General features: G+C 39.5%; 1 protein-coding gene across 2 annotated transcripts; it reads left to right on the forward strand.

Moving 5' to 3' along the window:
* The first annotated feature begins 29,124 nt into the window (after positions 1 to 29,124).
* LOC134852917 (uncharacterized) lies at positions 29,125 to 49,845 on the forward strand. Of its 2 annotated transcripts, XM_063868782.1 has the most exons (4): positions 29,125 to 29,520; positions 30,178 to 30,452; positions 30,674 to 30,823; positions 47,924 to 49,845. In XM_063868782.1, the coding sequence occupies exons 2-4, from the start codon at positions 30,290 to 30,292 to the stop codon at positions 49,672 to 49,674; spliced, it is 2,064 nt and encodes a 687-aa protein (XP_063724852.1). In that variant the 5' UTR covers positions 29,125 to 29,520; positions 30,178 to 30,289; the 3' UTR covers positions 49,675 to 49,845. The 2 variants fall into 2 exon arrangements, with proteins under 2 accessions (XP_063724852.1, XP_063724853.1); XM_063868783.1 differs by lacking the exon at positions 30,674 to 30,823.
* The last annotated feature ends 22,244 nt before the right edge of the window (positions 49,846 to 72,089 follow it).

Genomic DNA, 72,089 nt, shown 5'->3' on the forward strand with positions numbered 1-72,089 from the left:
GATAAACTTTTTGCTCTAATTTTTTGCTCTAAGTCTTTGTGCTAATTCTTCAGTAAGAGGTCTGTTACAAATTATCACTTTTTGAATTCGGTAGTTTTTTTTCGAAAGATACCAAACAGTGACAGTAAGACGTAAAACCAGCTGGTAAGATGTAAGGAATGCAAGCAAACTAAGAGGAGAGACAGTAACAATAACATTACAAGGCGCTTGATATGATACAAGACGGCGCTTGAGATTATAAGAATGCTAAAGAAGGCGCAAGAATGGCGCTTGATATGTTACAAGAGGAATATGTTACGAGTTGGAGACGGCGCGACTTTCGTGATCAGAGTGGACACGGCGCGACTTTCCAGACCAAGGCGGAGACCGCGCGACGTTAAAGAGCAAAGCCAAGATGGCGCGACTATTCAGACCAAGGCGGAGACGGCGCGACCAAGAACAAATTCTTCGCGACCGTGTTGGAAATGGCGCGGCTGTCGCGTTCAGAGCGGAGACGGCGCGACCTTCCAGACAATGCGGAGACTGCGCGACTTTCCAGACCGAGGCGGAGACGGCCCGAGTAAGAAACAATTTTTCGTGACCATTGTGGAAGCGGTGCGAATTTGGCGATCAGAGTGGAGACTTTCCAGACCAAGGCTGAAACGGCGCGACTTTCCGGACCAAAGCGCAGATGGTGCGACTATTCAGACCAAGGCGCAAACGGCGCGACTTTTGCACCAAAGCAGAGATGGCCCGACTATTCAGACTACGGCGGAGATGGCGCGATCAAGAACCAATTTATCGCGACCGTGGTGGAAGCGGTGATACTTTGGCGATCAGAGTGGAGACGGCGCGACTTTCCAGACCAAGGCGGAAACTGCGCGACTTTCCGGAACAAAGCAGAGGTGGCGCGACTATTCAGACCAAGGCGGAGACGGCGCGACCAAGGAACCAATTTTTCGCAACCGTTTTGGAAGCGGTGCGACTTTGACGATCAGTTTTGAGACTTTCCAGACCAAAGCAGAGATGGAGCGACTATTAGGACCAAGGCCGAGACGGCCCGACCAAGAACGAATTCTTCGCGCCCGCGATGGAAGCTGTATGACTTCTGCGCTCAAAGTGGAGACGGCCAGAATTTCTAAACCAAAGCGGGGACGGCGCGACTTTTTAGACCGATGCGGAGACGGCGTGACCAAGAAACGATTTTCGTGACAACGGTGGGAGCGGCGCAACTTTGGCGATCCGAGAGGAGACGGCGCGTCTTCCAGGCCAAGGCGGAGGCGGTGCAATTTTCTAGACCAAAGCGGAGCCGGCGCGACTTTTCAGAACTATGCGGAGACGGCGTGACCAAGAAACAATTTTTCGTGACCGTGGTGGAAGCGGTGCAACTTTGGCGATCAGAGTGGAGACGGCGTGACTAAGAAACAATTCTTTGGTGACCGTGGTGGAAGCGGTGCGTTTTTGGCGATCAGATTTGAGACTTTTCAGACCAAGGCGGAAACGGCGCGACTTTCCGGACTAAAGCGGAGATGGCGCGACTGTTCAGACCAAGGCGGAGAGGGTGCGAACAAGAACCAGTTCTTTGCGACCGTGGTGGAAGCAGTGCGACTTTGGCGATCAGACTGGATACAGCGAGAATTTACAGACCAAGGCGGAAACGGCGCAACTTTCCGGACCAAAGCAGAGATGGCGCGACTATTCAGACAATGGCGGATACGACGCGACCAAGAACCAATTCTTCGCGACCGTGGTGGAAGCAGCGTGACTTCTGCGTTCAGAGTGGAGACAGCGCAACTTTCAACATCAAAGTGGGGACGGCGAGACTTTTTAGACCGATGCGGAGACGGCGTGACCAAGAAACGATTTTCGTGACCACGGTGCGAGCAGCGCAACTTTGGCGATCAGAGTGGAGACGGCGCGACTTCCAGACCAATGCGGAGACACGCCCGACTTTCCAGGCCAAAGCGGAGATAGCGCGACTTTTCAGACCAAGGCGGTCAAGATCTTGCAAAATTTTTAAAGAGTTTTCTTTTAGATTTTTAAAAGACTATTCCAAAATTGACAAAATTGCAAGGATTTTTGAGTTTGGGTATCATAAGGGTTGGATTACTAATTAAAGAGATTTTGTTGTTCAATATCATGTTTTATGGTTTTATTCTGGCACAAAGTCTGATGTATTTTGCTCAATTTAATTTCAAATTTTTCAATCCCGCCTCGAATAATTTTTCGACCACGCCGCGACTAAGTTTTCGAACGCCGCGGCTATTTATTCGACCGCCGCGACTAATTATTCAACCGCCGCGACTTCATTGTCGACTGCCGCGACTAATGTTTCTAGCTTGAAGCGACTAATTTCCGAACGCCGCGACGAGTTTGTCGACCGCCGCGACTACTTTTTTGACCGTGGCGACTAATTTTTTTGACCAAAGCGACTAAATTCTTAATTTTTTGACCAAAGGTCCCGGCTGGATGTGGCGCGACTTAAGCGATCTGAGTGGAGACGGCCCTGACTAAAGAGGATACTCCGAGAATTTCCAGACAAAGGCACAGACGGCGGGACTTTCGAGACCAAGACGGAGACGGCGCGACCAAAAATCAATTCATCGCGATCGAGTTGGAGACGGCGAGACTTTCCAGACCAAGGCGGACACAAAATCGTGCCGTCTCCGCATTGGTAGCAAAAGTCGATCTGTCTTGGTCTGGAAAGTCGCGCCGTCTTCGCCTTGGTCTGGAGAGTTGCACTGTATCGGCTTTGGTCGCAAAAGTCAAGCCGTGTCTGCAATGGTCGAGCCGCAGCCGAATCCAGACCCAAATTGCGTAGTCGCGTCGAAAATTTGAGCATGGAAAGTCTGGGCATAAAGTCTGGATTTGAATCTCGCCAAGGGTCTTGCCGCATCAGATTCAGACCCAAATTGCATAGTCGCGCCTAGAGTTTGAGTCTGGAAAGTCTGGACATGAGGTCTAGAAAATCTGGACATGAGTCCGCGCTAATGTTTGCGTCGCATCCGGATTCAGACCCAAATTGCTTAGTCGCTCCGAGAGTTGCTTAGACCCAAATTGCTTAGTCGCTCCGAATTTGGTCGCGAAAGTCTGGACATGGGTCGCAAAAGTCTGTGTCCAGACATTCACGACCCATGTCCAGTTTTTCGCGACCAATTCTTGGTATGTGCAGACTTTCGCGACCAATGTTCAGACTTTCACGACCAAATTTTGGTATGTCCAGACTTATGCGGCCCACGGCGCGACTCTTGTCCAGACTTTTCAGACTCAATTTCTCGGCGCGACTATGCAATTTGGGTCTAACTTCGGATGCGGCGCGACCCTCAAAATCTGGACATAAGTCTGCGACCTCGATCCGGGTGATAAGGCTACGTTCAATTTGATTGACACATTGGGCAGCTGTCGAGCATGTATGGGGACACATAAATACACGAGTGCTGATTTAATCCTAATCGTATTTTTCAATAAGAAGTCAAAACTATTGCTGAATAAATTCACACAAATCAGGATGTTAAATATATGTTTTTCATTTAAAGGTCAAAACGATTGCTGAATAATTTCACCCAACTCAGGATGTTATATAAGGATTTTTTGTGATATTTCATATGAAAGTCAATTCACATAATGAAAATGCTCGAGGGGAAGGGGTCTTAGTTTGAAACCAAAGAATGAAAGGGTTCAGCCAGGTCTCTGTAGTTATCCAATTAAGTAAGTAGATCAAAAGCTTTTTTTTAGAGTTACAAAGTCAAGTTTCACCGCTGCTCCTAGCTACCCAGTTGTGTTTTGAGCTTAACGATCCCATCCCAACCAATAAAACTTTCTTGCATAAAACCTAATGTCCAGATGTCTTGTGGTATAAAATCCTCAATTACTATCACATGAGATATCCTCAATTAAAATCCTCAATTATGATCATTATTTTTTTTTGAAAGGTTCCTCCTGTTCGTCCATTACGTCCTCTTGATGAGAACTTAGGCGCACTCTTTAAATAGACGCCTCCAGAAGCAGTCAAGTCTAACTTTTGGTCGCTTCCAGGACTAGTTGATCAGTTTACTAGCAGATGCTTTGTAAAAGGTTGCTAGTGGAGCGCAAATGAAAATTGAATTATTCGTAGTAGGACACTGAATTTGTTAAAGTTGCTGTAGGTGGGATAAAAGGATTCTCGCGGGGATTGTTGATAAATGAGAAGCTTAGCTTTTTTCCGGTCTCTTAAATTAGCTGACATTTTTCTGTTCCTTTTTGGCGCATTGAACAAGTTATAATGCGGGTGGTGACCCAAACTAATCGAGACCATTTTTGAAACCGCAAGGATTTGGTATTTTGGGTAGTAGAAGGGCCAATTGTTTTAGCGTTACTGTTTTAGGGTGATTAACTGTCACAGCGTTACACCAGAGCTTCGTACCGTCATTGAGTTTGATTACCAGTGTCTGCTGGCTTGCATTAACCAGGGATGTAGTTCTATTAATCAGCTTTGCATAAATACGATTTTCACCGACGCTGTTTGCGCAGTAAAATCTGACATTACTGGGGCTCGCAATTCATGACAAAACTGTGGTAGACGTAGTATTAACTATTTTTCTTATCGATTGCACTAACATTGATTCGTCAATTGAGCCCATTTATTGCCTTCCAAACAATTCACTGTAGTAGATTTTTCATCTCAATCAATGGAGTAGATGACATCATGGTTGAAGATACAAACTTGGTCTTGGTTGAAAATACAAGCTTGGTTAGACATGAGCGCATTTTGTAGGCGATAATGCATTTTGATCCTTCTCCAAAAAATTCATTTGCATAGACATACCTTTGGAATCGTCTGATATGGCGACTGCTTTCAAAAAAACTTAGTAGAAGTCCAAACATGTTGTTTAGTATGTTTGGTCCAATTTCAAAGCAACAATTCAGCAAGCAGCTTATGCTGGCCACTGTGCTTGCCTTACAGGAATTGTTTGGATTAGTCATCTCGTGGTGTGAGAGTTATCAAAGTGGTTGCGCGTGTGGGCATTGAATAGTAACAGACTTGACAAAGATATTTTCCAGTTTGGTAATGAGCAATTTCTCGGAAAAGTACTGGTTTCAGAACTTTCTTAGCCGCCTTTGCAGTAATTGCAGTTGGGTTGTTGCTACGGGATAGTCGTTTGCAAAAGTAGATTTAGTTTGTAGCTGCATTCGTGGAGCTCAAGGTTTTGTTCTATAAAGTTTAATGTGTTTTTTTTCTCAAATTTACACCGTGTTGCCGCCTATATCAGTAAAATTGTCATGTTGAAGGTGATTGAAGAGTGAGCACGTTCTAATAAGTTTGTATTCTTTGATGGTCTCAAAACTCAGAGAACCAACTGAGCAGAGTAACTGTAGAGAAAATGTATGCTTAAGAGTGTTTTGTAGTCCGATAACTAGCTGGACCAGAGAGGAAGAATTGGTGTTTTTATTGAAAGCACCTTGAATTGTTCCCATCTGCTGACACAAGCGATTCGTGCTTTGATTTGTAATTCCAAGTGGGAAGTACATAAAAATCATTTGGAGGCGAGAAAATATTTCGTAGAAGAGCGCGTTAATTGATGAAATTTTGGTTTTCATCAGGCGAGGTTGATTTTAAATCAGTTTTAATGAGACAGCTACCCGGGTTGACCACCATAGAAAAAATGCTTATTATACAAGTCCATACAAAAAATACTTATCATACAATTCCAACCATGGGTTCTATGGAGAAAATGTTTACCATAGGATTTCCATTTATGAAAGGTGTATAATAGCATTTTTTTCATTGAAGTTTTTTTCAGGAAAATCTTTACAAAGATTTTGTTTAGTAAGTTTAAATGAGATTGATTTGTTTTCTGATTAAGTTAGAACAAATTGGCCCATTTTTTTTATTTTGTTGATTAAAAATGTTTGCCATACGATTTTCATTCTAAGAAAATGGTATGATAATCATTTTTTTGATAAGCAAACTTTTAGCCGCGACACAAAAAGTTGTTTATCGAAGAAAATTTGCTCCAAAAAGTTAACTTTTGTTTTTTTTTCTCAGCCGCAAATCGAGTTTCAACGCAAACAAATATTATCCGGAAAATTTTTTTTTTGCATGCAAACTTTTTTTTGTGTGCATAACGTAGTCCTGAGTACGATAATAATGGCTTTTTTTCTTTTCACTTCAAAGGTTTTTTTCAAAAACGCTGAAAATTCCTATTTTTTTGGTATGGCGAGTTTATGTATGCCCTGATCATGTCTGATAATTTTAAATTTCAAAAAATTAAAATAATCATCATTAAAAAAGTTTGCCAAAAATTATAAGTTTGTTACTTTTGTTATATCATTTGTGAAAAATAGCTCAAATACAATTCAGGTCGTTTTCTATGCATTGTAAAAACAATTCTATTCGCCTTTTTAAATACATTTCTATGCGTCATTTTCTATCCAACCTTTGGTGCTTTGAGTAACCAAGGTCTTTTTCACTTGGGTTCGGTTGCAAACTGAACTCAAATTGTTTTAGAAATTAAAATGAGAAACAAAAAACAACTTTCTGATTTAAGGCAAAAACACTTATCATACAATTCCATTCAACGGAAAAAATGGCTATCATACAATTCCATTGTATGGAAAAATTGATTATCATGTGATTTTCATACGATTATTTTTTCTATGGAATTCCTTGGAATCGTATGATAAACATTTTTTCTCAACCCTGGTAACTACCTGGTCTTTCGCTCTGCCTATTCTTAGCGGAGCTTTTTGACCTTCTAGTAGAAATGAAATTTTTGTTAGTTATGACCTTTTCGTAATTTTGTAGTTTGGTGAATAGGTCACAAAACTTGCTTGAAATTGAGCGATAGCGACTATGAGATAAAGCTTACAACTCAAAACCAGGGAGCAGTGGAGTCTTATCAAAGTATACGACGTGTTAACGAGAAGTAACTAGTAGGACTACAATCAGACGCCATCGAAAGAAATTTACGAACAAATTTTTCTAAGCTTGGCCAAACGAGTTGGACTGAAAACAAAAGATAAGAATTTTACTTTATAGGAAACGAAAACAGTAAGAAGCACAAAAGATGTTAAATTGTTAAATTGACGACTCCAATTAAAAGTGCAATAATCCTTTAAAAAAAATTTTTTTAATATCAAGAATAACAGTAAAACTGTATCATCGTCTTTCAATCATATCAGATCGTTTTTTCATGCAGTTTGTACCCAGAGTCTAATAACTAAAAAAATTGCGAAGGTTTTTTGTTAACGAGCAAATGAACGAAGTTTTTCTTTGCTTTCTCCACATCTATGTAGATAAAGATTTTTTTAAATTTGATAGTTAGAAGATGCTAGACAACTTAATTTTTTTTAAAAATATACATTTGAAGGAGTTGAAAAACCTGTACAACATTGCCAGTTTCAGAGCATAACTAATTTCAGATATCGCTGTACTCTTCGACCCGCGGAAAAATGACAGACAAAGATAATATAAGAGTTAGTTGGTCCCGCTTTAAACGGCTAGAAGTCGCGCAAAAACTTGCCCTGATTAAAAAACAAAGCTAACAAACTTACTGATTCAACCCAACCACTCAATGGATGCTCAAAGTCATTTTTGTTTTCTCATACTTCAGTCTAATTTTCTAGTAAAAACACCCAGGAGCTTTGATTGTATGTTTTTACAAAGGGGGAACAACCGTCTTTTAACGCTGGACCAAGTATCTCAGTTTCCCAAAAAAGAGTCTTAGAGTTTCCCAAAAAGAGTTTTTCAGTTTCCCAAAAAAGAGTCTTAGAGAATATGTTCAAATTCCTTGTAATGTATACAACGAGATCAAATTTGAAACCAGTTAAGATATACTGGCTTTTTAGCTACTTCGATTTTAAAAAGATCGATTGTCAATCCGGCTAGCACCTTCGAAGTTTTCATTTTTCAAATCAACAAATAAAGTCGACATGTGTAATAGTTGTGGAGAAAAAGAAGAAAACAAGAGAACAAACTTCGTTCAATCACTCGTTAAAACCAAAAGCAGGGTCATAGTTATGGAGAAAACGAGGAAAACCAGAAGCAACTCTTTTGTTTTCACTTACTCGTTAAATAAAAATAATTGCAACTTCTCTGTCATTAGACTATGTGTCAGAAAAGCGCAAAAAACACCTGTTATAACTCAACACCAAAAAGTATTATGTTTTTTTCATTGGGTTGTTTGCGAGGATATTTGTTGCAGCAATTTCGTTGAAAACAATGATTGTAGGAAACAATGAAATTTTTAATCTCCAACAATTGATAATGCATTTTTTACAAACCAACTTTCTCTTAAGTTTTCATTGTTTTTGCAATAGGCTTTATCTAGCTGGTGCAGAAAGTTCAAGCATGTTCTTTAAAAACGTCAAAAGTTAGAAAAAAAACACCTCATCGTATTGGTGCTATCAGCCGGCTGTTTTGCTTATTATACGTATTCTTTGACTTGCAGACATTACGTAGCTGTTCAAAGCTGCATGCATAAGGAAACTAGGGCTCCCAGGAAACTGCATTGAGAAGTTTTTAAGCGATTGGTGTTGAAAGAAGATAATCAAGAGTTGGTTCAAATTTATCTGTATGAAAACAACGTGATATAAGAAAAAGGGAGATTTTCGGAACGCACATCTCGCCAAACCATTACCTAACATCTCTTTCAATTATTTTTTTTCTCTGTATTTCAGAGCGATCATCGACTGCCTCGACAATTCAACCAAGTTTGCCTGGAGGTGACACGATTTCCTTGTCCAGATCGCAAACTATGTTTACAGAAGTCAGTTACCCATTTCGTGATGCAGAAAACTCTTCGAGCGGGGCTGTCAGAGCCGTTCTGAGCGCAGAAAGCTCAAATCAGGAAAGAGCTTCTGGTAGTTTTGGTAACTCACTGGAAAAAACAGCTAATGAATGTCAGAAAGATAGCAAACCTCGATACCAAGCAGGGAAGAGAATGTTATTTTGGGTAAATAAACTTGGAGGGTCAAGCAGAAAAAAGTATATCGTAAGAAAAGCTGTTTATAACACAGATACAAAGGAGATAATTACAGTAACTGGATCTTCATTCTCAGTGTTTCATCAAAACGTGAGCAATATTGAGATAGAAATGACAAGAAAGATGGAGTGGAATGAACTGCGAGACAGTAAGACTGATGTGCTTGATATTGCATCAGACATCAATAACAATCTTTTCGTGTCAATATATCGAAGAAGCGATGGAAACAACAGTGTTGAGATAGTGAATCAGAATAATCTAAAGATGATAAAAGAACTAGACACAGCCCAATTTCTCAATGGAGATTCTTCAGTGGATTGGTTCTTGTGTGCAAATGAAAAGACTGTAATAGTGGCAGTTTTAGATAGGAGAAATGAGAAGCAGGAGAAATGGTGCAGTGTGACAGTCTATTTTGATCAAGTGAGACAGTACACGGTACCACTCGATGTAGAGACTGACGGACTTGCTCGGAGAAATTGCAACCTTCTGGTGAATGAGACCACGTTGATACTTACCTGTGGCGCATCTTCAAACAAGGTGGCAGTGATATCTCTTCCATCATACCACACATATCACAAGGATGTTATAAAAACAAAAGCATCGTCAAAACTAACAACACGAGAAATGCAATCAAAGTCTATTAAATATTTGAGGTTCTGTGGTTTGAGAGGTATTTTTTCTTTGGTTTGGATACCCTCGTCAGTGTCTAGCTGCTCAAATTCTAGCTGCTCAGTGTCTAGCTGCTCAAATTCTAGCTGCTCAGTGTCTAGTTGCTCAAATTCTTCAGATGGGCACCTGTTCGCGTCTGATGATGATGATTTATCATCTACCGTCTTCAACATTCAATTTGAGATAGAGATGGACAACCTGAAAAATGGAGAAGAGACTGAATTGAAGAAAATGATGGAAATCGAAACTTTTGAAAAAACTTCAGTTTTGTGCAATATAGATAACTCGTATGTGTTTGCGCTCTCTGATACTACTGATTTCTATGAGGGTTCCCAAATTTTCCTAAAACTTGGTTATAATCCATAGTGAAGATTCAATATGCCATAAGCTCCTCAGTTTAGGACAAAGATTTCATGAATATTTTCAAAGTTCCCTTTGCAACTTACGGCTTGCGTTATAAAAAAGTATTTTTTTTATTTCTCATCACTAAACAGTTTCAATCATACATAATTCACCAAAAATATTGCACCATAATTGTATTTGTTTTCGACTCCATTAGCCATCATCGGTAAGTAACTGTGAATAATTGACTGTTTGACCTTTTGCTTTTTCTATCGAGGTGTCAAAAAACGGAAGTAACAGGAAAAACTTGATCAAACAATTCTGCGAGTTTATTGTTACAAAACAAGAATGAGCAATATTATAATGGCTTAAAGACTTGAAGCAAACTTAAGATATAAGTAGCTTCAAAAGAACTATCAACTGCTTGTTTTGCGTGTTCTCAACATCGCCGAAGTGCAATCCTTAGACATGTGCACATCAGGAGGTTCGACCGTTTTTAACAATTTGCAATTGTTTTTTTAGACTTATTCAACCTGCTTTGTTTCGCTGAAAAAAACTCTAGAGGGAACCGACTCTGCAACCACTAAATTGTGTTTATGACCGACAACACATTTCTTATAGTAAAGAAAATGCAGATTAAAACTAAAAGGTTGTGTTTACACGGTTTTTGACTAATAAGGCGACTGCATATTCTCCAGAATATCTATCAGGGGATAGCATTTTACGGGACTGCACGCACCGAAGTTCATCCGTTTATAATCGATTAATGGCCATATGATGATCATATCACACATATCACAAGGAGGTTAAAAAAAAGCATCGTAAAAACTAAAAACACGAGAAATGCAGTCAAAGTCTATTCAAAATTTGAGGTTCTGTGGTTTCAGAGGTGTTTTTTCTTTGGTTTGGATACCCTCGTCAGTGTCTAGCTGCTCAAATTCTAGCTGCTCAAATTCTTCAGATGGGCACCTGTTCGCGTCTGATGATGATGATTTATCATCTACCGTCTTCAACATTCACTTTGAGATAGAGATGGACAAGTTGAAAAATGGGGAAGAAACTGAATTGAAGAAAATGGTGGAAATCGAAACTTTTGAAAAAACTTCAGATTTGTGCAATATAGATAACTCGTATGTGTTTGCGCTCTCTGATACTACTGATTTCCACGAGGGTTCCCCAAGTTTCTTAAAACTTGTTTTTAATCCATAGTCAAGATTCATTATGCCATGAGTTCCTCAGTTTAGGACCATAATTTCATGAATATTTTCAAAGTTCCAATTGCATCTTACGGCTTGCGTTACATAAAGTATTTTTTTTTATTTTCTTATCACTAAACAGTTCCAATAATTTTTAATCCACCAAAATTATAGCACCATAATTGTATTTTTTTTCGACTCCATTAACCATCAAACGTTAGTAACTGTGAATAATTGACTGTTTGACGTTTTGCTCTTTCTATTGAGGTGTCAAAAAACGGAAGCAACAGGAAAAACCTCATCAAATACTTCTGCGAGTTCATTGTTACAAAACCAGAATGAGCAAGAGTATAACGGCTTGAAGACTTGAAACAAACTTGAGATATGAGTAGCTTCAAAAGAACTATAAACTGCTTGTTTTGCGTGTTCTCAACATTGCCGAATTGCAATCCTTAAACATGTACACATCAGGAGGTTTGACCGTTCTTAACAATTTGCATTTTTTTCTTACACTAATTCAACCTGCTTTCTTTGCTGAAAAGAACTCTAAAGGGAACCATCTCTGCAACCACTAAATAACTTTGTTTTAAAGGCAAAAAAATCTGAGTTTTTGCACTAAATTGTGTTTATGACCGACAACACATTTCTTATAGTAAAGAAAATGCAGATTAAAACGAAAAGGTTGTTTTTACATGATTTTTGACTTATGAAGGGATTTCATATTCTCCAGAATACGTAACGCGGGATTGCATTTTACGGGACTGCACGTACCGAAGTTCAACCGTTAAGAATCGATTCCTGGACATTTTTGGTAAAATATTTTATAATAAGCGAATTGATTATGGTGAAAAAATCCATTAATACGCTCTTTTATGGGGAACAATTTTGGATTATGAAAGATTATAATTCCATTATAATGGATATGAAAAACCGATCAACTGCACAAAAAAGGCGACGTCAACTATTTCAAGGTTTTTTATATATACGTGTATTAGCATATAAAAATGAAGACACGATGCGAATAATCACATAAGAGTTGCTCCCAGTAGTTCCTCACTTGGGTATCACAAGTTGAGGAATCCTGTCCTAGCAGATCTCGAATTGAAAATTTATTCTGAAAATGCAGGATGTGCAGTAGTTAAAAAAAATTACTCAACCCAACAATTATCTCCTGAAACATTTGTTTATTTTGAGTTGTTTTTTTTATGGGGGAAGCGAGTTTTGTATGTAGGATAAGTTTGAAAAATCTATTTTGATGAAAGGCCTTGCGAATCCAAACTGTGCACTGTATAGGCCCACAGTTTTGTGTCTGTATTTTCCTGGATACCAGAGACAAGTCTTTAATTCTGTTCCAAAGGTAACTGGATCCCAATAACAGAATTTCAATGGATTCCGCGTACAAAAACTTATAACGTAAATTGTGTCGGCACATTTTTTTGCCGAGGATTCCACAACAAGCAAATATAGCCTGTTTTTCTGGATTCCGCAAATATAGGTTTATTCCGCAAAATGTAACTGGAAACCACAAATGTAAGTGAAACCCGCAAAATTTGTGAGCGGAAACGGCAAAGTAGTTGATCCCGCAAAATGTAAGTAGATTCCACAAATGTAAGTGGAAAACGCAAAACTTGTAAGCGGAATCCGCAAATGTAACTCGACTTGCATATGGACAATTAAAGCTAGAGGTGGAATTATTATCTATAGCAACGCGCAGTTTGAAAGCAAGTGTTTATCCATTGTCAAAAGAATCCACAAAAAGATCTTAAAATATCGTTTGACTAAATAAGTGCAGGTGTCAAATTTTAATCGATCACCCAATGATTAGATAACTTTTTGGGATAGGAAAATCCAATCATCGAGTGGCATTTTTTTATGGTTCAGGGTTTGAATTGGTTCACCAATCAACATCACTCATCAGTATTTGAGATGAGATTGTTCAGTTGATTCAGAATACATCATCACTAATAAGTTTTTGAGATAAGATGTTTTCAATCTCATCTCAAATTATAATCAGAAAAATAAGTATCACTTTGTTTGAAAAATTTTAGGCAATTTGATCAATTTTTTTATTCTATTTTATTCTGTGCCCTAGGCCGATTCGTTTTCTTTAGTTACTGAATCCCTGCCTGAACAAACAAAGTGTGTAGTACTTTCGAACTGCATAATCAAATTATTTAGTCAGTTGAATAGTGCGAAGAATAACACCACCAAATGTTCCTCTCAGACGCTGCGTTAACCAATCTTCATGGCATTATTTCTTTTTCTGTGAAGAACAAGGTTGAAATGATCTTAAGCAATTCTGGATTTAGGATGCCCAGCTTGCAAGGCAGTTGTAAGTTCGCAGACGCAGACGATGTCTTGCAGAAAAAAATCTCGGAGTCTTAGGTGAGCCAATTTTGAATTGACGAAACAAATTGGACACGGCTATGGGTCTTGTCCCCTTCCGATGAAATATTCAACGTTATCTCATTATCTGAATCCAGTGGCTTTATATAAATGAAAATTAATTGAAATTAGAGTGGCAAGGCAGGGGAAAAAGCCGAATTTTGTGACAATAAAAACTAAAATTATGGTAATTTAACTTTCGAAGAGCTGAGGCTCATTAAAGCCCACCATGTGATCTGTATGACACTCTAAAAGAAATTAAACTATAGATTTGAGGTTTTGAACCTTGATGCGATCAATTGAATCCTCAGGAAAATCTGAAATTTGACCGGCAAACTCTGACATAACTATAGACAGGAAAAGGAGGTGAACAGTATGTTAATAAAATGATAATTGGAGATACATTTCTATAGTTTTTAGGAACGGAATAGACCACCACCTTTTGATGAAACCCACAAAATTTGTAAGCGGAAACGCAAATGTAATTGATCCCGCAATATGTAAGTAGATTCCACAAATGTAAGTGAAAACGCAAAACTTGTAAGCGGAATCCGCAAATCTAACTCGACTTGCATATGGACAATTAAAGCTAGAGGTGGAATTATTATCTATAGCAACGCGCAGTTTGAAAGCAAGTGTTTATCCATTGTCAACAGAATCCCCAAAAAGATCTTAAAATATCGTTTGACTAAATAGGTGCAGACGTCTATTTTTAATCGATCACCCGATGATTGGATAACTTTTTGGGATAGGAAAATCCAATCATCGAGTGGCATTTTTTTATGGTTCAGGGTTTGAATTGGTTCACGAATCAACATCACTCATCAGTATTTGAGATGAGATTGTTCAGTTGATTCAGAATACATCATCACTAATAAGTTTTTGAGATAAGATGTTTTCAATCTCATCTCAAATTATAATCAGAAAATTAAGTATCACTTTGTTTGAAAAATTTTAAGCAATTCGATCAATTTTTTTATTCTATTTTATTCTGTGTCCTAGGCTGATTCGTTTTCTTTAGTTACTGAATCCCTGCCTGAACAAACAAAGAGTGTAGTACTTTCGAACTGCATAATCAAATTATTTAGTCAGTTCAATAGTGCGAAGAATAACACCACCAAATGTTCCTCTCAGACGCTGCGTTAACCAATCTTCATGGCATTATTTCTTTTTCTGTGAAGAACAAGGTTGAAATGATCTTAAGCAATTCTGGATTTAGGATGCCCAGCTTGCAAGGCAGTTGTAAGTTCGCAGACGCAGACGATGTCTTGCAGAAAAAAATCTCGGAGTCTTAGGTGAGCCAATTTTGAATTGACGAAACAAATTGGACACGGCTATGGGTCTTGTCCCCTTCCGATGGAATATTCAACGTTATCTCATTATCTGAATCCAGTGGCTTTATATAAATGAAAACTAATTGAAATTAGAGTGGCAAGGCAGGGAAAAAAGCCGAATTTTGTGACAATAAAAACTAAAATTATGGTAATTTAACTTTCGAAGAGCTGAGGCTCATTAAAGCCCACCATGTGATCTGTATGACACTCTAAAAGAAATTAAACTATAGATTTGAGGTTTTGAACCTTGATGCGATCAATTGAATCCTCAGGAAAATCTGAAATTTGACCGGCAAACTCTGACATAACTATAGACAGGAAAAGGAGGTGAACAGTATGTTAATAAAATGATAATTGGAGATACATTTCTATTGTTTTTAGGAACGGAATAGACCACCACCTTTTGATCCCTATGACCTCGTTTTGAGTGTAAACAGTCATTCCAGATCATCAAAAACCTAAACAATTGGCACAGAATTAAGCAATTTAATTGATATGGTAATGTCACAGCAGGAAAAATTGACTAGAGCACTGATAAAGGTTTGGCTTAAGAAATTTCAAAGCGGGAACACTTATAATTAGGGCACTTTGGTAAGATGTAATATCTTCCGACGACTTTACTGATATAGATGAGTGATTGACAATTGCAATAAAGCAGATTTCTTAAAAAATAGTTCAAAACTAATTTAGTATTATTAAAGTGAGATTCTCAGATTTTGAACCATAATTGACTGATGACTGAACTTATTGATTCCTTCTGATAAAAAAATTTTAAAGTAAAAATGAAAATCACAACAATTTTCACCACAAACAACAGAGAATTTGTTACAAGAAAAATTTCAATCGCATATAAATTTGCGTTGTACCACAGCCTCAGATTTAAAAATCGGCACATTTGTGCTAAAACTAGATTTGTCCATACATAGAAAAAGAGCTTAGAAAAACAACCACTATCAAAATGGCCGTACCAGGCTATCAAAAAAAGCAACTGACGTCATATAGAAATTTTGATGAAAAAGAAGTAATGAAACAACATAGAACTAATCTTTTGCCAAATCACCTTATAGAATATGCTCTCCGATAATTGGGTCAGTTAAGCTCAATTACAAGGCTTCACGTTCTTAATTCAGCGTCGCTTACAAATAACACAAACCCCCTAAAACATACAACAAAAATAGAACAAACGAAAGAAAAAAAATACAAAAAACACGAACAACCTAAATCAACCCAACATAACCATCGAAAAAAGTCTTAAGCTACAACAAGAAACACTACTACCAGAATTAGAAAAAAAATCACCATATTGCCAATCTTCTAGACTCCGGCATCAACCTAGAAAAAAAATCAAGTTTTTATTCCACAATCAAAAAGTTGACATGGTAGAATTACTTGATCAATCTGAAGGAAAAAAACCTGTCTTTGAAAACTTGATACACTTGAAGAAAACGAAAACTAAATGTTGCATCTAAATGTTTCATCTCGCAAACTTCATTTCTTTAACTCTTTTAATCACAACGCTCTTTTCTTTCACGACAAATCATTTGTGGCCAGCATTCAAAGGAAAGATAGTTTTTTAATTCCAAGCAAACTTATAATTTTATTTCAAAAACTTGCAGGTCCAAAACAACTGAAAACTTTTTTTTGAGAACTGAAAAAAAATCATCTCATAGTTACATCCCTTCTCGACACTCCTGAACAAAATGAACAAAACGAGATATATAAATACGCATTTTGCCAAAAAGAAGTGAAACAAATTTGTCTAAAATGAGAATATATCAACGTTTTTTAAGCTAAAGCATATTTCAGAAAAAGTTCTGTTTATTCATAAAAGAAAAACAAGAAATATCAACTTAATGTCAAAACCTCGCCCATGCTCACTACTGAATCAGTTGCAACAAATCTGAATCAATTTCTTTCTTTTTTCAAACAGTTTTTTGAAACTTTTCTACAACTTTTCGTTTTCGTTTTTACACACATATTTGAATTCTTATTAAAACATTTTTAACTTTTTATAAACATTTTTCAGGTTTTTGTCCCTTTTTTAAATTAAAACTGTCCCTTTCCCAAGTCAATTACCACTTTCTAACCAGGTAGGATGAATTTTAATCTTAATTAACTCCCACTCCAACTTTAGGAAACATTTTTAACAAAAAAGAAATTCGAACACTTGTCACAACCTTTTTAAATCTAGTAAAAAACTTAATCTTAACTTTTTTAAATGACCAAAAGGAGCAATAACTGTTTTACTAGAAGGTACAGTACTAATATTCTTTTTTTGAAGAACTTCATCAAGCAAAATTTGCTTCTTAAGTCCAGCGAGAAAAAAAATTCCAAAGTCAAAACTTGTGATCACAACGCCAGCGCAACCCAAATTACGACTCAAGTAATACCTTAACTGAAGGATAAACTAATTTTTAACAAACATCTACTCTAATGACAAAAAAAACACCTGATCGACAAATAGTTCGTCCAAGATGAATTAAAAGTTTTACATCAGCAAGAGTCAGTCCCAGTATGAGGTCACCAACAGAACCATTAACTTCCTCAACGCAGTCATCAGGAGCTATATCAAAATTTCCGACCCTTTCAACCCGAAATACACCAGATTACCATTACTAGCCCGGCATCAGCCCAACCGAGAGATAATCCAGTCTATCTCCCAAAACCTTCATAGTTTGTCCCATATTGAGCACCCTATCATTCTCCACCAAATTCAGTTAACGACCCATCTGAAACTCCACCAAAAAGCAACCTCATTAGAAAATTTCTATCTTCTACACCTTCAACACCAAACATACCACAGTTCAATACGTTAATACCAATGACACCACAAATTTTGAATAAGAGATATCAAGAACTAAATGGGTCATTTTTATAGCACATACCCTAAAAGTTAGACAACACTCAGACAGCACTTGACTTCACTCAGGTAGCACCTTGAGTTGCACTATACAATGTTTACACGACAAACCCGATTTTCTCCAAGATATCCAAAACAGTAAACTACAACTATTGGCTCAACGAAGTTTGTTCTTAAAACTTGAGATAACAATCAAAATAACAAATCATACACATGTTCTTTTTCCACTATATCCGGACATAAAAGTACAATCTCCAAATCTCCATTTATCTGCACCAATTTTTCACATAAATATGCCAGATTTACCCAGAAATCAACTGGCTATCTGTCTTTCTTTAAGCCCTCTCAGATTTATCAAATACAAGAATCTTTTAATAGTTATAGTACCTAAAAAACTTCATCTCCTAGCAAAAGTAAAACCATTGCCTCGTGATAATCCCTCGCCACATACAAAACTACACGATCATTTAGTATTATATTTAGTATTACACTATCATTGCGAAGGCAACCAACAAAACACTAAATAAATAAAATATAAATCAGGTTACGCAATCTGAATCAGAACCATAGGAAAAAAAAACCACATTTGTAATTGCAACATTATATTCAAAAGCTCGCGCTACAATACTTCTAGGCTGGAAATTTACCGGAAATTTTTCTAATAGGAGAGTTAGTTGCTCACACTATCAATCTGGAAAACTTGGGAAACCTTAGAAAAAAAGTTATTATGAAAATTCATTAAATTTTCACATTTTTCAAGACTCAAATCGATAACAATCTCTGAAACATAGTCTGGTTCACACCCGACTAGATGACCTTCATCCTCGCCATGGTGCTCAAGGACAAGTCGTCTATGATCTTCATGACAAAAGTGGATATCTCACAATTGAATCCATCGAACTGTAAAGGCAGCACTAAATCAAAGGATTTCAAGTAAAAAGGGTTCTTGATTGGAAAATACACCCAAAAAAGTTCAACCCACACTAGATTTAAAAGATTACGCAACAAAATATCAAAGCATTCACTTACCATGTGAAAAGATCAAGGTTATAGAAACGATACCCTAATATCAAGAATATCCAAGAATAAGAAAATCAGAAAAGAATTCCTAAAGAAACATTCCAGGGATGAAAACAAATTATAATGTTTTCAGGTGCAATAAATTCAGTACACGCAGTTAAATAGACAAAACCACTAACCAAACACAATATTCAAATTTTTTTATCAGAGTATGAAAACGGATTTCATACGAAAACAGGAAAACTAATTGTTCATCAAGCCGCAACAAATAGAAAATGCGACAATGAAAAGTGTGATATAACTGTTACTTTAACCAAAAAGAATAACCAACAGACAGGGGAAAACTCTTCTCTGGAATCCTTGATAGCAGACGCCTGCAAGAACAATCACTAATGAAGCACGCATATTTTGGATCAATACACAGTAACATACACACATATATAAAGCTTGACTACAAGATTAACAGAACTTTTGAAGAAATATCACTTTGAGAACATGAAACACTCCATCACTTCTGCGAGCTCGAACAAAAAAAAACACTACAGCAATTAGCATAGGCCTTATCATAAATCCCTAGTGCAGGATGTGTTCTCTCCGGAAACGCTCAAAATTTATAAAACAACCTTTGGTACGAAATTAGTATAAGCGTTATATATTTTTCCAGATAAACGCTGCTCAAAGATTAGCCTTTTTCCTGAAAAACAAAACTCGTTTTGTAGACCGACTTTCACGACGAATTTGTTTATGGAATAACGCCGTCAAATATGGATCAAAAATAGCCCCAACGTGGTACAACTAAACCACAAAGAAGATAAAGAATTATCTCACCATACACTATCGTACACCAATGCTGAATGCTTTCGTGCAAAAGCCCGACACCTAAATATTGACGTAAAATCAATGAAAATTTACGGGAAGTCAGATATACAAATCATAGCAGAAGATAACAATTTTGAGAACTTCGCACCAAAATGGATACAATTCAACGACAAATTTTAGATCGAAACTTAAGATAAATTGACGAAACTTCAGGATTCTCAGATGTTTACGCAAAATTTTTTAGTCGATGTTCAAAGATATTAAGGACTATATCTACCTAAGCGGATAAAATTATCAACCTTAAGCTTTCAATCCTCAAACGCCAATTCTCTGTCACATCAATCAAAATCAAGGACCTCATCTCCTCTCCCCTACCAAAATTGCATTCCATTTTTTCCATCTATTTTGTCAAATTCATCCCACATGCAATCTGCGAATCCAAACAAACTGCTTTTAACACTCGAATTTTTTTAAAAAAAACTACGCATTGCCACTCCAGGCAGATTCCCGGCCATGCTCTACTACAAACTTTTGGCTACCACCTTTACCCTCATTCTCTTCCAGTTCCGGTAATCATCCTCTCATCTAACTCATCCTATGCAGATGCTACCTTCATTCTTTCACCAATTTCGAGCCATATTGACGACACTCCTAATTATGTAATCGACAATCAGCTTGACACGATTTGAATAACTTTAAGTAACATTAGCAGCTATAACACAATAATAAAACTCCACTCACTATAGAACAGTTAAGCCAATCCGCCTCCCCCTCTGATACATCTTCCATTCGCCCCAACCCGAGGTCAACGTTTGGTCATGAAACAAAAATATCCATTTATTCCTCATAGATACCTAGTCAACCTCTCTTCCACGTAACGAAATCACCGAAGTAATCATGACAGACACATTAATACACTTGAAAACATACTAGAACCCATCCCAGTTTTCCCAAAAAGCTAATAAGAAGGAACCACAAAACCGAAAAGATATTTATGTAGATGAAATATCTATAGTACCCAAACGCTCTCAGAGCATACTACTCAGAAAGTCAAATGCTTAACAGCTATCCACCAGGATACTTATGCAATTCAAATAAAGGATTTTACTAACGTTGGTTTGTCACAGTTACTCAACGCTACCTTGCACGCAAGTCCAATCAATTCGCTATACCCTACTGCGATCAGTCTATTGATACATGGAAGATTCACCATACAACACCGCCCCTCGCGTATTTTCATAACTAACAGAAAATTTTTTTTTTATATTAAACAGTTTTTTTTTCTATTTAGTGTTAATTTTCTGCTTGGTTTGAAAAAAAGATCTGGCGTTAAAAATTTTGTAGGCATATTAGACAGTCGTAGTAAGAGATGCCAGCTAGACAAAGTTTTTTATAGAAACAAATCCTGGAAAAGCAAAAAAAAATGAAAAAAAAAATTTCAAAAACTTTGAAGAATTTTTGTGAAATTATTAAGTTTTTGGTTCCCGAAATTAAGCTGAAAACTCCAAAATTGAAATCGCTTGCTTTATTCAAACGATATTTTTAAACGGTTTTCTCTTGACACTGGGTAATTTTTTTGGAAATTATCTGATGTGGAAAGCCATTATACTAAAAGTAGTCCTCTGTTAAGTTGTTTTCAAAAATGACGATCTCAGTTTTTACAGAGAAAGAATCAAAGTTTCTGGCGAATTTTAATTTCTTTTCAGCATCGAAACCACAAAGTTTTCTCCAATGTGTTTTGAAAACCTTTTTTAGACTCATGCTCTAAATCCATTGTTTTGAAGTATTTTAAAAATGGTTTTGTGTTTTTGTGTATGTAGTTTGTCTTTTTGTCTTATCTCTTTAGCTAATATTGCTTTGAAAAAAAGTTCAGTGATTTCTGTTTGATTAAAAAACAAGTTTCAACGAGTTGATGTTGATGGTTCAAAAAACTCATTCTGAAATTAGAATCTAAAAATGTGATATTTTTAAACTCATTCATACAAACTTCTATTGTCTTGCCTAATTTTATTTTGAAACCAGCTATCAAAACCATGAAAGTTTAGCGCACAACAAAAACTGTCTTCTTCAGAAAATTTATTGACTGCTCAGCTTTATCAGAAATTGCCAATCTTCTAGACTCCGAAATCAACCTAGCAAAAAACCAAGTTTTTATTCCACAATCTAAAAAGTTGATATGATAGAATTACCCGATCAATCTGAAGGAAAAAAACCTGTCTTTCAAAACTTGATACACTTGAAGCAAACAAAAACTAAATGTTGCATCTAAATGTTTCATCTCGCAAACTTGATTTCTCGAGCTCTATTAATCACAACGCTCTTTTCTTTCACGACAAATCATTTGCCGCCAGCATTCAAAGGAAAGATAGTTTTTTAATTCCAACCAAACCTACAACTTTAATTCAAAAACTTGCAGGTCCAAAACAAACACCACTTTATTTTTGAGAACTGAAACAAAATCATCTCATAGTTACAGCCCTTCTCGACACTCCTGAACAAAATGAATAAAACGAGATATATAAATACGCATTTTGCCAAAAAGAACTGAAACCAATTCGTCTAAAAGAGAATTTATCAACATTTTTTTTTAGCTAAAGCATATTTCATTAAAAATTCTGTTTATTCATCAAAGAAAAACAAGAAATAGCAACCTAATGTCAAAACCTCGCCCATGCTCACTATTGAACCAGTTGCAACGAATCTAAATCAATTTTGCTTCTTAAATCCAGTGAGAAAAAAAAACTCTAAAGTCAAAACTTGTGATCACAACGCCAGCGCAACCCAAACTACGACCCAAGTAATACCTTAACTGAAGGATAAACTAATTTTTAACAAACATCTACTATAATGACAACCAATGGCAAAAAAAAACAACTGATCGACGAATAGTTCGTCCAAGACGAAACAAAAGTTTTACACCAGCAAGAGTCAGTCCCAGTATGAGGTCACCATCAGAACCATCAACTTCCTCAACGCAGTCATCAGGAGCTATATCAAAAATTCCGACCCTTTCAACCCCGAAATACACCAGATTTCCATTTCTAGCCCGGCTTCAGCCCAACCGAGAGATAATCCAGTCTATCTCTCAAAACCTTCATAGCTTGTCCCATATTGAGCACCCTATCGTTCTCCACCAAATCCAGTTAACGACCCATCTGAAACTCCACCAAAAAGCAACCTCGTTCGAAAATGTCTATCTTTTACACCTTCATTACCAAACATACCACAGTTCAATACGTTAATACCAATGACTCCACAAATTTTGAATAAGAGATATCAAGAACTGCAATGGGTCATTTTTATAGCACATACCCTATTAGTCAGACAACACTCAGACAGCACTTGACTTCACTCAGGTAGCACCTTGAGTTGCACTATACAATGTTTACACGACAAAACCGATTTTCTCCAAGATATCCAAAACCGTAAACTACAACTATTGGCTCAACGAAATTTATTCTGAAAATTTGAGATAACAATCAAAATAACAAATCAAGCACGTGTTTTTTTTTCACTATATCGAGACATAAAAGTACAATCTCCAAATCTCCATTTATTTGCACCAATTTTTTACATAAATATGTCAGATTTACCCAGAAATCAAGTGGCTATCTATCTTTCTTTAAGCCCTCTCAGATTTCCACTTTTTTAAATTTACATCGTTTGGCGTATTTGGGTTCTCTTGTTTAGGCATATTTAAACTAAAAGCTTTGACATAGTCGATCTAAGTGTTTTTATCTGGACAAACAAAGAGTGTAGTACTTTCGAACTGCATAATCAATTATTTAGTCAGTTTAAAAGTGCGAAGAATAACACCACCAAATGTTCCTCTCAGACGCTGGGTTAACCAATCTTCCTGGCATTATTTCATTTTCAGTGAAAAACAAGGTTGGAATGATCGTAAGCAATTCTGAGTTTAGGATGCCTAGCTTGCAAGGCAGTTGTAAGTTCGCAGACGCAGACGATGGCTTGTAGAAAAAAAATTTGACAATCTCGGAGTCTTAGGTGAGCCAATTTTGAACTGAAGAAACAAATTGGACACGGCTTGAAATATGGCTGGAATAAAGCTCTCCTTACAAAATAAAAAATAGGTTTTTTTTTGCAAAAAGTTGGTTTCGATGTAAAAATTATTAAACTTGTGAACAACAGATTCTTGTAAATTGTTGAAAAGGTGATTTTTTTCTTCTTTTGTCTAATTTGCCAAAATCACCAAATATAGGACAGACTTTTCTTTGAAAATTTTAAAAAATATTACTCAACCTTGACAATGTCTTGCTTGATATAGGAAAATGCTGACAGTTAGGGTATGGGTCTTGTCCCCTTCCGATGAAATATTCAACGTTATCTCATTATTTGAATCCAGTGGCATTAATTAAATTAAAACTAATTGAAATTAAAGCGGCAAGGCAGGGAAAAAAGCCGAATTTTGTGACAACAAAAAATAAAATTATGGTAATTTAACTTTCGAAGAGCTGAGGCTCATTAAAGCCCACCATGGGATCTGTATGACACTCCAAAAGAAATTAAACTATAGATTTGAGGTTTTGAACCTTGAAGCGATCAATTGAATCCTCAGGAATATCTGAAATTTGACCGGCAAACTCTGACATAACTATAGACAGGAAAAAGAGGTGAACAGTATGTTAATAAAATGATAATTCGAGATACATTTCTATAGTTTTTACGAGAGGAATAGACCACCACCTTTTGATCCCTATGATCTCATTTGGAGTGTAAACAGTCATTCCAGATTTAGTTACAGCCAAATCGATTTAGTCATTTGGGCGCATGATTAACGGCACGAGTGGGCCCGAAAAACAATAGCAATTAGGTTTAGTTAGAGCCAATTTTCTCAAACCAGAAAAAAAAATTCAGAATTTGATTCCACTTAGATACTAACTATACAGCAATTCACATCATCAAAAACCTAAGCAATTGGCACAAATTTAAACAATGTAATTGATATTGTAATTTCACAGCAGGAAAAAATGACTAGAGCACTGATAAAGCTTTGGCTGAGTGAAAGTGAAAGACTAGAGCACTGGTGGTTTCATCTCGCAAACTTCATTTCTCGAGCTCTATTAATCACAAAGTTTTTTTCTTTCACGACAAATCATTTGCCGCCAGCATTCAAGGGAAAGATAGTTTTTTAATTCCAAGCAAACTTAAATTTTATTTCAAAAACTTGCAGGTCCAAAACAAACAACACTTTTTTTGAAAACTGAAACAAAATCATTTCATAGTTACAGCCCTTCTCGACACTCCTGAACAAAATGAACAAAACGAGATATATAAATACGCATTTTGCCAAAAAGAATTGACACAAATTTGTCTAAAATGAGAATGTATCAACGTTTTTTAAGCTAAAGCTTATTTCATAAAAAATTCTCTTTATTCATCAAAGAAAAACAAGAAATAGCACCTTAATGTCAAAACTTCGCCCATGCTCACTATTGAACCAGTTGCAACAAATCTGAATCAATTTCATTCTTTTTTCAAAAATTTTTTTGAAACTTTTGTACAACTTTTCGTTTTCATTTTTACACACATATTTGAATTCTTATTAAACCATTTTTAACTTTTTGAAAACATTTTTCAGGTTTTTGTCCCTTTTTAAATCAAAACTGTCCCTTTCCCAAGACCATTTTCTAACCAGGTAGGATGAATTTTAATCTTAATTAACTCCCACTCCAACTTTAAGAAACCAACAAAAACACTAAATAAAAAAATTATAAATCAGGTTACGCAATCTGAATCAGAACCATAGGCAAAAAAAAACCACATTTGTAATTGCAACATTATATTCAAAAGCTCGCGCTACAAAACTTCCAGGCTGGAAATTTACCGGAAGTTTTTCTTTTAGGAGAGTTAATTGCTCACACTATCAATCTGGAAAACTTGGGAAAACCTTAGAAAAAAAAGATATTATGAAAATTCCCTAAATTTTCACGTTTTTCAAGACTCAAATCGTTAATAATCTCTGAAACATAGTCAAGTTCACACACGACTAGATGACATTCATCCTCGCATTGGTGCTAAAAGACAAGTCGTCTATGATCTTCATGACAAAAGTGGATATCTCACAATTGAATCCATCGAACTGTAAAGGCAGCACTAAAACAAAGGATTTCAAGTAAAAAGGGTTCTTGATTGGAAAATACACCCAAACAAGTTCAACTCACACTAGATTTAAAAGATTACGCAACAAAATATCAAAGCATTCACTTACCATGTGAAAAGATGAAGGATATAGAAACGACACCCTAATATCAAGTATATCCAAGAATATGAAAATCAGAAAAGAATTCCTAAAGATACATTCCAGGGATGAAAACAAATTATAATGTTTTCAAGTGCACTAAATTCAGAACACGCAGTTAAATAAACAAAACCACCAATCAAACACAAAAATCAATTTTTTTTAACAGTGTACGAAAACAGGAAAACTAATTATTCATCAAGCCGCAACAATTAGAAAATGCGACGATGAAAAGTGTGATATAACTGTTACTTTAACCAAAAAGAATAACCAACAGACAGGGGAAACTCTTCTCTGGAATCCTGGATAGCAGACGCCTGCAAGAACAATCACTAATGAAGCACGCATATTTTGGATCAAAACACAGTAACATACACACATATATAAAGCTTGACTACAAGATTAACAGAACTTTTGAAGAAATATCACTTTGAAAACATGAAACACTTCATCACTTCTGTGAGCTCGAACGAAAAAAAACACTACAGCCATTAGCATTGGCTTTATCATAATTCCCCAGTGCAGGATGTGTTCTCTCCGGAAACGCTCAAAATTTATAAAACAACCTTTGGTACGAAATTAGTATAAGCGTTATATATTTTTCCAGATAAACGCTGCTCAAAGATTAGCCTTTTTCCTGAAAAACAAAACTCGTTTTGTAGACCGACTTTCACGACGAATTTGTTTATGGAATAACGCCGTCAAATATGGATCAAAAATAGCCCCAACGTGGTACAACTAAACCACAAAGAAGATAAAGAATTATCTCACCATACACTATAGTACACCAATGCTGAATGCTTTCGTGAAAAAGCCCGACAACTAAATATTGACGTAAAATCAATGAAAATTTACGGGAAGTCAGATATACAAATCATAGCAGAAGATAACCATTTTGAGAACTTCGCACCAAAATGGATACAATTCAACGACAATTTTTAGATCGAAACTTAAGAAAAATTGACGAAACTTCAGGATTCTCAGATGTTTACGCAAAATTTTGTAGTCGATGTTCAAAGATATTAAGGACTATAACTACCTCAGAGGAGAAAATTATCAGCCTTAAGCTTTCAATCCTCAAACGCCAATTCTCTGTCACATCAATCAAACTCAAGGACCTCATCTCCTCTCCCTACCACAATTGCATTCCATTTTTTCCATCTATTTTGTCAAATTCATCCCACATGCAATCTGCGACTCCACACAAACTGCTTTTAACACTCGAATTTTTTTAAAAAAAAACTACGCATTGCCACTCCAGGCAGATTCCCGGCCATGCTCTACTACAAACTTTTGGCTACCACCTTTACCCTCATTCTCTTCCAGTTCCGGTAATCATCCTCTCATCTAACTCATCCTATGCAGATGCTACCTTCATTCTTTCACCAATTTCGAGCCATATTGACGACACTCCTAATTATGTAATCGACAATCAGCTTGACACGATTTGAATAACTTTAAGTAACATTAGCAGCTATAACACAATAATAAAACTCCACTCACTATAGAACAGTTAAACCAATCCGCCCCCCTTCTGATGCATCTTCCATTCGCCCAACCCGAGGTCAACGTTCAGTCATGAAACGAAAATACGCATTTATTCCTCATATATACCTAGTCAACCTCTCTTCCACGTCACGAAATCACCGAAGTAATCATGATAGACACATTAATACACTTGAAAACGTACTAGAACCCATCCCAGTTTTCCCAAAAAACTAAGAAGAAGGAACAACAAAACCGACAAGATAATTATGTAGATGAAAAATCTATAGTCGCCAAACGCTCTCGGATCATACTACTCAGAAAGTCAAATGTTTAACAGCTATCCACCAGATTACTTATGCAATTCAAATAAAGGATTTCACTAACGTTGGTTTGTCACAGTTACTCAACCGCTACCTTGCACGCAATTCCAATCAATTCGCTATATCCTACTGCGATCAGTCCAATGATACATGGAAGATTCACCATACAACACCGACCCTCGCGTAAATTCATAATTAACAGAACAATTTTTTATCATAAACAGTTTTTTTTCTATTTAGTGTTAATTTTCTGCTTGTTTTGAAAAAAGGATCTGACGTTACAAAAATTTGTAGGCATATTAGACAGTCTTAGTAAGAGATGCCACCTGTACAAAGTTTTTTATAGAAACAAAATCTGAAAAAGCAAAAAAAATGAAAAAAAATTTCAAAATTAAGAATTTTTTTGAAATTATTAAGTTTTTGGTTCCCAAAATTAACCTGGAAGCTCCAAAATTGAAATCGCTTTCTTTACTCAAACCAAATTTTCAAACCGATTTTTCTCGACACTGGGTAAATTGTTTGGAAATTATCTGATGTGGAAAGCCATTATACTAAAAGTAGTCCTCTGTTAAGTTTTTTCAGAAATGACGATCTCAGTTTTTACAGAGAAAGAATCAAAGTTTGTGGCGAATTTTAATTTCTTTTCAGCATCGAAACCACAAAGTTTTCTCCAATGTGTTTTGAAAACCTTTTTTAGACTCATGCTCTAAATCCATTGTTTTGAAGTTTTTTAAAAATGGTTTTGTGTTTTTGTGTTTGTAGTTTGTATTTTTGTCTTATCTCTTCAGCTAAAATTGCTTTGAAAAAAAGTTCAGTGATTTCTGGTTGATCAAAAAACAAACTTAAAACGAGTTGATGTTGATAGTTGAAATTAGAATCTAAAAATGTGATATTTTTAAACTCATTCATACAAACTTCTATTATTTCTTGCCTACTTTTGAAACCAGCTATCGAAACCATGAAAGTTTAGCGCACATCAAAAACTGTCTTCTTCAAAAAATATATTTACTGCTCAGCTTATCAGAAAGCACCAATGGTCATAAGCAAGATAACATGGATTGAGTTCCGAGACCAAAGTATGTACTGATTCTGCAACAGCCGACTTTTTTTTTACTTGGCCGACTTTTCTTCAAAGACAATTAGCTGTTTTCATTTTTAAAAAAAGTTTCTTTTTCTTTTCAACCACTGATGTAATTGAACTTTTAAAACTAAGAGATAGGAGTTGTCTAAAAACTGGATCAGATTGAACGGTTAAAAAGCAGCAGAGTTCAGAAGCTAGAGAACAGCGTATTAAAACCATGAGATCAATTATTTACCATAAATAGAAGAAAAGTGTAAAAAAGTACAAAGAATGGTAAAATCAAATGATTTGGTAAAAGAAAACGTTCAAACTTATGGCACTTCTTGTGCGCTTGCTCTATTACTGATTTTGTTATGTTTTACATATATTTAAAACAATTGTACAAAAATCTCAGCTCGGCACAGTTGAGCATCACCAGTCTGAGTTTTAAAGAACACAGTTTTTACAATCAAGTAACTAACCAGTTTTGAAAGAACTTTTCAATAGAGGTGTGTTAAAAGTACAAAAAGTAGTTAGCGTATTTGTATTATCATGCAAATCAACTAACTCTGATTTGATAAAGTAAAAACTGAAAAGTGCTCACGTTTACTGTACGTTTTCTCTATCAGCGATGTGATAAATTTTAAAAGTAAACGTGCCATTTTAGCTTCTTAAAGATAAAACATAGAATAAATTGTTTTTATTCGAGATATCAAAAAGCGTACTAAACAGTTTTTGTTTCACGAGTTAATATCAAGCTGACATCTGATTTGAAATCTGATTTTATCCCACATCCGCACATCTCGAAGTTGCCAACAAAAAACAAGTGAGTTGTAAATTATCTACTTATTTAAAAAAAAAATACGACTGATTAGTTTTGATGCTTGACAAAGAAGTATATTGACAGGGGAAAAGAAAAATTATCTGTATAACCAAGGAAAACAGCTCCATAAAAATCTGAAACCAGATTTTTGCTAGAATCCAAATGGATAAAGTAAGGAAAACACTTTTATCATGGTAGACAGCCCAGAAAGAAGGCTCCAGATGACAGATTTAAAAAAAAATGTTTCGATCAGTTTCAATCCTTGCAAGAAATTGTATACTTTTCTAGACGTGAGCTCCCAGTTGCGCTAGAATCCACATTAAAGGGTTTCAGACAATTTTGTAGAATTCCAAATGAAAATCCTTCAGAAATGATAGAGCCGCATATCCAATCGTTGACCCCGAGGCTCTGATTTTGGGTCGAGAGGACATGAAAACTCCGGAGAGGAAAGCCAAAAAAAATCATTCTTTGTCGAAGTTTTCCAATAAATGCCATAAATTGGAAATATGCTCTGTAAGTTTTTTGGATAACAAAAAAAAGAGCAACATATTTTTTCTGAAAATTCGTCGCTCTTCTCGATAAAATCCTAAACCTTTTCTTAACTTCTTGCCTTCCCTACATGATATGCAGATGGTTCAATTTTGTTCAATTTTGTTTTAGATCGCTAAAGTATCCGTAAATTAGCCCTCAGTTGGCACTTTTTTACATCTCTAGTGGTGTTGACCGCAAAATTATTGCAAAAACCTAATTGAAAGCCAGTCTGAAAACGCTAATGGCTGCATCCAGTTCTTCGAGATCAGGAGAAAAGAGAGAAGGAGAGAAAGTCGACGTACAGTGTCCAGGATGTGGATCTGAGTTTGACGAGACTGCTTTCGAGCTGTTATGTGGACATTGCGTCTGCAAAACTTGTGCATCCAAAGCTGACTCTAAAACAGGTAATTTTTTTAGATATCTTGTTTAAAGCTCGAAGTAATATGAACAAAACGGATAAGCGATCTTATATTCATAATTGCATAATTTTTAGTTATGTGATTTGACCAAGGTCAGCGCGCTTATTGCTCGAAAAGTTTATTTGTTTGAAAATAAATATCGAGCTCCAACTTATGTTTTATTTATCCAACTTATGTTTGTCGAACTATCATAAAAATTGTTTTAGTCAATAAGTGCCCCGTCATGAGTTGTACAAGCCATTCATTGAAGACGACAGAAGGAAAGAAGCTGCGTTTCGAAGATCTGGCGGAAAGACCATCTAACATGTTGAACAGTTTTGCTATGGTGCCACCACCTCCATACAGCTTAGAGTCAGGTAGGCAATAAGAACTCCTTAATCAAATATATTGAAACCAATAGGAGTATCTAGATAATGCTTCTTAGAAAGTATTATCTGTAAGGAAAAAAATCAAATAAACTGAAATGTCGAAAGCATTTGAAGCATTTTTACACTCCATCTGGAAATTAGTTTGATAACCGTAGGTTTTCAACATATCTATGTCGCAGATTCGAACTTGTGTCACAAAACATTGTGTTACAAAACACTATAGTGTTGGAAAACACCATGTTAAGTAATAGTAAATGTTGGCCGCTTTAAAAATTTGGCTTGATGCTTCTTCCTGTGATTTTGGTTCGTTTTTTTAAAGCTGTGTTTTAATTTATGACACTAATTGCTTCTGTTGATGTTATTTGCTCCAGTGATCTCAAACTGGTCCAAATTTGGAGCCTGGCCATCTAGTCTACAATTAGTTTTCCAGCGGACAACTAATTCCAATTAGTTTTGATTCGCGGACATTAGTTATGAAACTAATGCTTTTCACTAGCAAAGTAGAATCGTTAAAATTTCTAGATTTATTTTCTACTTTTTAGGGAACATCGGTTGTGGGCATCGGTTTCCCCTTCGCCCTGATAAAATCTAGAATGTTCCATGAGAACCAACCATTCGCATGCACGCTCTGATAACCATTTTGCCGCGCAAACTCTACAGAGACTCGACACGCCTCTGATAACCAAAGTGTCGCACACATTTCTCTGAGAAGCACCTGATCGCGCACACTTCTCTGAGAACCAGCTGGTCACACACACTCTACAGATATCCAATTGGTTGTAATCGCCTATGAGGATCAACTGGTGGCACAAACTTCTCCGAGAACCAAACTTCTCCTCAGACTCAATTGAGAACCAGTTGATCGCAAGCACTCGCACATACTCAAGTGAGAACTAACTGGTTGCACACACTTGACTGAGACCCAACTGCGCGCACCTACTTGTGTGAAAACTAACTGGTCGCAAAAAACTTGCCCAACACCAACTGGTGACACAATGTCGCCTGAGAACCAATTGGTCGCATATATTCGCCTGCGAATGAACTGGTTGCCAATCTCGTCTGGAACCAACTGCTTGGACATATTTACATGAGAACCAACTGGTCCCATTACTCGCCTGAAAATCAACTGGTCACACACACTCGCCTGAGAACCAACTGGTCGCTTACAATTGGATGAGATTCAACTCGCCGCACACACTCGCCTGGAAACACATGGTCACACAGACTCAAGCGAGAACTAATTGGTTGTACACACTAGAATGTGAGACCAGACTGGACGCACCTACTTTTGTGAGAAACAATTGGCCGCAAAAAAATTGCCCGACATCAACTGGTGGCACAAAGTCGCCTGAGAACCAATTGGTCCCACATAGTCGCCTGAGAATGATCTGGTCACCAATCTCGCCTGAGAACAAACTAGTGGCACTAGCCTGGAACCCAACTGCTCCTACAAACTCTGCTGGAACCACCTGAATACGCAGACTCACCCTAGAATCAACTCGTCGCACACACTCGCCTGGAAATAACATGGTCACACAGACTCAAGTAAGACCAAACTGGACCCACCTAATTTTGTGAGAACCAACTGGCGCAAAAAGCCTGCCCGACAACAACTGGTGGCACAAAGTCAACTGAGAATCAATTGGTCGCACATATTTGCCTGAGAATGAACTGGTCGCGAATCTTGTCTGGAACCAACTGGTCACACACAAGCGCCTGAAAACCAACTGGTCCCATATACTCGTCTGAAAATCAACTGGTCACACACACTCGCCTGGGAACCAACTGGTCGCTTACACTTGGATGAGAACCAACTGGACGCACACTCGACTGAGAATCAACTGTACGCACAGACTCATCTGAGAACCAACTGGTTGCAAATACTTGCCTGAGAACGAACTGTTCGCACATAGTCGCTTGAGAATCAAATGGTGGCACATATTTGCCTGAGGATCAACTGGTCGCATACCTTCGTAGGGTAACCACCTGGTCTGACAAACTCACTTGAGAACCAACTGGTCGCGCACTCTCGCCTGAGAATCAACTGGTCGCACATACTCTTAGGGTAACCACCTGGTCACACACACACTCGAGAACCAACTGGTCGCGCAATCTCGTCTGAGAACCAACTGGTCCCACACACTCACCTGAGAATCAACTTGTCGCACTTCCCTGCAAACCAACTCGTCCCACACACTCGCTTGATAGCCAACTGGTCGCACTCGCTCGCCTTGAAACCACCTGGTCACACACACTCGCTTGAGAACCAGCTGGTCCCACACTCTCACCTGAGAACCAGCTGTACGCACAGACTCAACTGAAAACCACCCGGTCGCACACTCGCCTGAGAGCCAACTGTAAGCACAGACTCAACTGAGAACCAACTGGTTGCAAACTTTCGCCTGAGAACGAACTGTTTGCACATAGTCGCCTGAGAATCAACTGGTGGCACATATTCCCCTGATAATCAACTGGTCGCACACACTCTTAGGGTAACCACTGGTCAGACACACTCACTTGAGAACCAACTGGTCGCGCACTCTTGTCTGAGAATCAACTGGTCGCCCACACTCTTAGGGTATCCACCTGGTCACACACACTCACTTGAGAACCAACTGGTCGCGCAATCTCGCCTGAAAACCAACTGGACCCATATACTCGTCTGAAAGTTAATTGGTCACACACACTCGCCTGAGAACCAACTGTACGCACAGACTCAACTGAGAACCAACTGGTTGCAAACACTCGCCTGAGAACGAACTGTTCGCACCTAGTCGCCTGAGAATCAAATGCTGGCGCATATTTGCCTGAGGATCAACTGGTCGCACACTTTCGTAGGGTAACCAGCTGGTCAGACAAACTCACTTGAGAACCAACTGTTCGCGCACTCTCGCCTGAGAATCAACTCGTCGTACATACTCTTAGGGTAACCACCTGGTCACACACACACACTCGAGAACCAACTGGTCGCGCAATCTCGTCTGAGAACCAACTGGTCCCACACACTCAGCTGAGAATCAACTTGTCGCATTCTTCTGGAAACTAACTCGTCCCACGCACTCGCTTGAGAACCAACTGATCGCACTCGCTCGCCTTGAAACCACCTGGTCACTCAAACTCGCTTGGGAACCAACTGGTCCCACACTCTCACCTGAGAACCAGCTGTAGGCACAGACTCATTTGAAAACCAACTGGTCGCACACTCGCCTTAGAACCAACCGTACGCACAGACTCAACTGAGAAACAGCTTGTTGCAAACAGTCGCCTGAGAACAAAATCTTTGCACATAGTCGCCTGAGAATCAACTGGTGGCACATATTCGCCTGATAATCAACTGGTCTCCCACACTCTTAGGGTATCCACCTGGTCACACACTTGCTTGAGAATCAATTGGTCGCACTCCCCTGGAAACCAGCTGGTCCCACACACTCGCTTGAGAATCAACTGTTCGCACACACTCATAGTGTGACCACCTGGTCTTAGTGTGACCACCTGGTCACAGACACACTCACTTGAGAACCAGTGGGTCGGGCACTCTCGCCTGATAATCAATTGGTCGCACACATTCTTAGGGTAACCACCTGGTCACACACACACACACTCACTTGAGAACCAACTGGTCGCGCAATCTCGCCTGCGAACCAACTGGTCGCACAGACTCAACTGAGAATCAACTGTTCCCACACACTCGCCTGAGTTAACTTGGCGCACTCCCCTGGGAACCAACTGGTCCCACAAACTCGCTTGAGACTCAACTGGTCGCACACACTCACTTGAGATTCAACTAGACGCGCACTCTCGCCTGAGAACCAACTGGTCGCACAGAATCAACTGAGAATTAACTGGTCGCACAGACTCATCTGAGATCCAACTGGTCCCACACACTCGCCTGAGAATCAACTGGTCGCACAAAATTGCCTGAGAACGAACTGTTCGCAGACTCATTTGAAAACCAACTGGTCGCACACTCGCCTTAGAACCAACCGTACGCACAGACTCAACTGAGAAACAGCTTGTTGCAAACAGTCGCCTGAGAACAAAATGTTTGCACATAGTCGCCTGAGAATCAACTGGTGGCACATATTCGCCTGATAATCAACTGGTCTCCCACACTCTTAGGGTATCCACCTGGTCACACACTTGCTTGAGAATCAATTGGTCGCACTCCCCTGGAAACCAGCTGGTCCCACACACTCGCTTGAAAATCAACTGTTCGCACACACTCATAGTGTGACCACCTGGTCTTAGTGTGACCACCTGGTCACAGACGCACTCACTTGAGAACCAGTGGGTCGGGCACTCTCGCCTGATAATCAATTGGTCGCACACATTCTTAGGGTAACCACCTGGTCACACACACACACTCACTTGAGAACCAACTGGTCGCGCAATCTCGCCTGCGAACCAACTGGTCGCACAGACTCAACTGAGAATCAACTGTTCCCACACACTCGCCTGAGTTAACTTGGCGCACTCCCCTGGGAACCAACTGGTCCCACAAACTCGCTTGAGACTCAACTGGTCGCACACACTCACTTGAGATTCAACTAGACGCGCACTCTCGCCTGAGAACCAACTGGTCGCACAGAATCAACTGAGAATTAACTGGTCGCACAGACTCATCTGAGATCCAACTGGTCCCACACACTCGCCTGAGAATCAACTGGTCGCACAAAATTGCCTGAGAACGAACTGTTCGCACAGACTCATTTGAAATCAACTGGTCGCACACTCGCCTTAGAACCAACCGTACGCACAGACTCAACTGAGAAACAGCTTGTTGCAAACAGTCGCCTGAGAACAAAATGTTTGCACATAGTCGCCTGAGAATCAACTGGTGGCACATATTCGCCTGATAATCAACTGGTCTCCCACACTCTTAGGGTATCCACCTGGTCACACACTTGCTTGAGAATCAACTGGTCGCACTCCCCTGGAAACCAGCTGGTCCCACACACTCGCTTGAAAATCAACTGTTCGCACACACTCATAGTGTGACCACCTGGTCTTAGTGTGACCACCTGGTCACAGACACACTCACTTGAGAACCAGTGGGTCGGGCACTCTCGCCTGATAATCAATTGGTCGCACACAATCTTAGGGTAACCACCTGGTCACACACACACACACACACAGGCACTTGAGAACCAACTGGTCGCGCACTCTCGCCTGCGAACCAACTGGTCGCAAGACTCAACTGAGAATCAACTGTTCCCACACACTCGCCTGAGTTAACTTGGCGCACTCCCCTGGGAACCAACTGGTCCCACAAACTCGCTTGAGACTCAACTGGTCGCACACACTCACTTGAGATTCAACTAGACGCACACTCTCGCCTGAGAACCAACTGGTCGCACAGAATCAACTGAGAATCAACTGGTCGCACAAAATTGCCTGAGAACGAACTGTTCGCGCATATTCTCTTGCGGGTAAACTGGTGGCGCAGATTTGCCTGAGAATCAACTGGTGGCACACACTTTTCTGGTAACCACCTGGTCACACACACACTTACTTGAGAACCAACTGGACGCGCACTCTCTCCTGAGAACCAACTGGTCGCACAGACTCAACTGAGAATCAAGTGGTCTTACTGACTCAACTGAGATCCAACTGGTCCCGCACACTCGCCTGCGAACCAACTGGTCGCACACTAAGTCACCTGAGAACGATCTGTTCGCGCACATTCTCCTGAGAATCAACAAGTGGCACGTATTCGCTTGAGAATCATTTGGTCGCACATACTCGTCTGGGATATATCTAGTCACTCAAACTAGCTTGAGAACCAACTGATTGCGCACACATGCCTGAGAACCAACTGTACACACAAACTCAACTGAGAACCACCTGGCCGGAAACACTCGCCTGAGAACGAATTGTTCGCACACACACGCCTGAGAACCAACTGTACGTACAGACTCAACTGAGAACCAACTGGTCGCAAACACTCGCTTGAGAACGAACTGTTCGCACATAGTCGCCTGAGAATCAACTGGTGTCACAGACTCTTCTGAGATCCAACTGGTTTCACACACTCGCCTGCGAACCAACTGGTCGCACACAATCGCCTGAGAATGAACTGATCGCGCACATTCTCCTGAGAATCAACTGGTGGCACGTGTTTGCTTGAGAGTCAACTGGTCGCACACACTCGTCTGGGAACCATCTGGTCACCCACACTCGCTTGAGAACCAACTGGTCGCACACACATGTCTGAGAGTCAAATGTACGCACAGAATCAACTGAGAACCAACTGGTCCCAAAAACTCGCCTGAGAACGAACTGTTTGCACACAAATGCCTGAGAACCAACTGTACGCGCACATATGCCTGAGAACTGATTGTACTTACAGACTCAACTGAGAACCAACTGGTCTTAAACAACCGCCTGAGAACAAACTGTTCGCACGCACACGGTTGAGAACCAACTGTACTCACAGACTCAACTGAGAACAAACTGGACGCGCAAATTCGCCTGATAACCACCTGGTCGGGTAGAACCAACTGAAGATCAACATGACGCACAGGTTCAACTGAGAACCAACTGGTCGCAAACACTCATCTGCGAATGAACTGTTCGCAAATACTCGCCTGAGAACAAACTGTTTGCACATAGTTACCTGAGAATCAACTGGTGGCACAGATTCGCCTGAGAATCAACTGGTCGCACACACTCTTCTGGTAACCACCTGGTCACACACACTCACTTGAGAACCAACTGGTCTTAAACACCCGCCTGAGAACAAACTGTTCGCACGCACACGCCTGAGAACCAACTGTACTCACAGACTCAACTGAGAACAAACTGGACGCGCAAATTCGCCTGAGAACCAACTGGTCGGGTAGAACCAACTGAAGATCAACATGACGCACAGGTTCAACTGAGAACCAACTGGTCGCAAACACTCATCTGCGAATGAACTGGTCGCAAATACTCGCCTGAGAACAAACTGTTTGCACATAGTTACCTGAGAATCAACTGGTGGCACATATTCGCCTGAGAATCAACTGGTCGCACACACTCTTCTGGTAACCACCCGGTCACACACACTCACTTGAGAACCAACTGGTCTTAAACACCCGCCTGAGAACAAACTGTTCGCACGCACACGCCTGAGAACCAACTGTACTCACAGACTCAACTGAGAACAAACTGGACGCGCAAATTCGCCTGAGAACCAACTGTTCGGGTAGAACCAACTGAAAATCAACATGACGCACAGGTTCAACTGAGAACCAACTGGTCGCAAACACTCATCTGCGAATGAACTGGTCGCAAAAACTCGCCTGAGAACAAACTGTTTGCACATAGTTACCTGAGAATCAACTGGTGGCACAGATTCGCCTGAGAATCAACTGGTCGCACACACTCTTCTGGTAACCACCTGATCACACACACTCACTTGAGAACCAACTGGACGCGCACTCTCGCCTGCGAACCAACTGGTCGCACACTAAATCGCCTAAGAACGAACTGTTCGCGCACATTCTCCTGAGAATCAACAAGTGGCACGTATTTGCTTGAGAATCAACTGGTGGCACACACTCGTCTGGGAACTATCTGGTCACTCAAACTAGCTTGAGAACGAACTGTACAGACAGACTCAACTGAGAACCAATTGGTCGCAAACACTCGCCTGAGAACGAACTGTTCGCACATAGTCGCCTGAGAATCAACTGGTGGCACAGACTCTTCTGAGATCCAACTGGTTTCACACACTCGCTTGAGAACCAACTGGTCGCACACAATCGCCTGAGAACGAACTGATCGGGCACATTCTCCTGAGAATCAACTGGTGGCACGTGTTTGCTTGAGAGTCAACTGGTCGCACACACTCGTCTGGGAACTATCTGGTCACCCACACTCGCTTGAGAACCAACTGGTCGCCTACACATGCCTGAGAATCAAATGTACGCACAGACTCAACTGAGAACCAACTGGTCGCAAACACTCACCTGAGAACGAACTGTTTGCACACACACGCCTGAGAACCAACTGTACGCACACACATGCCTGAGAACTGACTGTACTTACATACTCAACTGAGAACCAACTGGTCTTAAACACCCGCCTGAGAACGAACTGTTCGCACGCACACGCCTGAGAACCAACTGTACACACAGACTCAACTGAGAACCAACCGGTCGCAAACACTCGCCTGAGAACGAACTGTTCGCGCACATTCTCCTGAGAATCATCAAGTGGCACGTATTCGCTTGAGAATCAACTGGTTGCACACACTCGTCTGAGAACTATCTGGTCACTCAAACTAGCTTGAGAACGAAGAGTACAGACAGACTCAACTGAGAACCAGTTGGTCGCAAACACTCGCCTGAGAACGAACTGGTCGCAAATAGTCGCCTGAGAATCAACTGGTGGCACAGAGTCTTCTGAGATCCAGCTGGTTTCACACACTCGCCTGAGAACCAACTGGTCGCACACAATCGCCTGAGAACGAACTGATTGGGCACATTCTCCTGAGAATCAACTGGTGGCACGTGTTTGCTTGAGAGCCAACTGCTCGCACACACTCGTCTGGGAACTATCTGGTCACCCACACTCGCTTGAGAACCAACTGGTCGCACACACATGCCTGAGAATCAAATGTACGCACAGACTCAACTGAGAACCAACTGGTCGCAAACACTCACCTGAGAACGAACTGTTTTTACACACACGCCTGAGAACCAACTGTACGCACACACATGCCTGAGAACTGACTGTACTTACATACTCAACTGAGAACCAACTGGTCTTAAACACCCGCCTGAGAACCAACTGTACGCACAGACTCAACTGAGAACCAACCGGTCGCAAACACTCGCCTGAGAACGAACTGTTCGCGCACATTCTCCTGAGAATCAACAAGTGGCACGTATTCGCTTGAGAATCAACTGGTTGTACACACTCGTCTGGGAACTATCTGGTCACTCAAACTAGCTTGAGAACGAACTGTACAGACAGACTCAACTGAGATCCAATTGGTCGCAAACACTCGCCTGAGAACGAACTGGTCGCACATAATCGCCTGAGAATCAACTGGTGGCACAGACTCTTCTGAGACCCAACTGGTTTCACACACTCGCCTGAGAACCAACTGGTCGCACACAATCGCCTGAGAACCAACTGGTCGCACACACATGCTTGAGAACCAAATGTACGCACAGACTCAACTGAGAACCACTTGGTCGCAAACACTCACCTGAGAACGAACTGTTTGCACACACACGCCTGAGAACCAACTGTACGCACACAAATGCCTGAAAACGGACTGTACTTACATGCTCAACTGAGAACCAAGTGGTCTTAAACACCCGCCTGAGAACGAACTGTTCGCATGCACACGCGTGAGAAGCAACTGTACGCACAGACTCAACTGAGAACAAACAGGTCGCAAACACTCGCCTGAGAACGAACTGTTCGCACGTAGTCGCCTGAGAATCAACTGGTGGCACATATTCGCCTGAGAACCAACTGGTCGCACACACATGCCTGAGAATCAAATGTACGCACAGACTCAGCTGAGAATCAACTGGTCGCAAACACTCGCCTAAGAACGAACTGTTTGCACACACACGCCTGAGAACCAACTGTACACACAGACTCAACTGAGAACCAACTGGTCGCAAACACTCGCCTGAGAACGAACTGTTCGCACACACACGCCTGAGAACCAACTGTACACATAGACTCAACTGAGAACCAACTGGTCGCAAACACTCGCCTGAGAACGAACTGTTCGCACACACACGCCTGAGAACCAACTGGTCGTCAACACTCGCCTGAGAACGAACTGGTCGCACATAGTCGCCTGAGAATCAACTTGTGGCACATACTCTTCTGAGATCCAACTGGTCGCCCACACTCGCTTGAGAACCAACTGGTCGCAAACACTCGCCTGAGAACGAACTGTTTGCACACGCACGCCTGAGAACCAACTGTACGCACACGCATGCCTGAGAACTGACTGTACTTACAGACTCAACTGAGACCCAACTGGTCGCAATCACTCGCCTGAGATTGAATTGTTCTCACAAACACGCCTGAGAACCAACTGTACGCACAGACTCAACTGAGAACCAACTGGTCGCAAACACTCGCCTGAGAACGAAATGTTTGCACGTAGTCGCCTGAGAATCAACGGGTGGCACATATTTGCCTGAGATTCAACTGTTCGCAGACACTCTTTTGTTAACCACCTGGTCATACACACTCACTTGAGAACCAATTGGACCCACACTCTCACCTGAGAACCAACTGGACGCACAGACTCAACTGAGAACCAACTGGACGCACAGACTCAACTGGGAACTAACTGGTCGCACAGACTCAACTGAGAACCAACTGGTCGCAAACACTCATCTGAGATTGAACTGATCGCAAACACTCGCCTGAGAACAAACTGTTTGCACATAGTCACCTGAGAATCAACTGATCGCAAACACTCTTCTGGTAACCCCCCAGTCACACACACTCACTTGAGAGCCAACTGGACGCGCAAACTCGCCTGAGAACCAACTGGTCGCGCAGAATCAACTGAAGATCAACATGAAGCACAGGTTCAACTGAGAACCAACAGGTCACACACGCTCAGTTGAGAACCAACGGGTCCCACACTCTCACCTGAGAACAACTGTACGCACAGACTCAACTGAGAACGAAACTGGTGGCAAACACTCGTCTGAGAACGAACTCTTCGCGCATAATCTCCTGAGAATCAACTGGTGGCACATACTCGCCTTAGAATCAACTGGTCGCACATACTCTTCTGGTAACCACCAGGTCACACGCACTCACTTGAGAACCAACTGGACGCTCACTCTTGCCTGAGAACGACCTGTACGCACATATTCAACTGAGAACCAACTGGTCGCACAGACTCAAATGAGAACCAACTGGTCGCCCACATTCTGCAGAGACCCAACTGGTTGTACACACGCTCTGCTGAGATCCAACTGGTCGCTTATACTCTTCTGAGAACCAACTGTTCGCACACACTCTAATCAGATCCAACCGGTCGCGCGCATTCGCTCAGGTCTCAACTGGTAGCATGCACTCCGTCTGATTGACCAAAGGTTTCGCTTCGATTGGTCGAAACTGCTTCGATAGGATTACTGCCTGAAGTTTCGTCAATTTTTGACTTTTTAGAGGAAAACTGATTCAGCGGATTTTTCAATTTTCGTTTCAATAATATCTTTTTTTCTAATACTTTTTAACGCCCAATCTTTCTAACTCCCCAGTGTGCCTGCTTATTTCTCTTTGACACTTGTTAGCCACCGCAGTGATGTTTCCTTGAAGTATTTCTGGTCAATTATGGAATTAATTATGGTTCGATAGCGTTTCCGGTGCAGTTGGAGCTAAAGTGTGTGGACTTGGGAAAACGAAACTGTGAAAGTCAACTACTGCGGACTGGAATTCCTAAATGGCTTCTGATTCGTAACTGATCGCGGCAACAACATTTCTGACTGTAAACGATATTCAGATCAAAAAAATCTTTCAAAGTCTTGAGATAACATCCAATCTAATCGGGACTAATATTCTCTCATGTTGTCTGATAACGTAGAAGTGTTTGATTGCAAGCCACATAGGATAGCTCACGCTACCGGCTATTTAATAAAGTAGGCGAGATAGTTCAAAGTTATGCAAATTTTAGACCGAAAAAGGAGCAAAAAGTATCTTTGGAGGATGATGCACCCATGCCATATCATTTTAACATAAAAAGCGCTCAATAATAAATGGCCTGATGTGGTTTCAAAATTGCGCCAAAGGGCTTTGTTAATTTTGTGATGTAGCACGATAGCCGCAGGCTCATTACTTTCTATATTTCGTTTATAATTAATGCTGTTCTCGTTTGTTCAATCGGATTCTCAAGTTCCTACGTTAACTAAGAAAAGTAGAAGAAATAGTACAAAACATACAATCTTTAACAGGCAAAACTATGTATTTTGTGAATTTTGAGCGGAATCAACAACAAGGAGATTTCTTTGATCTTGTTAAGTTCTTTCGTTTTCTTTGATTGTACCGAAACATTTTGATCATATTTAAAGAGTTACAGAGTTACAGAGAATTTTTGCGCCTATGCAGTGCAGATATCTGGCTCTTAAGGGGAAATCCACAGAAAAAAATAGTACAAACCAACCAGAAAATTAAATTGTCTTTTCCAGGATTTCAAAATCCCGTTTAGATTGCTTGAGAAATCGCAAGTTCGCGAATGATGTCAGTTTAGATATAATCAAGAATTATGGAAAAGTGAAATGTTTTCCACTGCCAAAATATTGGTTGAGACATTAAAGTTTTTCCGAGAACGCATGAAAAATCAGTTGCCCGCGGAATAGGAGAACTGTCTTCGTGTAAACATAGCAAATCCTCGGGACAAATCAATTTTTTTGAAAACATATAGCATTCAACTAGAAAAGCTGCTACAAGACATAATGAAAAAAGGAACGTTGTTACTAAAAACACTTTGGCGACTATGAATAGGTACGCAAGTTGCTATCAGTTTACCGAAAATGAAACTGCAGAAAAGGAAAGTGGGGAGGAATATTATAGCAGTTCCCTCGAACGAGGGTTTGGGATCAAACAGCCAAAAAGTTTAAGAAAACAAAAACAACGAACAACAGCGAATAGAGGACATTAAAATCAGATAATCCAATCGGCCGATAAATGATGAACTAGCTGAGTGTTCTTCCCGTGTACGCGGAAGCACCTGGCTGCAAAGGACAATTGTCTGCTTTCATAACAAACTACTCATACGTAATCGCTGCATCAGCATTGACCATGTAAAGAAGATTTGTAAATATGGCTGGGAAAAACAGAAAAAAAGTACCAATTGTGTAATGAAAAATGTCAAAAGCGTCCGCAAGTTCAAAAGAAAGAAATAATCAAAGACTTGTAGAAAGTACTCACTGAAAAAATCCCAACCCGAGCACAATTTTTCCGTTAGTTTTGTTACGAATGTCAGAACAAAAACATACACAACAGTGCCCAACGATGTAATTGAGAAAAACGCAGTGGAAGTACTCACTGACTTCAAATATGATACGTTTTTAAGCACGAATAAAAGGTGTTTTTTTTTGTTCATGAGAACCATTCATTAAAGGTGCTATTTCTTGCGAGGAGAGAAACAAATCAGAATCGGCTGAGGAGCACAAGCTGAAATTTTTAATCAATCAAAGCGAAACCATGTTCATCATGAAGATTGTTAGTTCTATCGACATAATATTGGAAAATGTCGTGACACATAAATATCTATGAAGATGAAAAGAAACTTGAAGAATATCTGCGAAAAATAGTAGGAATCACTTGCATCAAAATTTATAATTGAAAGCGGATAATGACAAAAAGCATGCGTTCGAAAGGAAACGAAAGATACACATCTTTAGAGTTATGCGGTTATGCAACACTTGCGGTTATGCAGACACTAGTATGGAAAACGGAGCTCGCAAATCAACACGGCGATGAAACGCCTAGAGCCAGCCGGTAACTCAGAAAGCGTTGACAGCGGTTTTTCATAATGCATGCCATTTGAAAATGAGAAAGTGTGTCTGTGTGTGTGTGTGTGTGTGTGTGTGTGTGAAAGAGAGAGAGAGAAAGAGAGACTGTGTGGAAGCATGTGTGCACGAGTGTGTGTGTGTGTGCGTGCGTGTGTGTGTATGAGTGGGTGAACTACTGCAGGGTAGAAGAAAAACACGAAACCAGCAAGTAAAACAATGAAAGACATCAACAGAACACAAATCAGAAACAAAAGAAAACAAGACTGCTCGTATCAGAGGGAAGGTCTGAAGGTTCCATTTGCCTTTTAAGGTCTACGGAGCATTAATAACTTGAAAAAAATGTAACGAAATAAAAATAAAAAAATATATAAACTTGAGAACTTTTTTTTTGTGAAAATCACCCTACCACCCATCATATAAAGTACAAAGTGATAAATTTCGCTTTTAAGAAATCAATTAGTGCAAATAAGCTTCCCTTAACCAATTTGGAACAATTCATAAGACTGCCTAAATCTCCGTATATCGTTAATAGCGCGAAATAAATCTCGCGTGAATTGTCTCAAATTAGCCAAAATGGCAATAGTTAAACCCCCATAACTTCACAAATAGTGATTGCAGTTGAAAAATATTGATATTTTTTCAAATTTAAGCTTAGAACAACAATACGCTTTTGAATGATGTTTAAAAAGATTCGTCGAAGTCGGCTAGTTAAAAAGGCGAAAATTGTCTGAAGAAAAAATCCCAACCCGAGCACAATTTTTTCTGTTAGTTTTGTTACGAATGTCAGAACAAAAACATACACAACAGTGCCCAACGATGTAATTGAGAAAAACGCAGTGGAATCAATTCAGCCAATACACGGACAAAAAATTTGACATTTAAAACGGATAAAAAAGATCTGATACGCAATCATCAGAGAAAAAAGAAGACGCTTAATACGTTTAGAGAAACAAACCAGCAAGCGAAGATCAACCATACATTTGCAAAAATCAAAAAAAAGAAGGGGATCCAAGAAAACATCAAGAGAATAGAGTATAGGCAAGTTTCAAAAACAATACGATGACTTTATTTTGATTTTAACAAAGGAGAAGGGATCCGTTTCTCGAACAACGTCATCAAATCACTGAACAGACACAGATGAAGATAGGCCTGTTGCTGCTCAGATGATCATGATATATCTAGATTTTTAAAGATAGTAAACTCTTCTTATCTCAGTTATAAAATTGCGTGGAGAAGACTGCAAGGTAGGACCTGGCATTTTAAATCAGAGAGAAGAGGAGCACCATGGAAAAAAAAACGGAGAAAGTCGGCTTGACTAATATCAGAGGGCACTTATGAAAAAGTTTTTTTAAGCACGGCCAATAAACAGGAACGAAACCAAAACATTTGACTTACACTTTTTATTTCAATGCAGAAGAGAAAAGCAGGAAATGGTTATATCCAATTTTTTTTTTCAAAAACTTCAAGACAAAACTTCTTAATTGAATTTATTTCGATGATAAGCGTGATACTCTTTTATGTTTGGTTGAGAATCACATATAGCGTTTCGTCCTTTTTATATCTCACGAACAGATCAAATCATTAGCACTCTTTAGGATTTCAACAAGCAAATGAACAAAAAATTTTTTTTCTCGGTTGTGTTGTTCTCTCTGCAAGTATTTCGAATAAATGTGATTTTGCAAATCTAAAAAAGTATTAAGTTTAATAAAAAACTTGATACAAGATAAAATAATTGTCTAAGACCATTAAAAGGTTTTCTTAAATGGTTTTGATATAGAGTTGAAAATGTGATTTGGAAGGAAAAAATTTAGTAAGATGCTTTCAAGTATCAAGAAACTGTTCCAAAGCAGTAACAACATGTTGGATACAATGTCTGAAAAAAAAGAATTTTCATCTAGGAATTTACTGAACTAGCCATTTTTTTTTGTTTTGCGAATTGTAACAGAGTACCGTTATAAGACCGCCCTCTTCGATAATTCTTTTATCCTGTTTCCTTTTGTCTGGCCGACAAAATTTTGACGATATCAATTTACTTCGTGTCTAATCCCTGGATTCCACTGACCTATACAAACCAGAAAAGGCTTCTATGTCCCCGCACCGAGCGCCCATGGATTCTAATGGATTAAAATGTATTCCCGAGACAAAAAAATCGATTATAATCCATTACGGGTGTAAAATTCAGACAACGAAATCGATTATATAGTTATTATAATCGATTATTTTTGAACAAATATAATCCATTATAATCCATTCGAATCGATTGTAATCCATTATTTTTGTCACTGAAATCGATTATTTTCGCCAAGATAATCCATTATAATAGATTATTTTGAAATGAAAATCCATTCTAATCCATTATAATTGATTATAATTCATTTAATTTTTAGAACTAAATTCGATTGTTTTTTTAAAAAAATTTGCAAATTTTGCGAGAAGTTTGCAGAATTTATGCCCTGTCTTTTACTAAATGCCCTGTCTCAACTTCGTCCCCTCGCCCCCTCAAGCTTTTTACAAACCCCCCTCCTCCCAAACTAAAGGGGCAGGGTAAACTGGGGGGAGGGGTGTTAACTGGGGGGTATAAACTTGGGGGATGGGGAAGTAAACAAGTAAACCGGGAGGGGGGGTTCAATAAATCTGGGGGGAGAGTAAATAAACCGAACGGGGTGGGGTTTAATAAACCGGGGGAGGGGGGTTAAACTGGTCATCCCCTCGCCCCCTCAAGCTTTCTTACCCAAAAGGGGCAGGTAAACTGGAGGGGGGTGGCATAAATGGCGGTAGGGGTGGGGGGTTTTTAAACTTGGGGGGGGGGGGTAGTAAACTGGTGAATGGTAGTATACTGGGTACTGGGGGCTTAACTGGCTGGGGGGGATTAAAATGAAGTGTTAATCTGCGATGAATAAGAAAAAGGTAACATTTTATGAAACATAACACGTAGCAACTACACTAAACAGGGAATGAGATAATTTTGAACAAAACTGTAAATTTAATGAATAACCGCTCGAAAAAATCCATTATAATCGATTATAATCGATTATTTTGTAATTTTATAGATGCTGACCATATTACGACAATATAATTGATTATGATCCATAGGCGCTCGGTGCGGGTAATACAGAGTTGTGTTATGTAATGTTTATTCTGAAAAATCTGTCAAAGAAAAAAGTTTCATCAGGAGTCAAACTTTTCAAATCCGCAAAAAGATCGCGGAATCAAAAAAAAAGTTGCGGAATCTAGGAATCTAGAAACCACAAACAAATTATAACATGAATATCGTAAAATTGAACTAACGTGAAGTCCGCAGCTGTACGCAGAATCCGCGAACTGTAAACAAAACCCGCAAATTGTCTGCCGAATCTTAATACATTTTAAAACATTTGCTTACAATTTTGCAAATTCCACTTAGGATTCCAATGATCTTCATACAACATATTAAAAGCCCATCGAGTGCAAACTTTTGCCTCGTAACTTGAAAACTTCTCAAAACGCTGAATTGAGTGAAACAAGAGAAAGACGTTAAATTTGATGTCCTGGTTAGTGATTTCCGAGAGCCCAAACACCACAAAAGTTCTGCCTTTAATGTTTTCTTTCTGTATTTTAGAACGACCATCGACTGCAGCTTCAATTGCATCATCCACTGTTCCTTACATAGAACTCCAGTCTGTCGTTTTCTGCGAGAAACATCCCGAAGAAACCGTTCGCTATTTTTGCAATATCTGCAAAATAGCGATATGCGAGCTATGTTGGAAGCAGAATCATATGGATTGGAAGAAGCATAACGTAAGTTTTCTCACTGTGAACTTGGAGCCCCAGAAATTAACCCTGCAGCGACTGACAGAATATAAAGCCGAAATTCAAAAAACAACTCAAGTTCTGGCTTCCAACGACTGGAAAACAATAGTTAAACAGATAACAACAGCTGAAAACGAACAAAAGAGCGTTTTAAAGTCAAATTCCGCTAAGCAGCTCGAAGACAAGTCTGCAGCCGTAAGAAAACAGCTTTTGGATCACAAGCAATCCCTAGAAGCTTTCAAAGCAAAAATAACGGATCAGTTCCGCGAATTAGAACAAAAATATGCCATAATTTTTGGAGAATTCATTCTGACTAGAGATAACACGGTTTCCTGCTCCAGATCGCAAACTGCGTTTGCAGAAGGCGGTTACTCATCACTTGATGCAGAAAACTTTGCGAGTGGGGTTGACAGACTTGTTCTGAGTGCAGGAACTTCAAATCAGGAAAGCATTTCTACTAGTTTTGATGAATCACAGGGTGAAGCAGAGAGGATAAATCAGAAAGAGAAAAAACCTGGAGAGGAGGCAAGGAAGAGAGAGTTGATCGGGGTAAAGAAAATTGCAGATGCAAGCGGAATAGTTATTGACGCTAGCAGCGTAGTTTATAACTCAGATACGGAGGAGATAATTACCCTTTTTCAACAATCATTCCGTGTGTTTTATCATAACGAGAACAATAATCAGATAGAACTGAAAAGAGAGATGGAGTGGAAACAAATGCGAAATGATGCAACTTCCGTGTTTGATATTGCCACAGACATCGACAATAATCTTTATGTGTCATTATATAGAACAAGCGATCGGAAATGGAGTGTTGAGATTGTGAATCAGAATAATCTAAAGATGATAAAAGAACTAGACACAACCCAACTTCTCAATGGAGATTCTTCAGTTGTTTGGTTCTTGTGTGCATATGAAAAGATCTTAATAGTGGCAGTGTTTGATAGGAGAACAGAGAAGCAGAAGAAATGGTGCAGTATGACAGTCTACTTCGATCAAGTCAGACAGTACACAGTACCACTTGATATAAAGACATACGGAAGCGGGGTTTGGAGTAGTAGTAGTCTTCTTGTGAATGATACCACGTTGATACTCCAGTGTGGCTGGGATTCAAACAAATTAGCAGTGATATCTCTACCATCACATCACCAAGAGGATATAAAAACAAACACATCGTCAAATACAACAACACGAGAAATACAACCTCATTCTATTAAATATGTGAGGCTCTCTGGTTTGAGTTACATTTTCTCCTTGGTTTGGATACCCTCATCAGAGTTTGGTTCCTCAAATTGTCTAGACTGGTATCTATTTGCGACGGAACTTTCTAGGAATGCTACTTTCTTCAGAATTGGCTTTGAAAAAGAATTGGACCAGCTGGGAAAAGAAGGAGAGACTGAATTGAAGAAAATGGAGGAAATTCCACCTCTGAAAAATACAATGGTTTACTGCAGAATAGACAACTCATCTGTGTTTGCGCTCTCTGAAACTACTGAAGTCTATAAGGGTAACCCAAGTATTTTGAAACTTGAGTTCGAACCAAGATTCACATTGCCATAAAGTCCTCAATTTAAAACAATTGCAGTGAATTATTTCAGACTCTCCATTGCTTATTACATCTTTCAACAGTATTTGTTCTTGTTTTTCAATTCAGCTCTAAACAGTTTTGATAGAAAAATGGTTCCATCAAACTAGTAGTATAAAGTTCTTATTTTAATTTTGATTCATTAACCAGCAAACGTTAGTAACTGTAAATAATATAAAATAATGATACTTTTTTTGAAGTGCAGGAAGTACTGAGAAGGGAAGTTGCAGGCCCAAAACGGCCCACACGCTAGTTCAGTTTTTGCGAGATGCCAAACAAGAATACGTGAGATAATAAAGTTACCTTCACATGAAAGACTCAAGCTGATAAACCTGGTTCAATATATGTAAGTTTTCGGCAGTTTAACTTAAAAGTCAAATTTAATTAAATAACAACTTATAATCACGAAAAAAAAAATGAATTAACCATTTTCCGGCTAAAAAAAAATTGGAAAACTCTCCTCAAATGCAAAAACCTGTAATTTTTTTATTCAACCGGACCTTAATTGGACAGAAAATGGATTTTGTTTGTGTTAGAAAGTCCAATTATAGCTCACTGTTGCACCATATGACTTTTTTAACTTAAGCGCATACATCCCCAATGGAGCAAAAACGGACGGCAAAAACGGAGTTGTACGGCTTGTCGCGTTCCCCGGTGCGGACTATTTTATTTTTTCCTTAATTAGTAGTTTTAATAAAAGCCAAAGCTTAGTGTCCCTTTGGGCTGCATTCCTCACCAAATTACACTAAATCCTCTGTATTTCAAAGAACGTCACAAGCGAAAGGCCAATTACTGCAACTTCATAGCGGGTACAAAATTCGGAGCCAGCAACTCCGAATTGCATAGGCGCATTTTGTGCTTACCTTTATTGCATTCGATAGTCGAAGTGCTCCTGAAAAGAGAAAGAAGGGAAGCCAGTACCAAAAACTTAAAAGAAGTCAACACCTCAAAACCATTCAGATTTGCACCTAACAATAATATAGTGCGAGCTTGCAGTGATTAGTCTACGCAACAAAAAAAGATTCAAAAAATTCAGGATTAAATTTCCTACTTCAATTGATGCATAGAACACTCTATTGCATTACCCAACAATTCCTTCTCAAGAACCACCGCGAGGATTGAACATTTTTTAAAACCTTCTTTTAACAGTTCTGCGGATGCTTGTGCTATTCACGACTAAAAACAAATCAAGAGTTCTTTCTCTGCTCCCTCGTAGAGTGTGCCCTTGTCTGACCAAATGACTGAAAGAATACCGCCTTGGGTAACGAAATTTTTGAGTCTCATTACACATGAGTTCGTGAACATGGATGGGAACATCACATTGTATCTAGACCTTGTCGTCATACATGTAAAAAAGAAGTATCATCGCTTCTCAGAAATATTCCTGATTGAGACGTAAAAGGGTCAGATGAAATCAACGCTACAATTTGTGAAGGATGGCTGGCGATAACTAAACCACTCTACTGGAAGCTCTGCCATCATACTTGTGACGCGTTTCCTAAAGAACTCCAAAGGACTTTGTAAAGAGCGGAGCTTCAAGATTCAAAACTCTAATTGGATTACAACGCGATATGGCTCAAATTTTTGACAACTCTTTCGCTGGAAAGGAGGAAGTATTCCGCCAAAACTGATTTTTTTTGCGGCAGCAATAAACGTTTTTGTTTAGCCGTTTCTGATTCAGATGGTTCGGTTATTTCCTGAGTTTATTGCCTTAAGTGGTATGCATATAGTACACTATGATCGGGGTGGGTTGTTTTATATGGATGACCATTCGGTATAGATCCTAATGGTTACCATGTTTTATCTGACAACCAATGGACACCATGTAAAAACCCTAAAAGTCACCATTTTCTAATTATTCGTCCTCAAGTAAATTTTCGATTTATTATTGAGTTTCCCATCAAACGTTGTGTTTATAAGTTTGGTGTTGGAATGAATTAGCTCAATTTTCGTTCCATTAACAACTGATATGTTTCACTGCGCTATTTCCTTTTCTGTAAAATTTTCTTAAAAAATTGATTCAATTTCAATTTACGTACAAATAGTTTCAAAAGTATGCTAGAAACACAATCGTTTAATTGAAATGGTTTTTATCTCCCTTTAACTGGGTTCTAAAACTGGAAAAAAACACGCCCTTAAATACACACTATACACGGAATAGCGGTAGGTCAAGTCTTAGGTACACCCAATGCTCGTTTTTAAATCACTGAAAAGTTGAAATGTTTTTTTTTGTCTTCTAATTTTTTCGTTGATTTTTTGCTTGTGGTTCTTCAACTGCTTCATAATCGATAAACGATCCGTTGAAGAATGACGACTCGTAGTCGTCGGAAGAATTGGCCTCCATATCGGCGATATCACCGCTATCTATATCACTGTCCATGATTTCTGCTGCCCGAATCATACCAGGGTCTGGAGTTTGTCAACTGCTATTCACTTGGTCCATGAGTTGTCGAAGCGAACGATGTGGTTGTGTGTTTTTAACAGCAAAGCTATCCTCAGAGTAGTCATCATATCATATCCGGATGGTACCAATCAACGTTTTGATTTTCAGCGAATTCTTCAGACACCCCTTCTGTGAGATCCTCACAATCGCAGGACACTGGGTGTTGACCATCTTCAGAAAAAGGAATCCATTTTTCCAAATCGTCATCATCAATAGGATCCGATTCTGCGGCAGCGTTGTTATAGTCGCTATCATCAATGCCAGTCGCGGTTGGACCCAAGATTATTTTTTATGACCAAGGGAAGAGTCTGTTGACCCTCATGGATGATGTAACGTTTGCCATCAAAAGCTGCGAACGATGTTTTCGTCGATGTCACAGTTTACCGGTTGTGTGACTCGGATGTGATTCGACTGCTTTCAGTTTTGAATAACGAGCCAGAGTTCAAGGTGTCTCATTTTGCCGATGAGTCAACATCTTCCGAGCAGCTTTTGATACACACTAGATGATAGTTTTCTGCGGACTTAAAATATAAAAAAATTGATTACTAACCCATTTAACGATGATCGCTAATGAGTGGTAAAAGTATATGAAACTTTTTTTTCGTGGCTGCTACATCAACTGGAAGACCAGGTGCAACAAAAAGTGGCCTGAAGGTAAAATATGACCTTAAAACTCAGTGAGCATCAAAAATGTCCAAAAAATCAAAATTGGTCATCAAAAAAACTCTCGTCGACAAAAAGTGAAAGAAAAATTTCCCGCTCAAAAGTTTTATTAAAATCAGACTAAGAAGTTTTCGCCGACCAAAAAAAAATTCTGCCAAAACAAATTCAAAAACTAACGAATTTTGCCAAAAAGTAAATTAAAATATAAATAAAGGCAGATAAATGATTATCTGTTGATAAAGTGGGTTTGAGGGATCTAAACTCGGTTATTATGTCCCATGGATAATCGGCCTTGAATTTTAAAACAACCATTTTGTTTTTTGGATTGTAGAGAGGGTGGTTCTTTGTATAATCTGAAAGGTCATGTTCATTCAAAATGTTTTTTTTTCGGAATTTTGCGGTATAAATTTTACTTTTGATTTCGTAAAGGAGACGGTCCGTATCAGAATAGAGAAGTTGAATCAAATGTTGTTTTCACTCTAACATGATGAAATTTGTACATGCCAAACTTCGCTAATTCGAGAACACTAGCTCCCACAATTGTCGGCTCATCCCAGTAAGTTTTTGTTGGATTCGAAGTGAACGCTGCCAAGTTTTCCCCCAGAATTTTTGTAGGATTTGAACTCGAATGCACAGTTTTTTAGAATGGTTTCTTGATAATCTCTAACTATGCGAACGAGCATCCGTTTGCGCTTTGACTCGCATGTTTTCCTATAAGCACACTTGTTTAAAAGTTTGTGAAAATGTTCCTCAATTTGTTTCTAGCTTCTTGGCGTTTAGTCGTATTTAGAGTGATATTTGGTTGCAACCATACTCCTTGTTCAAACTTCAGCACACGGAGCCTTTTGAAATTTTTTTATCCCAATCGAACCTACAATTGCAAACATTTGTGATGAATTATGTAGTTTGACTTGTCACACAAGTTCTGCAGTAACTTCTTGGTCTTACTAATTGAATGTCTTGCAGTTTCCTGATTTCTCATGCGAACGAGCATCCGTTTGCGCTTTGACTCGCTGGTTTTCGTATAAGCACAGTTGCTTAAAAGTTTGTAAAAATCCTCCTCAAATTTTTTTCTAGCTTCTTGGCGTTTAGTCGTATTTAGGGTAATATATGGTTCCAATCATGCTCCTTGTTCAAACTTCAGCACACGGTGCCTTTTTAAATTTTTAATCCCAATCTAACCTACAATTGCAAAATTTTGCAATGAATTATATAATTTGACTTGTCACAGAAGTTCTGCAGTAACTTCTTGTTCTTACTAATTGAATGTCTTGCAGTTCCTTGATTTCTCATGCAAACGAGCATCCGTTTGCGCTTTGACTCGCATGTTTTCCCATGAACACAGTTGTTTAAAAATTTGTAAAAATCCTCCTCAAATTTGTTTCTAGCTTCTTGGCGTTTAGTCGTATATAAAGTAATGATAGTTCCAACCCTTGTACTTGTTTAGACTTCAGCACACGGTGCTTTTTTTCTTTTTAAATCCCAATCTAACCTACAAATGCAAAAATTTGTGATGAATTATTTAGTTTGACTTGTCATACAATTTCTGCAGTAAATTATTGGTCTTACTAATTGAACGTCTTGCAGTTTCTTGATTTTTCATCTGCCCCTGCGAATTTGTTTGGTATGGTTTCAACCAACCTTGGGGTTCTGTTTCTTTGGTAAGAGCTAAAGCGTTATCCTGATGTCTGATATGTAGTTCTTCTGGATTTCGAGATCAACTTCTATTATAAATCCAATCAGAGAGTCTTCAGAAGTTTTAAGGAATTGTTTCATTTTTACTTCGTCTTCTATATGCTCTATTTACTCAAGGTTACGCACAGGTACATTTTGCATAACGCTGCCATAGAGGTCATTCGCGTCAATCATAAACCCATAGGTGCTAGGTTGATCTGGGTTGAAGTCGGGGCTTTCTATGATGTTTGCATTGAAAGAGAGACTATAGAACACAGTTGCAGTGCCACCTGGCATCTTATTTTCGACCATTTCGAGGCGCCTGCGGTCTGATATGAGCTGACCAATCGAGTTTTTGCAGATACGTTTGAAGATGTCTCCAGCTAAGTTGGAAATACTAAAGTGGTGCGCGCAGTCCAGTCCAAGAGTTTGGTGACTATTTTTTCGAAATTCTTCAAAAACGTAAGCAAGAAGTATGATGAGGTCATTTAGGTTTTAAGAAATAGTAAACGAGTTATCCTTTTTTGATTTTTATTAAATTTTTTTTTTAAATTGAAAACAAAACGTAGATGCGTTTAAATTGAAAACTTGAATAAAGTTTGAATCCACTAAATCATTCTTGTTAGGTCAAATTTATTTTGGACCACGAAGGTTGCCAGTAAAAATAATCTAAACCCTGTCTATTAACTACTGTAAATTTCCAAACAACAATTTTTATCTCAATAACTCAAAAAGTTTGTAAAGTATTGAGTGTTCTTTCGGTTGTCAAAGAGCGTGAAAAAAGGGATCAAGTTACTTATTTTCTCCTACCGATGACACAATTCTTTTTAGTCGGTTTCTACAGTTATAACAAATGATTTATAAAGTAACTCACTATTTAAGAGCTTTTTACACATGTGAAAGACAATCTCAAAAACTGCCTTTCGGGGGGGGGGGGTCATTTTATCAAATTTTTGATCTTTAATTTGGTCAGTTGATTGTCTGTTTGGTTGAAAAATTGTATCAAAAAATAATTACGGGTGGTAGTAGTAACGATAAAAAACCCTCCGGGTCTGTATAGTGTCCGCGTTGAGTTTTTTTTACGGTACCTGAATCTTTGAAAAACGTAAGTTCGTTAACCCGAAAGGCTTTCGCGTTTCGGACTTCCAGATTTCGCTTCCAGATTTCGCTTCAGTGTCCTTTTATGAACCTCCGCTCGGCTCGGAGGCTTCATTTAATGGACTCACCAATCATGATGCTACGAAAAACATCCAGAAGCGCAATGAAAGCACAAATGTATCATTCGCCAAATAACAAATACATACGGACGGAAAGTAAAACAAGATCATGGCTAGCGTCTATAACGAGTCTTACGCGTTTTCTGCATCTACTCTGCCTCTACTCTGCTATTGCCTAATTAATTTGGTTCTCGTAAGATCGGGTCGACAAAATTTTTACTGCCTAAAGGCTATCAGCCAAGCCGAGCCAATTGAGTTCAATTTCATTTAAATAAAAACAATTGTGAGCACTTGGCTATGTCTCAATGTCCCCAGATACCGAGGTCACTCAAGAAACTAAGGCTGATATGCTATTACGATTCGGTTACTACATTACGATTGTTTTTATAGAGTAGAGAAATCCATCTTAAACATCTGAGTTGGTTCGAACCTTTCTATCGCTTCCTAGTTTCTCATAACCTGAAAATTAAACTTGAACTTGTCAAAATAAGTTCAGATCATTCGAGGCAGCCAAAAATTAGAAACCCTTCCATTTTCTTGGTTCTTATTTTTCTTCTTTTTTGAGATCTTTGGCTCCTCGGTAGAATGCCAACTCCCATGCATCTACTCGTGTCTTGAGCCATATCGGTTGCTGAATACTCTTTATTTAATTTGGTACAAATCTTGGTTGCTAGTTTAGCTGATTCCTGGCTTACTTAGTTTGAGTGGTTTTTGTAGTTTCATAGGTTTTGTCACAAGGGTTACGTTTCAAAAGGTGCGTTGCTTCAATGTGTTTTGTTTTGATGTGATTTTTCAGTCCATCGATTGATTTGCACAGCTTTCCCCCTTCATAAAACTGAGGGTTTGCTGGAGGTAACAAAAATTTCCTGTTTTCACTCTTTCGTTCCCATTCAAAAAAACTTGCCTGTTGGCGTTCCCAATTTTCAAGATGTTCCATTCCCTTGGTTATTTTTCGTCTCCACTCTTTCTTGTATATTGCTTTCTTGGTTGCATCACTCTAGTTTGTCCCCGCATTTTCAGTAGCTTCCTCCAATAGAAAAATGTTTTGCTCGTGCAAAGGGAATGTTTTTGATATGTTCGAGACTGCTCAGCCATCCCTATAGGTCACATTTATTCTTTGTTCTTTTTTTTATCCTCAGTTCGTGGCCTATTCTGTGGCCCCAATATGAGGTAGTCATGTGTTCTCTACTTTATGATTTTTTGGCTTGGGCTAGTTTCTTGCTTGTTCCGAAGTAACTCTTCTCACAAGTTCTCCTCTTCGAGGTGAACAGCCTTTTCTTGTTCACAAATTCTATTCGAAAACCATTGCTCCTGTTCACCCTCCGTGGAAGATCCACGTCATGATCTCATCCACTGATATCCCATCTTTGACCAAAGGTGTCATGTACAGTGGCATCAGCCTATTCATAGGAGGCAATTTGGTTCCGGTCGAAGATTTCGCCGCATCCCTCTGTCGCGACAGTGCCTTGGAGTGCGCTTGCAACAGACTCAGTGTCATCCTTGCTCTGGTGGCTGAACTCTTAGTCAAGCCAGCACGGTTACCGGATTTTGTTGTTGCCAAAAGATCACCTGAATCCTGCATTGCGTTTCTAGTCGTTTTAATTGTTCTTACCGTCACAAATTGATCTGAGGAGCTATTCACTGTGGTAACGCGCATCTCCTCTCCATTGAACCTTGAGAGATTGAACTTTTGAACCTCAGCTTCAATGAGATATGTAATCATTATCGTCTTCGCCATAGCGGCTTCCTTTTGGGTAGCGATCTCATCACCAGCTCCCACTACCATCGTAAAAGGGAAGATATTTCCGAAGAACTCTTCAATTTTTTCCTGAATGAGTCGAAGAATTTCCCCTGTATGAGTCGATAGTTGAATCTCAGCTTTGATCTGTAAGCATCCCTTTTTTCATTTTTATCGGCTGTTTTTGGGTATGAATCTCATCTCCTGCTCCTGCTCCCAGAGTATTCTTCAGACTATCCAAGAAAGAGGGTGGTGTGCACGACTTTCCCGGTTCCCCTTGAATCATCCTGAAGGCAGTGGGTGAAGTTTCTGTTGGGTTATCAATCGAAATGTTGGAAAATTCTCCTCGAAATATAGTTATACTCGAAAAAGCCAAGTCTTGCCTTGTTCCGCAGCAGGAGATTCACTATCCAGCCGTCTCGTCCTGGTCCTCCGGTTTCAAGTTTTCGGGATTTTTTTTGTGAACAGGACTCCGGTGTACCTCTACACAACCGAAAAGAACAAGCAAATTGAATGTCCTGTGCTTCATAATAGGTAACATTAAGACAGGAAAATAAGGTTCAAGGTTTTAGTTACCGAAAGACCACGAGTCTGATTAAGTTATAACGGCACAGCCTATTTTCAATTTATGCACAGCAGTCAAAATTGAAATAACAAACAAATTGTTAGCACAGTATGATGATGTCTTTTAAGTTCCATGAGATAATAAACGAGCTATCCATTTTTATTTCTGTTAATCTTTATTTAAATTGAAAACAAAATGTAGATGCGTTTAACTTGAAAACTAATATAAAGTATGAAACCACTAAATCATTCTTGTTATATCGAATTTATTTTAGACCAGTAAGGTTAACAGTAAAAATAATCTAAACCTTATCTATTCACTGCTGTAAAGTTTCCGTACACCAATTTTTATATCAATAACCCAAAAACTTTGTAGGTAGTACGTTTGAGCGTTTTTTCGGTTGTCAAGGAGCGTGAAAAAAGATATTGTGATACTAGTTTTCTCGTACCGATGTCAGAAAGTCGGTTTCTACATTTATACCAACTGAATTACAAATAACCTAATAATTGAGAGCTTTTTACCCTTGTGAAAACAATCTCAAAAACTGTTTTTTCTGGAGGGTCAACTTATCAAATTTTTGATCTATAATTTGGTCAGTTAATGGTCTGTTTGGTTGAAAAGCTGTATCAAAACTTATATACGGCTAGTAGTAGTAGTAAAGATAAAAAAACCATCCGAGTCCGTTTAATGTCTGAGTTGAGCTGAGTTGCTTTTGCGGTACCTGAATCTTTGAAAAACGTAAGTTTGTTAACCCGAAAGGCTTTCGCATTTCGGACTACCCTTCCAGGTTTCTTTTCAGTGTCCTTTTATGACACGGAGGCTTCAGTTAATGGACTCACCAATCATGATGCTACTAGAAACACCGAGGATCGCAATAAAAACACTAATGTACCATTTGCCCAAAAATACATACCGACGGAAAGTAAAATAAGAGCTTAAAACAAATGGCTAGCGTCTAATTTGAGCTTTTACTTGTTTTTGACTGACTCTACTCCTTGCCAAATTAGTCGGGTAAACGTACGATTTGGTCGACAAAATCTTTACTGCCTAAAGGCTATCAGCCAAGCTGAGCAAATCGAGTTCAATTTCACTCAAAAACAGTCAGCTCTTGGCTATGTCTCAATGTCCCCAGATCACGAGGTCACTCCTGAAACTAATGCTGATATGCTATTACGATTCGGTTACTACATCACGATTGTTTTTATAGAGTAGAGAAATTCAACTCATCCATCGGAGTTGGTTCGAACCGTTCCTTTGCTTCCTAGCTTCTCAAAACCTGAAAATGAAAATTAAATTGTCAAAATAAGTTCAGTTCATACTGGGCAGCTAAAATTTTTAAACCCTTCCGTATTCTTGGTTCTTATTTTTCTTCTTTTTCAGATTTTTGGCTCCTCAGTTAAATGCCAACTCCCCTTGCATCTCTTTGTGTCTCGAAACACATCGGTTGCTGAATACTCTAGAGTGCATTTGGTACAGATCTTGATTGCCAGCTTAGCTGATTCCTGGTTTGCTTAATTTATGTGGTTTTTGGGAGTTTTATAGGTTTTGTCACAAGGGTTACGTTTGAAAAGGTGCGTTGATTCAGTGTGTTTTCTTTTGATATGATTTTTCAGTCCATCGACTGATTTGCACATCTTTCCCCATTCATAAAATTGAAGATTTGCTGGAGGTAATAAAAATTTCCTGTTTTCACTCTTTCGTTCCCATTTAAAAAAACTTGCCTGTTGGCGTTCCCAATTTTCAAAATGTTCCATTCCCTTGGTTATTTTTCGTCTCCACTCTTTCTTGTATATTGCTTTCTTGGTTGCATCACTCTAGTTTGTCCCCACATTTTCAGTAGCTTCCTCCAATAGAAAACTGTTTTGCTCGTGCTAACCGGATGTTTTTGATATCTTCGAGACTGCTTAGCCAATCCCTATAGGTCACATTTCGGTCTTCGTTCGTTTTTCATCCTCAGTTCGTGGCCTATTCTGTGGCCCCAATATGAGGTAGTCATCTGTTCTCTTCTTTATGATTTTTTGGCATGGGCTAGTTTGTTGCTTGTTACGTGGTAACTCTTCTCACAAGTTCTCCTGTTCGAAGTGAACAGCCTTTTCTAGTTCAAAAATTCTGTTTGAAAGCCATTGCTCCTGTTCAACCTCCTGTGGAAGTTCCTAGTCATGATCCCATCCACTGATATCCCATTGTTGACCAATGTACAGTGGCATCACCCTTTTCGATATTCGGAGGAGGCAATTTGATTCCGTTCGACGTTTTCGCCGCATCCCTCTGTCGCGAAAGTGACTCAGAGTTCGCATGCAAGTCACTCATTGTCATCCGTGCTCTGGTGGGTAAATTCTTAGTCCGCCAGCACACTTAACGGATTTGTTGTTGCCAACAAATCACTTGAATCCTGCATTGCGTTTTTAGTCGTTGTAATTGTACTTACCGTCACAAACTGATCTGAGGAGCCATACTATGTGGTCACGGGAATCTCCTCTCCATGAGTTGAACTATTGAAGCTCAGCTTCAGCAGTGATCTGTAATCATAATCGTTTTTGCCATAAAGGCTTCATTTTGAGCGATCTCATCACCAGCTCCCACTACCATCGTAAATAGAAAGAGGTTTCAGAAGTACACTTCAATCTCTCCGAGAAAGAGATAGTAGTGAATGTCTTTCCCTGCTCACTCTATATCTTATACAAGAAGTCGGTACTTGAAGCTTCCATCGGTTTCTCAGTCAAAATGTCGGACTCCTCTCCATGAGTGGAACAGTTGATCTATAAGTGGAACAGAAGGATGCTTTGATCTATAAGCATCCCTTTTTTCGTTTTTATCCTCTGCTTTTTGGGTATGAATCTCATTTCCTGCTCCTACTCCCAGAGTAGTTTTTCCCGGTTCCCCTTGAATCATCGTGAAGGCGGTGGATGAAGTTTCTGTTGGGTTCTCAATCGAAATGTCGGATAATTCTCCTCGAAATCTAGAGTTCTACTCGAACAAGCCGAGTCATGCCTTGTTCTGCAGCAGTAGATTCACTATCCAGCCCTCTCGTCCTGGTCCCCAGGCTTCAAGTTCTTCAGAACTTTTTTGTGAACATGACTCCGGTGTACCTCTAATCAAGCAAAATGAACATGCATAATGACTGTCCTGTACTTCATAATAGGTATCATCATTACAGCAAAATAAGGTACTAGGTTTCAATTACCGAATGAACACGAACCTGATTAAGTTATAACAGCACAACCTGTTTTCAATTTATGCACAGCAGTTAAAACTGAATTAACAAACACTTTGCTTTTGATATCTTCGAGACTGCTTAGCCATCCCTAGAGGTCACATTTACTCTTCGTTCGTTTTTCGTTCTCAGTTCGTGGCCTATTCTGTGGCCCCAATATGAGGTAGTCATCTGTTATCTTCTTTATGATTTTTTGGCATGGGCTAGTTTGTTGCTTGTTACGAAGTACTTCTTCTCACAAGTTCTCCTGTTCGAAGTGAACAGCCTTTTCTAGTTCAAAAATTCTGTTCGAAAGCCATTGCTCCTGTTCACCCTCCTGTGGAAGTTCCTCGTAACGATCTCAACCACTGATATCCCATCAAAGAAAGGTGTCATGTAACAGTGGCATCACCCTATTCGATATTCGGAGGAGGCAATTTTATTCCGTTCGACGAATTCGCCGCATCCCTCTGTCGCGAAAGTGACTCGGAGTTCGCATGCAACTCACTCAGTGTCATCCGTGCTCTGGTGGGTAAATTATTAGTCCGCCAGCACACTTAACGGATTTGTTGTTGCCAACAAATCACTTGAATCCTGCATTGTGTTTTTAGTCGTTTTAATTGTTTTTACCGTCACAAACTGATCTGAGGAGCCATTCTATGTGGTCACGGGAATCTCCTCTCCATGAGTTGAACTCTTGAAGCTCAGCTTCAGCAGTGATCTGTAATTATAATCGTCTTCGCCAAAGCGGCTTCATCTTGACCGATCTCATCACCAGCTCCCACTACCATCGTAAATGGAAAGAGGTTTCAGGAGTACACTTCAATCTCTCCGAGAAAGATATAGTAGTGACTGTGTTTCCCTGCTCCCCCTATATCACCACGAAGTCAATACGTGAAGCTTCCATTGGTTTGTCAGTCAAAATGTCGGACTCCTCTCCATGGTTGAAGCTCAGCTTTGATCTACAAGCATCCCTTTTTTCGTTTTTGTCCTCAGCTTTTTGGGTATGGATCTCATCTCCTGCTCCTACTCCCAGAGTAGTCTTTCCCGGTTCCCCTTGAATCATCGTGAAGGCGGTGGGTGAAGTTTCTGTTGGGTTCTCAATCGAAATGTCGGAAAATTCGCCTCAAATCTAGAGTTTTATTCGAACAAGCCAAATCATGCCTTGTTCTACAGCAGTAGATTTACTATCCAGCCCTCTCGTCCCGATCCCCAGTTTTCAAATTCTTCGGGACTTTTTGTGAACATGACTCCGGTGTACCTCTAATCAAGCAAAATGATTAAGCATAATGACTGTCCTGTACTTCATAATAGGTAACATCATTGCAGCAAAATAAGGTACTAGGTTTCAATTACCGAATGACCACGAACCTGATTAAGTTATAACAGCACAACCTATTTTCAATTTATGCACAGCAGTTAAAACTGGATTAACAAACACTTTGTTAGCACAGTATGATGAGGTCATTTAAGTTTTACGAGATAATAAACGAACTATCAATTTTTTTTACTAATATGAAGTAAGAATCCACTAAATCGTTCTTTTTATGTCGATTTTGTTTTCTAAAATAATTTAAACCCTATCTATTCACAACTGTAAAGTTCCTGAACAACAAATTTTATCTCAATAGCTCTAAAATCTTGTAAAGTAATATGTTTAAGCGTTCTTTCGGTTGTCAAAGAGCATGAAAACAGGGATCGTGATACGTATTTTCTCCTACTGATGTCAGAATTCTTTTTAGTCGGTTTCTACAGTTATAACAAAAATTACACTAATTAAGAGCTTTTCAAACATGTAAAAAAATCCAAAAACTGCTTTTTCTGGGGGGTCGACTTATCAAGTTTTTTGATCTATAGTTTGGTCAGTTATTGGTCTGTTTGGTTGAAAACCTGTATCAAAATATAAATCTGAGTAGTAGTTGTAGTAGTAATAGTAACGATAAAAACTCCTCCGGGTCCGTTTAACGCCCAAGGTCAGTTGCTTTTACGGTGCCTGAATCTTTGAAAAAATGAGTTCGTTAACCCGAAAGGCTTTCGCGCTTCGGACTACTCTCCCAAATATTGCTTCAGTGTCCTTTTATGAGCATCCGCTCAGCTGGAAGGCTTCAGTTAATGGACTCACCTAACTTGATGCTACTAAAAACATCCAGGAGCGCAATAAAAACACAATTGTATCATTCGCCCAAAAACACATACCGATGGAAACTAAAACAAGAACTTAAAACAAAAGGCTAGCGTCTATATTGAGCTTTTTTGTGTCTTTGACTGCTTCTACTCTGCCCTTGCCGAAGTATTATGATTCTCGTAAGATTGAGTCGACAAAATTGTTACTGCCTAAAGGCTACAAGCCGAGCAATTTGAATTCAATTTCACTAAAAAATAGTGAGATCTTGGCTATGTCTCGATGTCGCCTGATCACGAGATCACTCCTAAAACTAAGGCTGATATGCTATTACGATTCGGTTACTACACTACTATTGTTTTCATAGAGACGAGAGAATCATCTTATCCATCGCAGTTGGATCGAACTGTTCCCTTGCTTTCTAGCGTCTCATAACTTGAAAATGAAAGTTGGAGTTGTCAAAATAAGTTCAGATCATTCCGGGCAGCTAAAAATTAGAAATCCTTCCGTGTTCTTGGTTCTTATTTTTATTCTTTTTCAGAGTTTCTGCTCCTCGATATAATGCCAACTCCTTCTGCATCTACTCGTGTCTTAAGCCCTATTGGTTGCTGAAAACTCTTTAGTGCATTTGGCACAGATCTTGGTTGCTAGCTTAGCTGATTCGTTGTTTTTTTTAGTTTATGTTGTTTTTGTAGTTTTTTAGGTTTTGTCACAAGGGTTACATTTGAAAAGGTGCGTTGCTCCCGTGTTTTCTTTTGATATGATTTTTCAGTCCATCAACTGATTTGCACAGCTTTCCCCTTTCATAACACTGAAGATTTGCTGGAGGTAACAAAATTTTTGTTCCCATTTAAAAAACTTGCCTGGTGGCGTTCCCAATTTTCAAGATGTTCCATTTCCTTGGTTATTCGTAGTGTCCACTCTTTCCTGTCCATTGCTATCTTGGTTGCTTCACTCTAGTTTGTCCTCGCATCTTTCATTTGCTTCCTCTGATCGAAAACTGTCTTGCTCGTGCAATTTGGATGTTTTTGATATCTTCCAGGTTGCTTGGCTATCCCTATAGGTCTTATTTAATCTCCGTTCGTTTTTCATCCTCAGCATGTGGCCTATTCTGTGGCCCCAATATGAGATAGTTATTTGTTCTCTTCGTTGTGATTTTTTGGCTTGGGCTAGTTTCCTGCTTGTTCCAAAATAATTCTTTCCACAAATTCTCCTGTTCGAAGTGAACAGCCTTTTCTAATTCACAAATTCTGGTCGAAAACAATTGCTCCTGTTGAAATATCCTTTCCATGGTCGTCATGGTCTCAACCACTGATATCCCATCGTTAACCAAAGGTGTCATGTACAGTGGCATCACCCTATTCGTTGGAGGCAATTTGGTTCCGGTCGAAGATTTCGCCGCATCCCTCTGTCGCGAAAGTGCCTCGGAGTCCGCTTGCAACTCAATCAGTGTCATCTCTGCTCTGGTGCCTGAACTCTTTAATTGTTCTAATTGTTCTTACCGTTTTAATTGTTCTTACCGTCGCAAAATGATCTGAGGAGCCATTCTATGTGGTCACGGGAATCTCGTCTCCATGAGTTGAACGGTTGAAGCTCAGCTTCAGCTGTGATCTGTAATCATAATCGTCTTCGCCATAGAAGCTTCTTCATGGGCGATCTCTTCAAAAGCTCCAACTACCTTAAATGGGAGGAGAGATCCGGAGTATTCTTCAATCTCTCCGAGAAAGAGATAGTAGTGACTGTCTTTCCCTGCTCCCCCTATATCATCACGAAGTTGGTGCTTGAAGCTTCCATTGGTTTCCCAGTCAAAGTCACGCCAGCACGGTTACCGGAACTTGTTGTTGCCAAAAGATCAACAGGGTCATCTCAGTTTCCCGAAGGACCAAAATTTAAACACATCGTAGGAGGCTGAAAACTGGCATGTATACTCGTCTTGGGTTGCTCTACAATAAATACCCATAAACATTTATTCCAAAATAATCATTTTTGAGCCTACCCGGGGACGTTTTGGTCGCGTTTTCGGGAAAATTTGGGATTTCCCGAAAAAAAAAGGATTTTTTCAAAAAGCTTTTTGCAATTAATTTTGCCTTGCAGAAGTTAGCCCATTAGATGGTCTTTCTAACGAGCCATAGAAAGTCAAAAAATTCTAAGTGGTTGCCGAGCTACACAGTTTCCCCACATCGTTTCGAGCCAAAATCTCTTTCCCGAACGGGCATTTTTCTTCCCGAATTTCAACTTAGGTGACCAAATTGCGCCATTTTTGTTTCACAGACTGCTGGTGGTGTGTTGTAACTAAAACTGTGATCCTGAGCCTTTTTTATTGACCTGTGAAAAAAAAATGGCCAAAAAACGACAAAAAAATGCGTTTTTTTTTTGCAAAAATTCAAAATTTTGAAAGTTTGAGGCTCCGTAACTCAAAGACTACAATAGCTAAACCAAATATTTTTTGCATGTGCTTTCATCTGTCTATGATCTACTTTGAAAAAATAGTTGAATACCGTATCGAGTTTTTTGAAGGTTTTACGAGATGCCAAAAAAAAACTCCGACCAAAAAAAAATGAAAATTCAAAAAAAAAATGTTTTTTTCATTTTCACTTTAAGACAAGAAATAACTATTTTAATGATGTTAAAGGATACCAACTGGAACAATTGATTTGTTAACTCCAAAAAAACTAATAAAATCAACAGTTTCTTTTAATGGCTTGATTTGATTGCATCAGTCAAATGCAACATAATTTTTCATTTTTTTGAATAAAAATCAGCCCGAAAAAAAAGAATTTTTTCTTTAACTGCAGGAATCAATTCTTTGTTCTAAACGTTAGCCTATTAGATGTTCTTTCCAACGAGCTATAGAACGTTGAAAATTTCCATCTGGTTGGCGAGCTACACAATTTCCCCACATCGATCCGAGTCAAAATTTTTTTCCCGAACTGGCATTTTTCTTCCCGAATTTCAACTTAGGCGACCAAATTGCGCCATTTTTGTTTTACGGACTGCTGGTGGTGTGTTGTAACTACAGCAGGGATGCTGAATCTTTTTTAATGACCTGTGAAAAAAGAATGGCCAAAAAATGACAAAAAAAAAGCGTTTTTTTTGCAAAAATTCAGAATTTTGAAAGTTTGAGGAACCGTAACTCAAAGACTACAATTGCTAAACCAAATATTTTTTGCATGTGTTTTCATCTGTCTATCATCTAATTTGAAAAAATAGTTGAATACCGTATTGAGTTTTTTGAAGGTTTTACGAGATGCCAAAAAAAACTCCGACAAAAATTTCGAAAAATTCAAAAAAAAAAAATTCTTTTCCACTTTAAGCAATACATTTTCGTTTGATGATGTTAACAATACTAAAACAACTGAATAATCTATGGAATCGAATGGAATTAACCCTGAAGCTCTACGACAAAGATTTGTTATCCTAAAAGCCAACTGAAGCAACTTCGCCAGTTTTGGACCTCCATTTGAGTTGGAATTTGGTTCGGATCATAACTTTGAACCACCGGTCGCACAGCTCCCATCTTTTTCATGCAGCTGATCATCAACCATATCTAACTTCGCTAAAATTGAAAGTGAGCTGTGCGAGCACTCCTTCAAGCTCAAACAAGCGTTTTAGAGCCCTGAGACCCCCGTTTTTCAGCTCAAAATAGGGTTCTTCCGCTTCGATCAGTAGCTCCTGCAGCTCAACCAAGGTTGGCGCAAGCTCATCTAAGCTGGCTCTTAGACCTATCTTTTACGAGGAAGCGAATGTGCTTATCGCGGAAGCTCTACAGGCAAGATTTGTTATTTTCAACCCAACTGAAGCAACTTCGTCAGTTTTGGACCTCATTTTGAGCTTGTTTACGGCTCGGGTCATAACTTTTTAAGGAACAATTGCACAGCTCCCATCTTCTTCATGCAGCTGACCATGAGCCATATCTAACTTCGCAAATTTGAAAAGAAGCTGTGCGAGAAATCCTTTAAGCTCAAATAAGCGCTCTAGAGCCCTGAGACCCCCATTTCTCAGCTCAAAATAGGGGTCTTCCACTTCGATCAGTCGCTCCTGCAGCTCAACCAAGAAGCGCGCAAGCTCATCTAAGGTGATTCTTAGACCTAATTTTCACGAGAAAGCGAATGTTCTTATCCCAGAAGCTCTAGAAGCAAGCTTTGTTAGTTTTCAAGCCAACTGAAGCAACTTCGTCAGTTTTGGACCTCATTTTGAGTTTGTTTACGGCTCGGGTCATAACTTTTGAACCACCGGTCGCACAGCTCCCATCTTTTTCATGCAGCTGACCATCAACAATATCTAACTTCGCAAATTTGAATCTAAGCTCTTTGGTTGAAGCTCAAATAAGCGCTTTAGAGCCCTGAGACCCCCATTTCTCAGCTCAAAATAGGGGTCTTCCGCTTCGATCAGCCGCTCCTGCAGCTCAACCAAGGGTCGCGCAAGCTCATCTAAGGTGGTTCTAAGACTTATTTTTCACGAGGAAGCGAATGGGTCTATCCCGGAAGCTCTACGAGCAAGTTTTGTTAGTTTTCAAGACAACTGAAGCAACTTCGTCAGTTTTGGACCTCATTTTGAGTTTGTTTACGGCTCGGGTCATAACTTTTGAACCACCGGTCGCACAGCTCCCATCTTTTTCATGCAGCTCAAAATAGGGTTCTTCCGCTTCGATCAGTAGCTCCTGCAGCTCAACCAAGGTTCGCGCAAGCTCATCTAAGCTGTCTCTTAGACCTATCTTTTACGAGGAAGCGAATGTGCTTATCCCGGAATCTCTAAAAGCAAGCTTTGTTAATTTTCAAGCCAACTGAAGCCACTTCGTAGTCAGTTTTGGACCTCATTTTGAGCTTGTTTACGGCTCGGGTCATAACTTTTGAACCACCGGTCGCACAGCTCCCATCTTTTTCATGCAGCTGACCATCAACCATATCTAACTTCCTATACCTGAACAGAAGCTGTGCGAGCACTTCTTCAAACCCGAACAAGTGTTTTAGAGCTCTGAGACCCCCATTTTTCAGCTCAAAATAGGGTTCTTCCGCTTCGATCAGTAGCTCCTGCTGCTCAACCAAGGGTCGAGCAAGCTCATCTAAGGTGGTTCTTAGACCTGTTTTTTACGAGGAAGCGAATGTGCTTATCCCGGAAGCTCTACAGGCAAGATTTGTTATTTTCAACCCAACTGAAGCCACTTCGTAGTCAGTTTTGGACCTCATTTTGAGCTTGTTTACGGCTCGGGTCATAACTTTTGAACCACCGGTCGCACAGCTCCCATCTTTTTCATGCAGCTGACCATCAACCATATCTAACTTCCTATACCTGAACAGAAGCTGTGCGAGCACTTCTTCAAACCCGAACAAGTGTTTTAGAGCTCTGAGACCCCCATTTTTCAGCTCAAAATAGGGTTCTTCCGCTTCGATCAGTAGCTCCTGCTGCTCAACCAAGGGTCGAGCAAGCTCATCTAAGGTGGTTCTTAGACCTAATTTTCACGAGAAAGCGAATGTTCTTATCCCAGAAGCTCTAAAAGCAAGCTTTGTTAATTTTCAAGCCAACTGAAGCCACTTCGTAGTCAGTTTTGGACCTCATTTTGAGCTTGTTTACGGCTCGGGTCATAACTTTTGAACCACCGGTCGCACAGCTCCCATCTTTTTCATGCAGCTGACCATCAACCATATCTAACTTCCTATACCTGAACAGAAGCTGTGCGAGCACTTCTTCAAACCCGAACAAGTGTTTTAGAGCTCTGAGACCCCCATATCTAACTTCGCAAATTTGAAGAGAAGCTGTGCGAGAAATCCTTTAAGCTCAAATAAGCGCTCTAGAGCCCTGAGACCCCCATTTCTCAGCTCAAAATAGGGGTCTTCCACTTCGATCAGTCGCTCCTGCAGCTCAACCAAGAGGCGCGCAAGCTCATCTAAGGTGATTCTTAGACCTAATTTTCACGAGAAAGCGAATGTTCTTATCCCAGAAGCTCTAAAAGCAAGCTTTGTTAATTTTCAAGCCAACTGAAGCCACTTCGTCAGTTTTGGACCTCATTTTGAGTTTGTTTACGGCTCGGGTCATAACTTTTGAACCACCGGTCGCACAGCTCCCATCTTTTTCATGCAGCTCAAAATAGGGTTCTTCCGCTTCGATCAGTAGCTCCTGCAGCTCAACCAAGGTTCGCGCAAGCTCATCTAAGCTGGCTCTTAGACCTATCTTTTACGAGGAAGCGAATGTGCTTATCCCGGAATCTCTAAAAGCAAGCTTTGTTAATTTTCAAGCCAACTGAAGCCACTTCGTAGTCAGTTTTGGACCTCATTTTGAGCTTGTTTACGGCTCGGGTCATAACTTTTGAACCACCGGTCGCACAGCTCCCATCTTTTTCATGCAGCTGACCATCAACCATATCTAACTTCCTATACCTGAACAGAAGCTGTGCGAGCACTTCTTCAAACCCGAACAAGTGTTTTAGAGCTCTGAGACCCCCATTTTTCAGCTCAAAATAGGGTTCTTCCGCTTCGATCAGTAGCTCCTGCTGCTCAACCAAGGGTCGAGCAAGCTCATCTAAGGTGGTTCTTAGACCTGTTTTTTACGAGGAAGCGAATGTGCTTATCCCGGAAGCTCTACAGGCAAGATTTGTTATTTTCAACCCAACTGAAGCAACTTCGTCAGTTTTGGACCTCATTTTGAGCTTGTTTACGGCTCGGGTCATAACTTTTTAACGATCAATTGCACAGCTCCCATCTTCTTCATGCAGCTGACCATGAGCCATATCTAACTTCGCAAATTTGAAGAGAAGCTGTGCGAGAAATCCTTTAAGCTCAAATAAGCGCTCTAGAGCCCTGAGACCCCCATTTCTCAGCTCAAAATAGGGGTCTTCCACTTCGATCAGTCGCTCCTGCAGCTCAACCAAGAGGCGCGCAAGCTCATCTAAGGTGATTCTTAGACCTAATTTTCACGAGAAAGCGAATGTTCTTATCCCAGAAGCTCTAAAAGCAAGCTTTGTTAATTTTCAAGCCAACTGAAGTCACTTCGTAGTCAGTTTTGGACCTCATTTTGAGCTTGTTTACGGCTCGGGTCATATTTTTTGAACCACCGGTCGCACAGCTCCCATCTTTTTCATGCAGCTGACCATCAACCATATCTAACTTCCTATACCTGAACAGAAGCTGTGCGAGCACTTCTTCAAACCCGAACAAGTGTTTTAGAGCTCTGAGACCCCCATTTTTCAGCTCAAAATAGGGTTCTTCCGCTTCGATCAGTGGCTCCTGCTGCTCAACCAAGGGTCGAGCAAGCTCATCTAAGGTGGTTCTTAGACCTGTTTTTTACGAGGAAGCGAATGTGCTTATCCCGGAAGCTCTACAGGCAAGATTTATTATTTTCAACCCAACTGAAGCAACTTCGTCAGTTTTGGACCTCATTTTGAGCTTGTTTACGGCTCGGGTCATAACTTTTTATCGAACAATTGCACAGCTCCCATCTTCTTCATGCAGCTGACCATGAGCCATATCTAACTTCGCAAATTTGAAGAGAAGCTGTGCGAGAAATCCTTTAAGCTCAAATAAGCGCTCTAGAGCCCTGAGACCCCCATTTCTCAGCTCAAAATAGGGGTCTTCCACTTCGATCAGTCGCTCCTGCAGCTCAACCAAGAGGCGCGCAAGCTCATCTAAGGTGATTCTTAGACCTAATTTTCACGAGAAAGCGAATGTTCTTATCCCAGAAGCTCTAGAAGCAAGCTTTGTTAGTTTTCAAGCCAACTGAAGCAACTTCGTCAGTTTTGGACCTCATTTTGAGTTTGTTTACGGCTCGGGTCATAACTTTTGAACCACCGGTCGCACAGCTCCCATCTTTTTCATGCAGCTGACCATCAACAATATCTAACTTCGCAAATTTGAATCTAAGCTCTTTGGTTGAAGCTCAAATGACCATCAACCATATCTAACTTCCTATACCTGAACAGAAGCTGTGCGAGCACTTCTTCAAACCCGAACAAGTGTTTTAGAGCTCTGAGACCCCCATTTTTCAGCTCAAAATAGGCTGATCAGCTCAAAATAGGGGTCTTCCGCTTCGATCAGCCGCTCCTGCAGCTCAACCAAGGGTCGCGCAAGCTCATCTAAGGTGGTTCTAAGACCTATTTTTCACGAGGAAGCGAATGTGCTTATCCCAGAAGCTCTACAAGCAAGCTTTGTTAGTTTTCAAGCCAACTGAAGCAACTTCGTCAGTTTTGGACCTCATTTTGAGCTTGTTTACGGCTCGGGTCATAACTTTTGAACAACGGGTCGCACAGCTCCCATCTCATTCATGCAGCTGACCATGAACCATATCTAACTACGCAAATTTGAAGGGAAGCTGTGCGAGAAATCTTTTAAGCTCAAATAAGCGCTCTAGAGCCCTGAGACCCCCATTTCTCAGCTCAAAATAGGGGTCTTCCACTTCGATCAGTCGCTCCTGCAGCTCAACCAAGAGTCGCGCAAGCTCATCTAAGGTGATTCTTAGACCTACTTTTCACGAGGAAGCGAATGTGCTTATCCCAGAAGCTCTACAAGCAAGCTTTGTTAGTTTTCAAGCCAACTGAAGCAACTTCGTCAGTTTTGGACCTCATTTTGAGCTTGTTTACGGCTCGGGTCATAACTTTTGAACAACGGGTCGCACAGCTCCCATCTCATTCATGCAGCTGACCATGAACCATATCTAACTACGCAAATTTGAAGGGAAGCTGTGCGAGACATCTTTTAAGCTCAAATAAGCGCTCTAGAGCCCTGAGACCCCCATTTCTCAGCTCAAAATAGGGGTATTCCACTTCGATCAGTCGCTCCTGCAGCT

Source organism: Symsagittifera roscoffensis, chromosome 8 (genome assembly GCF_963678635.1).
Source record: "Symsagittifera roscoffensis chromosome 8, txSymRosc1.1, whole genome shotgun sequence".
In the NCBI taxonomy this organism is placed as follows: Eukaryota; Metazoa; Xenacoelomorpha; order Acoela; family Convolutidae; genus Symsagittifera; species Symsagittifera roscoffensis.

Bases quoted from the DNA above. Each gene is read 5' to 3' on its own strand.
- LOC134852917 (XM_063868782.1), top strand. From the start codon at position 30,290: ATGGCTGCATCCAGTTCTTCGAGATCAGGAGAAAAGAGAGAAGGAGAG. The intron at 30,453-30,673 runs GTAATTTTTTTA...AAATTGTTTTAG, and splicing joins CAAAGCTGACTCTAAAACAG to TCAATAAGTGCCCCGTCATG. The intron at 30,824-47,923 runs GTAGGCAATAAG...TCTGTATTTTAG, and splicing joins TCCATACAGCTTAGAGTCAG to AACGACCATCGACTGCAGCT.